This window comes from Vicia villosa, unplaced genomic scaffold, assembly GCF_029867415.1.
Source record: "Vicia villosa cultivar HV-30 ecotype Madison, WI unplaced genomic scaffold, Vvil1.0 ctg.003487F_1_1, whole genome shotgun sequence".
In the NCBI taxonomy this organism is placed as follows: domain Eukaryota; kingdom Viridiplantae; phylum Streptophyta; class Magnoliopsida; order Fabales; family Fabaceae; genus Vicia; species Vicia villosa.
Genome location: NW_026706218.1, coordinates 73 through 72161, shown reverse-complemented (window position 1 = coordinate 72161; position 72089 = coordinate 73). Strand labels below are relative to the sequence as shown.

The 72089-nt window shown below is 35.6% G+C and overlaps 2 protein-coding genes across 2 annotated transcripts; one reads left to right on the top strand and one right to left on the bottom strand.

Annotated features, from left to right (window-relative positions):
- Positions 1–19265: 19265 nt before the first annotated feature.
- LOC131641049 (uncharacterized) lies at positions 19266–20605 on the bottom strand. Its single transcript, XM_058911374.1, has 3 exons — positions 20384–20605; positions 19745–20290; positions 19266–19634 (listed from the first exon to the last, which is right to left on the bottom strand). The coding sequence occupies exons 1-3, from the start codon at positions 20603–20605 to the stop codon at positions 19266–19268; spliced, it is 1137 nt and encodes a 378-aa protein (XP_058767357.1).
- A 22854-nt stretch (positions 20606–43459) lies between these two features.
- Positions 43460–45369, top strand: LOC131641048 (dof zinc finger protein DOF1.1-like). Its single transcript, XM_058911373.1, has 2 exons — positions 43460–43618; positions 43870–45369. The coding sequence occupies exons 1-2, from the start codon at positions 43565–43567 to the stop codon at positions 44926–44928; spliced, it is 1113 nt and encodes a 370-aa protein (XP_058767356.1). The 5' UTR covers positions 43460–43564; the 3' UTR covers positions 44929–45369.
- Positions 45370–72089: the final 26720 nt, after the last annotated feature.

Here is a 72089-nt window from a genome sequence, read left to right as displayed (position 1 = left end):
CCAAATATGGGGGTGTCAATAGCAAGGGCCTGGCCCATTAAGAGAAAGACCGAGTGATCCAGTGTGGTGCTCATGAGGGCTCATGGTATGAGGAACAGGCCTGTGTGCGTTGGATCTAGATTGATGGTGGATTCTAAGGCTCAGATTTAATGGACTATGGTGGGACCTAGGGCACATATACACTGAATCCCTGAAGGCTTTGTTGTAAACAATAATATGGGAGCGAGGGATCGAACCCTCGTCCCTTTGCTCACTCAATCCACCCTTTTGCCAACTCAACCAGCGAAGCGCCTTGTTTAATATACGCTCTGGATTCATTAAATAAAAAACAAAGTGGCTAAATGGAATTTTAAGCGCGCGAATTCAAACCAACGAACCAGACGATGCCAGCTCATCGTCTTCCACCCCCAGACCTGTAAATTTCTGCAGATTAGCTATGAATCTGCTAGGGATTCTTTCGTAGCAACCAAAACCTGGATAATAGCGATTTGCACATACCATTCAATAAATGTTTCGCACCTATTCAAAACAACCCGTCTAGACCATGCGAGTTCAACTGCACACTTAGCTTGGCCTAATTTTACCTCTACAAGAAAACCCTAAATTCAACTCAAGAACCCTAATTCGGCCTCCAATGGCCGAATACGATTTATGCCCTAAAACTCAAATCTAACCACCCAGAAACGTTCAGAGCATCATGCTTGATTAAAATATGCAATCAATTGTTAACAATAACGCATGAATTATGCTAATCAACCATGATTTTAAAGTCACATACCTCGGCTAATTGGAGAATAATCTGGGGGTGTTGATGAAGAGTAAGTATCCAGATAGGTTCAGAGTAATCCCAGGAACACGTAGCAAGCTTTAGAATCCTTTGAATCCTCCTAATTCTCCCAAACCGAATTTGAGTTTTGGATGACTTTTCGAGTTCTTGCAAGTGTGCTTCTGCCCAGAATTTCTTAACCCTATTCGTGTGCACTCTCTCCTCTACTTATAGGGAGTGAATTAGGTCAATAAAAACCAACCAAAACTCTCTTGAATCCAATCTTGCATCTTTTGGAAATTTGATTTAAAATTTGATTTGCAACTTTCTAATTTTGTCCAAATCTTGTACCAATATTTTCCCAATCAATGTACCACGAAATTATATTGCTAATGTGTCATAAATGTGATTGGAATTGGCCAATGTGAATATTTTAACACAATATTTGATTTTCCCCTTTAATTATATCACTTTAAATCATTTTTAAATGAAATAAAATTGTATAAAAACAAATAAAATGATATAATTCGTGGCATATGGTTTGGATAACTTGTGGACCAAGATTGAGTCATAAAAGGATAGGGCCATTTGCAAAGAGTTCCAATTTGAACCTCTTTTATTTCACATTTTGCCTCCAAAATCACTCAACTTTAACAAAGCATATTTCACTCAATTTTTAAGCTATGAATGAGTTCTAGGACTTTTTGGAAACCTCAAGAGGTCCTCTATAAGCCACTTTGGAACATATTTTTCATTTGGGGATTTTATCTTGGTGATATGCCCTTTGACAAAAAACAGTTTTTTGGTTGACTTTTGAAAAGGACCTATAATCTTTTGTGCTATATCTCCCAAATGAAGCATTTCTGGCCTTGGCTTGTGATAGACAAAGTTGTAGACAATCCAATTTCCTTCAAAATAGGCTATGAGTGAGGAATTTTTGATGTTCCACGTGAAAGTTATGGTTAGTCAAAGTTGAGTTGACTTTCTGCTATAAAAACCCTAATTTGAACCCTTTTGCATTTGTTCCTTTCTGAGTTTCTATTGATGAATCATGATCAACCTTTGATCAAATGATGGATATATTCTTCCATACTTGATGTTGACCAAAAGTCAGAGGTTTTGACTGTGCTTTGATTATGGTTGACTTTTAGGTTAAATCAGTTGCCTGTGGATCATTTGAGCTGTTGAACAAGTAAACTTTGGAATTGGGCCTTGACTTTTGACATGGAGGTACCTTGGGTCATAATAGGTCATGGAGAACTTCATTAGAGGCCTTGCTTTGCTAATTCCCTCAGGAGAGTACCAAACCCTAGCTTAGGAGATTCTTGCTTTGGAGAATGTCTTGATGAAACACTTGACCTTTGAATCATTGTGAATGAAATGTGGAAGGCAAATTTTGGGGTATGACACAAGCGGCCATAAATCATAGTTCTACGAGAACTTCTATAAATACATTATCCCTCAAGGGATAGGGGATAACTCTTAAGTAACATTTACTTACTTACACCTACTTAAACACCACTCACATAGCACTCCACTCTGAGTAACCCCAGCACCGGCCAAAAGCAAGACCTTACACCTCATGTCAGCTGGTCCCTAAAGAAACCTAAAAACCCACCATACAGGACTAATCACCTTTGCGGGCTAGCCATTACCCCTAAGTTTATAATATACCTATTAGGGCCTCTGAATATCAGTGCCATTGTAGGGGGAACACGCACACACATGTACTTTTTTGGATAGTACATTGGTGCCAGGTAAAACTAACATGGGTTACACATCTTCTTAATAATTGTCACCTTCATTTTCATACCCTCGACTCCAACTTTAAAACATTATCAGACATGGTGAACAGAAGATATCCGTCCCCTACTCCTTAGGGTACTAGCAATATAGGATACACTAAGGTCATGGGGGAGATGCGAGCCGCCATGGAAAAATTACAACGCTACAATAAAAAATTGGAAGACAATATCCAAAATATCAAACAACACTAATAGGAGTTCAATCCCTCTAGAAGAGATGGAGCTGCTGGTTCCCCAGCCCCTCTTAGATGAAATATGATTGGCCCTTATTCTCGAAGGTTTTAGCCACCATCCTTGGCCAAGTTCGATGGATACAATGACTTACGAGCATGTTTACTCCATTAATATACAAATGGCCATCATAAGAATGCCTTTGAACACCTTCTAAGAATAGAACTGGAGCGAGGTGCTCTACCTACACACTATCCCGAGACGTTCAACCCACAGGTCAAAGGTACTGGGATATGAACCAAAAATATGGTGTAAATTCCATAGAGGTAAAGGGAATCATACCAAAGAGTTCTACTTGTTAATGAAGGAAATAGAAAAACTGATACAATAGGGCCACCTCAAGAAGTACGTGAAGGGTGTCCCTTCCAACCAGGAGGAACGATGCAACTCACACAAACGGGAAGATACAAGGAGTCCTGGATCTGGAAAGGCTAAGGAACCATTAAGAGAAGTCGGCTAGCAGGCCATACGTCATACTCTCAACATCAAAGTTGGAGGATTTATTGGGGGCAGCGAGACCAACTCTACCCATAAAAGATACACTTATCAAGTCGTACATGTGGACAACTTTACATAGATAGGATGTGCAAAGACATCATAGGACGCGATCATCTTTTCAGAGGAAGATGTAGTATGAGTTTATCCTCACCACGATGATCTCATAGTCATCGACTTCAAGTGCGAAGAATGGAAAATTAAAAGAGTCTTAGTCGATCAAAGAAGCTCCACGGACATATGATACTAGGATGCCTTTGAGAGACTCCGCCTCGATCCCAAGGACCTAAAGCCCTTCAAAGGATCATTGGTATGGTTCTTAGGATAACATGTACATAAGAAAGGCTACCTCACCTTAAGGATCACATTCAAAGAGAATGAATACGCCAAGGAAATAAAGGTTAAGTACTTAGTCATTGACGCCCCCTCTTCATATGATAGGATCATAGGGCGACCAACCTTTAACCGATTGGGAGCCGCTTTATCTACCTTGTATCTATGCATGAAATACCCACTCTCTAATAGGCGTGTGGGAGTCGTACGTGGAGAGCAGGAGATCGCCAGAAAGTGATATGAAGGAAGACTTAAATTAAAGAGATCATTCCCCCCAAGCGTAAGTGCGAAAAGGTCAATCCAAGGATAACACCGCCCGACGAGGAAGTTGAAGGCAAGGATGTTCCTCATCCATTTCCAAAGCGCAAGGAAGCCTAAAAGCAAGAGGAAATTCCTTTAAATCAGGAGAACTTAATAAAATCATCTTGTTTTTATTAGTTATTCATTTTAGATGTTGTGTCTTTTGTTATTTACTTAGTTGGAATTTTCCCGCGGGCAAGTATTAAAACAATGTCGGCTGTAAGAACAATTTATTAGGCGAGATGCACTCCTTCCCCTCTCTGCATCTTGGGGGAGAGGGTTTTCAACAAGGCGTCTCGTCCTTGATTTATCTATGATAATGTATTTATCCGATATCTATGTAGGAAATCTAATTCTGTGAAGAACAATTATATTTGTTGGAACCCTCAAGGGTGGATCCTTGATGCCCATGGTGTAACACCCCGTTAATTCTGGTGTATTAATTTAATTATTTTATTAATTAAATTATTAGAATTAATAATCTGTGGGAATTATTTGGAAAAATGATAAAATATGGTGTTGGGCTGAGTATGATAGTTAGTAGAAGGGGGGGTGTTAACTAATCAAGCCCATTAAGAATATTTTATTTTATTTTTCATAAAATAAAGGAATTTGGGAAAGAGAAGCAGAAGCAGAAGAAGCAGATTTTGGAACTGAAGAACACGTGAAAGTGAGAAGAGCCTAAAGGGAAGGAGAACTTCGAAGATTCGACTCTGAGGTAAGGGGGGATTCTTCGGGTTAGTGATCCTTATGCGATTGTAGGTAGTAGGATTGATTAGGATTATCGTTTAGTTCATTCGTACGTGTCGGGTTTGGGGAATTTTGATTAGGTTTTGATGGAATCGTATGAATTACATGATTTTTGTTAATACTTGTGATATATGATGTTGATACATGTATAAAACTTGTCTGAAATGTGTAATGATGTGGAAATTGATGATATTGTGTGCTATGTCCGTTTGTATATGAATTGGGGAAAATGGGATGGGGTTATTACGATCAAAATGGTGAATTTTGCTGTGCAGGTACGTAGGAACCGGTTCCCATGTGGGACGAACCGGTTCCCCCTTATAAAAAACAGAGCGTGTGGATTCTGGGTAGCTGGGAACCGGTTCCCATGTAGGGACAACCCGGTTCCCCATAGTAAAAATCAGAGGCGTGTTTTGGGAAGCTGCCAGGAACCGGTTCCCATGTAGGGACAACCCGGGTTCTGCAGCATTTTTTCTAAAAATGTTTTGTCTTTAAAATCCCATAACTTTTGACCTGAGTATCCGATTTATGCGCCGTTTTGAGAACTGCGGAGCTGAGTTAATGGCCTATACGATGAATAGGTGGTATGGACGTAAAGTCTAAGTTGTTTATTTGTGATTATATTATTTATTGGGTGATGACTTTCGTGTATGCGTGTGATATGTTTGTATGAATGCTAAGAATATATATACATGCTTATTGGTGATGATTTGGTGATGATAATGAGACGATGTGTTACATCGGATTGGTGATGTTGTGAGCATGTTATATGTTGCATTCATTGGCATACATTTTTGGTGATGGATCCCGGTGATGAAAGTGGATCAAAATGGTGGGCATAATTCCCATTGTGTGGAATTTGTGCTGGTTAAAACTGTATCTTGGTGATGAAAAAGATCGGTTGGATGGGTTTATCCCATGGATGGTACCACATGCATTAGTGTCAGTTCATTCATTGCATTACATTATGATATGACTGAATGATTGTGTGGAGTGATAGAATATGCTTATGTACTGATGTTTGGTCGTTATAACAAATTCCGATTCTATGTATGATGAGTGGATGATGATTGCTATGATATTTTATTGTTTATGATTGTATAATGGTTATTAATTCGAATGAAACTCACCCTTACTTTGATGATTTCAGATTAAGGATGTAGCGGCGTCTTGACCGGGTGAAGATAGCTTGTAGGCTAGCCCGTAGTTCGTGTCGAGTCATGCTCTGATTGTAACACTGGGATCGTTTAGTCTTAGCGTTACTTGAGATACTTTGTTGCTATTTTGATTATGGATTATGTATTGTTGAACTGTTTGGATATGTTCCTTACATTGTTAAAAATAAGTTTCCGCTGTGATGAACACATGTTTGAAGTTTGGTTTAATCTTAATAAAGCATGACAATCGACTTGATGTTTTTATTTATTTAATAATTGTAGCATCCTTGATGTGTTATTACTCTGAATATATTATATTTTTCGCGGGGGTTTAGAAGGGTGTTACACATGGTGGCAACTATATTTGCTGAATCCCCCAAGTATGGATCATTGATTCCCATAGTGGCAATTATATTTGCTGGATACCTCAAGTGTAGATCCTTGCTTCCCATATGGGCAATTATATTTGTTGGATCCCCCAAGTGTGGATCATTCTCGCCCATAGTGGATATTTGCTGGATCCCCCAAGTGTGGATTCTTGTTATCATATTGACAACTATATTTGTTGGATCCCCCTAGTTTGGGTCCTTTCTGCCCATATTCGCAATTATATTTACTAGATCCCCAAAGGGTGGGTTCTTGCCGCGCATAGTGGCAACTTTATTTGCTAGATCCTCTAAAGGTGGATCCTTTCCGCTCATAGGGGCAATTATATTTTCTAGATCCCCCAAGGGGGGATCCTTTCCGCCCAAAGGGGAAATTATATTAGTTGATCCCCCAAGAGTAGATCCTTTCCGTCCATAGGGGAAATTATATTTACTAGAGCCCCCAAGGGAGGATCATAGTCTTCCAAAAAGGGCGACCATGACCACAAGCCATCTAGAAAGGAAAATGATAGAGAAATCAAATACCAAAAATTATTTAACATAAAGACCCATCCTAAAAGATGTCATTGTTCCAAATAGATTACAAAAAGCCCTTGGATGGGACAATCAAAATTACAACCAAAAAAGAAAAATGGGAAGGAGTTATTCTTCATCCAAAAGCTTCCCCATTCAGGACTACCTTAAAAGGGTATGAGGGACTCAAATCAAGATAGGGATAAAGGAGAGCCACCTACCTTCTTGCCTCCTTAAAATAAGTGACAGAGGTAACCACAACTTCATCTGCAAGCTAGGAGACATGATCCTCCGTGCTCTCAAGGGCACTATAGGCCTCCATAAGCAATTTCTTCAAAGCGTCTACCTCTGTTTGTTAGATCACCCTTTCTTCATCCACTTCCTAGGCATGCACCTTCAGATCATCCCTTATTGCCTTCATCTAACTTAACGCCATCCATGCTCTTGGGTACACATGTTCAGGTTGGACACCCCGAAAAACATTCTCCATAAGGTATTTGAGTTATTATTCCTTAACACCTTCCCTACCAAAACGCATCTCATAAGTTGGACCTCTAGTAAAGATGATATTTGGGAGGGAGATAAGGCGCAGAGCATCAGATAAACGCTTGAGAATTTCCTAAAATAGGAAAATTAGTGACTAACAAAAATTGTGGCATCATAGGTTGGGTTGCTCCGCAATGTGACTCAGTGAGAGTCGGAAAATCTTCCAATCTCTCTACTTTGGGTCCAGCTTCTTTATTGGATGGAAGTGCGGAAAAACCATCTTTCCTACAGGGAACCTTGGGAGGATAAATCTCCACTGCCCGTAAAGACTTGCCTTGCTCCTCTCCTAGAAAAATCGGGGGGCGAGGTAAGGACGACATCACCCACTACACGGTGATCTACATTTTTACCAGGAGCTCTTGACTATCATCAAGAGACACCTTCATCATTTAACCTACATATAACAAACCAATTAGAGCATGAACGTACAATGGAAATTCTAATCAAAATATACATATATTTGCTCTTACTCAAGTACTCCTTAAATCCATCTTCATCTTCACGGTCCCGAAAAGTAAGGGTGTTGCACTTCAAGTGGCGAAAGCTCTCCAAAACTTGGATCACTTTGTGATCCAAAGGGGAAGGTACGCGTGAGTCCACCCACATAATGATTTAGGATTAGGGGTCTAGGAAAAAGGAAACAAGGGCTCACCTATCGGTCCCACCGTGACGGGAGATGCACGGTTTGCACCTCTTATTCGAGCTAATTTGTCCAATCTTTATAAGTAATGGAAAAGGACTTTTGGAAACACATCCCCGCGAAGGGATGTAAAGTCATCTATGTTTTCTCTTTCCTCACTCGAACAGTGCTCCATAAGCCCGTCGTCTCTCTCACGACAAGTGCTTGATAATACATGGAGACTATGTCTCACACATGGACAAAAGTCATTTTTCTCACCATAATAAACGATTAACATCTAAGACACAAGAAATTTTAAGTGAAAGAAAGAAGAAAGAGTTAAGCAATATTTCCGAGAGTGTGTATATATATATCTATATATGTATATATAAAGTATGAATGAAATGGACCCGCATTATCTTCAATAGGCTGACTGTAGACGAGGGAAAATCCCCCCACTTGAGGGCTACGTATAAACATGGTGTACCGGTTTGTCTTCTCGAAGAGTATCATTAGGATGCCTCTTCCATTCCAAAATTCTACCTAGCCAAAAAGTTGATGTCACATCAATAGTGACACGTTTTTCCCAAAACTGTCAACTCGCCTAAGTCACGTAGGCTCCTACAAAATTCAGTATCCGCACTGAGGGACTCACATGCCACTGTAATCACCCTACACTGAGGGATTCACTGAAAAGGGGTCGCTCCCCCAATGCAATCCTCTGCCATAAGAGTCAGCGGCTGGGCGATAGGCGCCTTCGAGAAGAATGGTTTTAAAAACACTTTGCCCTTTATCGGAAAAGTCCTCGTGCTTGAGGTACTATGTAGTATCCTATTTTGTAAAAGACCAAGATTCGGGCGCCCATCGCCTAGAAAATAGGTCGCCCTAACAAAACCCAATGTAGCCGCCCATACAGTCCGCCCGACGTGGCATTCAAGTATGAGTTATAGTTTGTTGATTCTAAAAATGTAGTCAGTCTGTAATCTCCTTAATAAACGGAGCGGATAAAACCACATCTAAGGGGCAATAAATCCTAATGCATGGAGAACTCCTATAAATACACTATCCCTCAAGGGAATAGGAGACTGCTCTAAAGTAACATTTACTTACTTACACTCATTCAATCACCACTCAGAGAGAAATCCACTCTGAGTAATCCTATCAACATCATTCTAACCGCCTGCTTGTGACCTACCAGCATCAGCCAACAATAGGACCACTCACCTCACTGAGCTGGTCCCTAAAATAACCTTGAAAACTATCATATCAGGCTACTCTCCACCATGGGCTTACCCTTGCCCCTAAACGTGTAATATACGTACTAGGGTATCTGAGTCTCCATGCCATTGTAGGGGGACTCTCATACATCTGTATTTTTTTTGGAACAATACAGATTCCATCATCAACATCAGAGTCTTAACAACTACAAATTGATCATTCAAGCCATTAAAAAATTGGATGACTTTATCTTTAAGAATGAAATGTCTTGCTGAGCTCATAGCTTCACAACTATAAGAACGGGGACATGTGCATGTAGGAATTGATTGATAATCTGTAACTTCATCTTATAATGCCTTCATCTAAATGAAATGCTGAAAAACTGACCTTGAACCTTGTTTGAGGTTATTTAGTTGAGATCTAAGAGCAGTAACTCGAACACAATCAATCTTGTAGAATCTTTCTTTATGGTCATTCCAAACATCAACGGAGTTTTCATGGAAAACTATAGTTTGCGCAATCGAATCAGAAACTGAATTTAAAATCCAAGAATGTACTAGATGGTTGTAATATTCCCAAGCTACAAGGTTCAAATCATCATATCGGGAATTTGTATAGAACCATCAATGATCGGTATTTTGTTCTTGGTACAAAGAGCTATGCGCTTCGATCTGCTCCAAATTACATAATTGTTTCCATCAAGCTTCGTAACAACACTGATTGAATTGGGACCATCATTAGGATGAACATAAAACACTAAATCAGTCTGAGGCTGAACCAATAGAGCAACTTTTAGAGGCATTATGATAAAGAAAAACGTAAATGCAATTATCAGAACAAGAAAATATTGCAGTAGAATAATGGTGAAGGATCGATAATGGTTATGAAACTATCAAGTGTCATTGTAAAACTTGCATAAAATTGAACAAAGAATCCAAGATGAGGAAGAAAGTTGAAATGTGAATGAAAAAGGTAATAAATCTCTCCCCAGAGAGTTCTAGATACCATATTATGTGAAATCTCTTATTCATTGATTGAGATGAAGTACAAATGAGTTTATATACAAATGATCTAGTCTAGCATTGTTATGGGACACTAACTTTATGCAATCATACGTGCTAACTACCTCTAACTAACTATCATGATGTGTCACTTACCTTCTAATTAACTTGGTGACTTATGTAACATGTTATCTTTCCTAACTTGTTACTTACATGCATGAGCTTAAATATGGTGTAATATATACTATAATATTTTTTATTTTAGAGAACGAAGAAATAGATGACATATCCAGTCAGCCACAGATGGTCAAAGCTCTTAGTTTTAATTTAAGGGGTAATTCAGAGTGTATTTCAATTATAAATTCTGTTAAGTCGTTGTTATTAGAATTTCCTAACTTTGGGATTAAATTTATAAAACGTCGTGCGAGTATGATTGCTCATATCTTAGCCAAGGCGGCTAATTTTTAAACTTGACGCTAGGGGTGATTGTATCCGAACCAATCCAAAAGCAAAACCGCAAATCGAACCAATCCAAACCGAAACCGCAAAAAACCGCATTTGGTTTGGATGATTTTGGATGATTTTTGGACTAAACCGCGCGGTTCGGTTTGGTTTGCGGTTTTTATTTCACAAAACCGAACCAAACCGAACTGAACCGCATATTTAACTTAAGTTTTGAATTTTAATAATTAATTTATTATCTTTCCAAATCCAATTGCACACAACCACACCTCACGTTTTGAATTTTAATAATTAATTTATTAACTTAAGTTTTGGCATAATCCACTTAGTTTTTATATTTTATTGAGCTACATATATATGTAATTCTCTACTATCTAATATATATATTTCATTTATAATGTATTTTTAGTTCTCTATTGTTCTTGTAATATAATTTCTTTTGTATGGTATAATATCATATATTATATTGACATTGAATTACTTTCTTTTTTCCTTTTATTTTAGTACATTTTTATTTTATAGTGTAAACCGCGGTCCACCGAACCGATCTAACTGCATTAGTTTGGTTTGGTTTGGTTTGGATGACTTTTTAAAAATCAACCGAACCAAACCGAACCGCATGTATTTTTATCTCGCGGTTAGGATGACTTTTATGCTCAAAACCGAACCAAACTGCACCACGAACACCCCTACTTGACGCTGTATCTTTGATGAGATTTCTCCTTGTATCACTTTTTATTTGTTTAATGAAAGCAGTTAAATTTGTTCCTGTAAATGAAAACACCATGTAGGCAAAGTCTTTTCATTCGTTGACAAATTTTAAGATTTTTATTAAAATCCGACTCCTTTTAACTTTAAGCTACGGTTTTATATGCGTGGTTATAGTTTAGCGTCATCTGTTACGTATAGACAATGATTCTTATTTGTTGATATGTTAGACTACAATTTAAAAACATGGTATTTTTTCTTTCAATAGGCAACTGATGTAAAGTGCGGCCTAATTGTAAAAACTATAGTCTTTTACAAACAATCTGAATATCAAGTCAGTGAAATTTTTGAAAGTGAGGTTTTAGTGTTAAAAAATGTGCATGGAAACCTGAGTCTTAAAGTAAGTATTTATAGGAAGGGAATTAAGATTTTAATGATGAAAAACTCAAATTTGGATAGTTGTCTTGGATGAAAATTGTAAATAGGTCATTGTGTCTTCCATCCCCAATCCTTAATAGCATTTCAAATTTGCTTAAATATGCCTCCTGAGCATCTCCATAGCGAGGTCTACAGTGAACATTTGCCTTTGGAGCGATCCTCTTTTATGTTGAGTTCGCCTTGGCCCATTCCAAGATAAAACAGTCAAATAGTTCTAAAAAAGAATGGCAATTTCTCTTTACACTCTTTATACCTTTTCCAAGGCCCCAAACAAAATGTAAAAAATGTTTTTTTTTTCCGAGCTATATTTTCGGACGCACCAAATTCTATTTTTTATTAAATTAAATTTGGAGATGCATTTGCGAAGTCTTTTTTAGGATGTGTTCGGAGATATATCTCCGAATATGCTTGGTTATAGAAAACTCAAAAAACAAAAACATATCAGAACTAAATTCAAAAACAAACCAACACCAACATCAACATTACATTAAATAAAAACATTCATTACATAGATAGTCATTAAAATAAATTCAACATTACATATTATTTTCATCGAAACGTTGCAACATAATGATTATATCCTCGACGGATCTTTGAATCTTCGATCCCCTTCAATCGGACCCTTTGAGAAACACCATATTTATATAAGTATTGGGTCACTTTGGACCTCAAAAACATTATCATATATCTGGAAATTTATCTTTGAATAAACCACACGTTTTTTCATAAGCTAAATTCGAAGATGAACATTCGAAAACATACCTAATTTTGTTAATATGTTAGATGAATTCAGATATGTATATCTGATAACTTACAAGAACCAGAAAAAAACAAGAAACTTAGTTTTCAAGCACATACAATGTAAACCATAAGCCAAACCAGAAAATTAATCAAGAAATACACTGTTATATATTACTTATGTATTAAATTGTATCAAGATTACATCATTGACGATAATACATACAAAAGTGTAATGATTACAATCTAAAATGAATTAAAAGATCCAGTACTGCATAAATCTACAGTTGGTTCTGCCTTAGACTTTTCGTGATTTGATTCTCTTTTAAGCTCCATCAATTTGGTGAACTCTTCCATCCTCTCCAAAAATCGATCCGGCCAAATTTCCGCCTCATTTGTTGAATGTGTCATCCACTCCATCAATGTAGGTGGTTATGGATACCCAGGTTTTAAATAAACCTGAATAAAATGAAGCGATTTTGAAAGCCATCCTATGCATATTATGCGTCGCGAAGGGTCTTTAGGTCGACTACTCTGTAGTGGAAAAAATGTCTTCGAGAATCCATATCTTGTCAGATCGATACACACTTTAACATATGCATTTGCTATAAGGTGGCTCATATCAGAGAATCATCGCATCCATTTTGAAAACGATGTGTTACTACTAACACAAGGAATAAGCCCATTTTGAATTGAATCAAAAATTTTCTTGTCATGTATAACTTCGTGTAGATTTTCCTATGCATCGTCAACTCTTTCAAAAGTGCTATGTGGACAAATTGGTAATTCGTCTCTCCTTTACCGAGCAAACTAGATACGGCCTGAAAACCACAATTATCAACATCCTTAACATTCACAATCTGCTCAATATGTTTATGCATAAAAAGCGGTATTTCACCAATGAATTCAATCCCGAGCATCGATGGTGGAGGAGGTGATGGAGGAGGTGGTGGAGGAGGTGATTTCCTAATGCGTGCACCACTTTCAACATTTTTTTTTGAGATTTTGGAGTTGGAGAATTAGGGAAATTTGAATCAACATGTTTAAAGTATGATGGAGACCGCTTTGTTGAATTGTCATCTTGAGTCGATTTTACCTTTTTAGAGGCACCTTTGATTTTAACTGGTTGCGAAGGAGGTTTCAAATCTTTGGTTTCGGGATATGCAATCTTCCTCAACTGTTCTTTGATGTGCAATTTTATGGTGCCATATGCCTTTGCAAATCTATCTTGAATTATTTCTCACTCAGTCTGGATAGTTAAATCTATTTTACCAGCCTTAATAACACCATCATCATCAAACTGGAATCTTTTCTAGTGATTGTACCCTTCATCCATACGTATTAGGGAATTAATATTTATTTTTATAAATTATATATTTCAAAAATGAAAAGACATGAAAAATATAATGTTACTGATACTATTCTTTTTCTTTTCAATACTTGGAGCATCTCCAACACATATTGTTTAATGGGTACGTGAATTTATTAGTTTTGAAGTTTAATATTTTTAACATTGGAATAAGTACACATGAGGTTCTCTTTACTTAAATTTTTGTATAATTATTTCATGAAATAATGTAAATATTATTGTTTATAATTAAATAATATTAAAATTTTGATAGTTGGTTGGGTCAAGTATGAATTGTTGAATCAAATTTAGATTGTTTATTGAAATCATTATTAGAATAAAATTGGTTTAATAAATTGTTTATTGTAATCATTATTAAAATAAAATTGGTTTAAATTATTTTTTTATAATAATATAATGTGGCTATTTGATCCCACAAACAATCAAAATTAGTTCTCCAATTAAAGAGGTTATAAGTACGCATGAATTTTATCACTAGACACAATTAAAAAATTTATGGACAGACCAATCGTTAGTTGGTTAAATGGTGATTGACGCTAAATTTAATAGAAAAAACTATGATTCAATCTCCGCAACTCTGATCGGAAGTAGATTGGAACTACTCGATGCCAGAACTGTTCTTCAAATTAACTTAGACAATTTAGTAATACTGTGGTAAAATAAAAAAAATAAATAAAAAAAAACTATTAAAAGGACAAAGTTTAGAATATATTTTGATTGTGTGGAAACAATTTAGGAAGAATTAGAAGAAAAATGGTTCAAAGGACAAAGTTTAGAATATATTTGTGTGGAAACAATTTAGGATGAATTAGAAATAAAACTTATTAACCACGAGATTTAACATAAGTAGTTATTAAATACACTCAATTTAAACTGAGAGATCATATATCACCCAAAATCCTTTAAGTTGTGGTCAAACTTTTCATCATCATCTTCTAGTTTTCCTAAGATTTTTTTCTACAAAAATTATTTGTATGCATAAACCTTTTCCCTTACATTTGATTGTATGATTTGGACAAGATGAAACTAATAATTATGCGATAATTAGGGTAAAGAATAGTGATAATGTATATATGTTCATCTCTAAATAGCAAAAACACAGGTGGGGTAGAAAAAGGAATCTAGAGTCACAATCTTATCTTAAATTCAGGATTGAATACATAGTGCATGTTTCTCACCTTCCATGTCAGTGTCCATGCATGGAATAGATTCTACGCCATTAGCATCATATATGCATGCTTATGTTTCATGATTGTGGGGATGCATCGTCAAAAAGTAACAAGTAAGTAGGGGGAACTTGCTAAGAAAAAGCAAGACTAGAGTCCCCCACACGTTAGCCATCTACATGCTGACCACAATATGTCCTTTGATTTCTTCTTCCCCACCTTAACTGGCGGTTTTACGCCCACCTCCACCATCATTTGTTCCTCTTATGTCTCCAATTAAAATTCTTTTTTTTTTTGAAGAATTTTATTATGTACATAGATAATTATTTGAAATTTAGTATGCAAAAAAGTTGGATCGTATACTAAATTAAAATCATTTCTAAAATACATTTTCGGAAATGGAAATGTTCAGAGTCGTTTGCAAGAGTCATGGTAAAAGGTTCAAGAGCGAACCTCAACTCAAAAGGTACACAAACAGCTAGACTATCACTTGATCAAACCATTTTGCACATCAATGCATCAATCACCTCTAACCCTATCAGACGGTTGTCCGCATAGAACGTCACATCACGCGTGAACGATTTCAACCACTCTTGATATATAAAGGTAAAGCACGCCATTTTAGATATTCAAGTCCTTGCATGTCATGAATCTCTCCACCTATCGGAAGTACATATCCATAGTATAAAGACACAATCGTAACCTCACTTTTCATCTCTAGTTCGGAACATAACAATGACGCCGTTTATAGAAATCAACTTCAGATTTTTATTAATTTCCACGAAAACCATCGTCTCTCTGGCAAATATCCATATATTCTTTCATTAAAGTTTCAACGATCTTCTTCCTTAAAGTTTCAACCCCCTCCCCCAACAGATCTCTCATATGATTCATCAAGAATGGTGACATTAAAGTCACTCAATCCACAGTTACGTGGCAAGTTGATGTTGTTGTCATTGATGTTGCTAGCGCTGAAGCTACTAGTGCTTCTTGTTGCAGGTGAATCTAAGAGTACAAGGATCAACATACTTGTTAAAAAACTTCTACAATTTGGTACAAGCTTCCTCCATAGTCAGTCACCGGCATGTCATACCCAAAAAAGGGAAACATATGACGTAAACCCTTCAGCTCTAGAGCGAAAAAAAGGAACATGTTGTCTACACAATAATAAATAACCCTTTTCATGACAAAGCTTTCATGTCATCCAGAAAAAAACTGAGGTTTAATTCCAAGACGCGCCATATATATATATATATATATATATATATATATATATATATATATATATATATATATATATATATATATATATATATATATATATATATATGTATATATATATATATATATATGTATATATATATATATGTATGTATATATATATATATATGTATGTATATATATATATATACATGTATATATATATATACATATATATATATATATATATATATCTATATATATATATATATGTATATATATATATATATATATATATCTATATCTATATGTATATATATATCTATATGTATATATATATCTATATATATATATGTATATATATATATATATATATATATATGTATATATATATATATATATATATATCTATATATATATATCTATATATATGTATATATATATCTATATATATATATATATATATATAATAACTTGTTGCTTAGATTTTTATAAACACCGAGGTGATATACCATTTAGGACATGACTTGAATGCCACAGCTAATGCACTTTATGTTTTTATTTGTTAACAACTATAAAGTAAATGATTTAACCCTTTAATTTTTAATAAGTAGAGGGATAAAATAATCAAATTTTACTATAATACACACGTTGAACAGATCTTATCCTAATATTATCTTATTTGTAGCCTCCCCACCGTCGAATGCATCATTTGTTTAGGATGGATAGCAAGACTGAAAAATATGTTTTTCTACCTTGAACAAAATATTTTTTTAGCTTTTGCATTCCATCTTAAACAATAGAGTTGTTGTTGTTGTTATTGTTTAAGGTTTTGAACAAGTATGATTTATTCCTAAAAGTCTTTACTTATGGATTGCAAGTGCTGGAAAAATATTTTTCAATTTTTGGAACAAACACCTGATTAAAAGTTGGATGCATTCCAAGCATGAAAATTGTATAAGTTAGTGAAATTGTTGTTGTTGTTGTTGTTGTTTTTTTTTTAATCAAATAAAAATTGGATTAATTCAAAAAACAGATTACACAAAGGTGATTCAAAGGGATCCAACCTATCAAGCCTCTTACATCATGAGCTTGGCTATATAGTCTTTATACTTCCCATTTTACCACCCTCTATGTATAATGGTATCTTTGATGCTATTTACAACTACCTCTATATCATAGATTTGCCCAAAGCAAGTGTCATTCCTATATTTCCAGCAGAAATACACAGTTTCTGCTATTGCCAATTTCATAATACCACATTTCTTCCCCTTCCCTCTGCAGTAGTTTGTGATCCAAGGCAATTCACGGTTCCACTGCTGCAGTTTGTGCCCTACATGAATCCATTGCAACACATTTGTCTAGATATGCATCATTGGTCTACAATCAAAGAAAAGATGATCTATGCTTCCTACCTCCTAGTAGAAACAACAAGTAGGAGACAACACCACTCCAATCTTCCCGAGTCTATCTTTTGTAGCTATCTGTTTGGGGCAAGCCATCTAGAGGCAGAACACAGCTCGTGGTCTAGCTATATTTCCTGTAGTTAAGACATGACAGTCCACAATAATCTCCTGCTTTAGAAGCCCTTTATAGACTTCTCCCAATTTGAATTTGCTATTGAGAAAGCTCTTATCCCAGTAGCTCTGCACCTCTGGGATTACTTGCCTTGTTGCCATGATACCTTTGATTATCCAGGAGGAATTGTTGTTACATTCCATGGTCAGAATATTATTCCCTTTTATAAAGTACATATGCATCCACTTCACCCAAAGGGTGTCAGTTTTCTTGTAGAGATCCCAAAGAAGCTTCATCATAGTAATGGTATTCCACCTATCCAAGTCCAGAATATTGAGACTGTAACACCCGGTATTTAGTTAATTATTTAATTATATACATTCAAATTATTTCGAATTTAATTATTGAATTTGTGGAGAGTTGAGAATGTGACATCTCATTTGATTGTTTGAAATTTGGCACTCTGATCTTAATATAAATGTTGGGTAGAAAATGGGGTGTTACATTAGTGGTATCAGAGCAGGTCGGTCCGTCCGGCCAAGTTGTCTAATGTTGTTTATTCCTCTTTACGCGACAAGTGTGTGAAACACTATCGGTACTTGTTGCTTTCTGGTTGTTGCAGGAATTAGTTTGAGCGAAGTGGGGGAGAAGCTTTGCTTCTCGGATGTGGTTCAGTTGCAAGTTCGCAAAGAGGATTGTTGTCTGGGTGTTTCGAAAACTGAATTTCGACGAAAGAATGTGTCTCTCGAGTTATAAAAAGTTTGGGAGTGAGGAGATATGTTAAGATTTGTTTGGAATATGTTTAAGTTGAAGAAAAACAGGTTTTGGAGTGAAATTTTCGTAAGCAAAACGCAGGAAATTGCTGAATGTTTTGTGAAACTTCAAAAAATTCATAACTTGAGTTCTGGACATCCGATTTTAGTCCCGTTTGAAGCGTTGGAAAGCTAACGAGATGAAATTTATTTTAAAAATGGTTCCATCAGCTTTAATAGAATTATTTGTAACAAGATGATGTTGGAAAGAGATGAAGTTTGCGTTTACGCTTGTCCTTGGGACCAGACTTGTGCGTTGGTGTCGCGCTGAACGCTAGTGTCAGAGTTGAGTGAATTGAAGGAGTAATTAAAGGGTTTGTTTAGAAGAAATTTTAAGAATTAGGTGTACCATTTGAGAAGTTTTGGAGATACCGTAAAGAGTGTCGCCGCATGGCGTCGATGTTCGCACTTTCGAATGGCGTTGGAATAGTTAACAAGTTAGTAACGGTTATGTTGAAGAAGTACCGGAATTGTCGATATATATGTAATTGATTTGAGATGTGTTAATGGGTTGTTATGTTGGATGGTTGGACATGGAGGTGAAGTTGATGATGGTTGTATCGGATAAATTTTCGAGGACGAAAATATTCTAAGTGGGGGAGAGTTGTAACACCCGGTATTTAGTTAATTATTTAATTATATACATTCAAATTATTTCGAATTTAATTATTGAATTTGTGGAGAGTTGAGAATGTGACATCTCATTTGATTGTTTGAAATTTGGCACTCTGATCTTAATATAAATGTTGGGTAGAAAATGGGGTGTTACAGAGACCACCTTTCACCATAGGCTTACACATATTCTTCCAGGAAATAGGACTTTTCCTGTTGGTGGAGATGCCACTTGTCCATATGAAAGTCCTACAAGCTACATGAATCTTCTTAAGCACAGCTTTAGGAATAGGGATACACTGAAGCCAATAGTTGGCTATAGCAAACCCTACAACTTTCACCAATTGAACCCTACCTGCATGACTAAGTAATCTAGCACTCCAGTGTTGGATTCTGCTCAGAATTTTATCAATAAGGGGAAGGTAGTGAGCAACAGTCAATTTCTTGCTAGTTAAGGGTACCCCAAGATATCTAAAGGGTAGCCCCCTTCTCTGAAACCAGTCATAGTAATAATCTACTGTTTAGTGGACTCATCAACAGCTCCCATATATACATGGAATTTTAGTGGATTCACTATAAGGCCTGTGGACTCAGAGAATACCTGCAGAGTTTGGTGTATCAGTGTGACAGATCCAACATCTCCTCTAGCAAGGAGGAGGATATCATCAACAAAAGTTAGGTGGGTGAGCTCTAACTTTTCACATTTTAAATGGTGATCGAAGTTGGGATTTAGTTGCATCTGATGAAGTAGTCTACTCATGTACTCCATGACAATCACAAAGAGAAAGGGTGAAATTGGATCTCCCTGTCTTATGCCCCTCTCAGCTTTCATTAACTTGGAGTGCTCACCATTAATGTTGTATCTGTAAGTGATAGTGGTAACACCATTCATAATCCAATTCACAAATTGGTTAGGGATCCCCATCTCATGAAGAATGGTATCTAAAGATTTCCAATTGAGCATATCGTATGCCTTCTGCAGATCGAGCTGAATCATGCATCTAAGAGTGCCATGCTTCCTAGTGTAGCCTCTAATCAGCTCATAAGCTAGAAGGATATGCTTATGTATTTGTTGACCAGGAATAAACACAGCTTGGTTATGCCCAATTATAGATCCTATAACCTTTGCAAGGTTGGCTGTTAACACCTTAGAGTATAGTTTATAAACAATGGATCAACAAGCTATAGGCCTATAATCCTTGAGGAACTTAGCTTCAGATGTTTTGGGGAGGAGAGTCACAAGTGTGCTATTGAACCCTTTGGACATAGTGTTGTACTTGAACCAGTAGCAGACTGCACTGATAACATCCTGCTTCATAGTGTCCCAATAACTCTTGAAATTTTTTGCATTGTAGCCATCCATCCCTAGAGCCTTAGTATCACCAATATCATGCAGAGCATCAAATATTTCTTTTTCTTGTATTGGTTGAATTAGAGTCTGTCTTTTCTCAACAGTTGTCATACCCCAAAATTTGCCCATATCATTTCATTTTCAAGGGCTCAAGGCTCAAGGGTTCTTCTCAAAGCAACAATCTCCTAATCGAGGGTCTCAAGATTAGGGTTTGCAGTTTATCAAAGAATTTTGAATCTCTGAGGCCTTAAATGGATCTCAAGGTGTCACATATGTATCAAAGCATACCCATGTCAAAAGTCAAGCTTCAATTCCAGGGATTGCTCACTTAATGGCTCAGATGCTCAATAATCGACTATGCTGACGTAAAAGTCAACTATAGTCAAAATACAGTCAAACTCCTGACTTTTGGTCAACATCAAGTATTTGAAGTGACATTCATCATTTGATCAAAGGTTGATCATGATCCACTAATAAAAACTCGGAAATGAACGAAGAAAAGGTTCAAATTAGGGTTTTTTAAAGGAGAAAGTCAACTCAACTTTGACTGGTCATAAATTTCACATGGAGCATCAGAAATCTCCCAACCAAAGTCTATCTTGAAGGAAATTTGATTCTCTGCAACTTTGTCTCTCACAAGCCAATGCCAGAAATGCATCATTTGGGAGATATGGTACAAGAGATTATAGGTCCTCCAAAAAGTCAACAAAAAATACCTTTTGGGTCAAAGCTCATAACTTGAACATGGAAGCTCCAATTGAGGTGAAACCAAAAGGAGGTTTTAGAGGACTCTTTGAGCTTCCTAAAAAGTCCTAGAGTGCATTCATATGATTAAAATGGAAGGAGATACAAGGCTTAGAAGTTGGGCGATTTTGAGAAAATGCACCTAATGTAAAGAGGCCAATACTTGACTATTGAGTTAATGGGTCTAGGTTTGAGTTTCTAAAACATGGTCATGAGTGCACTAGAAGCCCATAATTCTACTCTTCTCTTTTTACTTATTTATTTTTTATTATATTGGATTTTTATTCATAAAAGTCAATATAAACTAAATAAATAATAAAAATAATTAAAGATTGGAATGAGATCTTATTACAATCAAATTTGGAGAAATATTTTGAGAATAAATCAAGGGAATTTCATGGAGAGATAAAGAGATATGATAGACCCAAAAAAAGAAAGTTTTTATGCAAATTTTCCAATCAATTTTCTCATGATTCTTTCCCAAGACTTAACCCTAATTCTACCATATATATAAAGGATATTGTTGCAGCCAGAGAGGGTTTTTTTGGACGAGAAAGTAGGGGAGGAGACAAAAATTTCACGCTACAAAAAAAACAACAAGAAGCTAGGGCACGAGATAACTTTTCTTTCAGCAAGCTCAAAGATTGAACAAGGGTTCCCTCGCACTCCTGAGGACTCCAGGATCGGACTTCAGTCTGTGCTAAAGGTTGGAGGACGTGAAGAAAGCTCATACGACTCTTGTTGGTTTATTCTCAAACTTTAGATTCAAAATTCTGGTACACGGGTTTTTAACAGCTTTTGTTCACATATTCCTGTTCATAACAATGTTTAGAGATGATTAGACCCATCTTTTATAAGGTTTGATGCAGGTGTGAAGTTCTGCCATGGTTAGGGCACCGAGTCAATGAAGTGTCAAAACCCTAGATACAAGCCTTTTTAAGAGAAACTAACATCACCATTAGATTCGTAAGGTCCCATATAGTAGATCTGGATAGTTTTTGTTTTGTGTTTGGTTGATTTTTCAGGCGCGGCCACGTGACTCGTCGGAGAAGGAGACGGAGCGTCACTGTTCCGGTGGCGGTTTAGTTGCAGGTTTGAACACGTGACCACACGGCGAGCTTCTATTGGATGGTCAACAAATTCAATTTTTCCCTGCGCGCGTGTCATGATCCGGTTCACCAGTCAATGACTCCTGGGCCCCACGCATATATTTTGGTTTGAATTTCTGAAATCCAAGAGTTTTTATCATATATTTCTTTCATTGCATAGCAATATTAACAAACGCAGGTGACTGGAATGGTTGGGAGCTTTGCTTGGTAACACTGGGGTCGTGGGTTCAATCCCCACTCCCTTGCTATTTTTTCAAAAAAAAACCTTTATACAAGGAATCCTGTGCAGACACTTCATTCACCTTTACGATGGACTCTCCACCAACAGCCACAGGATCATGCCTCCGTCCAGATCTAATGTACAAAAACTGGAGGTGTACCATGCACCTTCAAAAGCTCACCACACAAAATTAAAAACCAGGTTTTATTTAATATTTTTATTTACTTTCTTTAGTTAAATATTGATTAATGTTTAAGTTAATGGGTTTATTTAATTAGGATTAAAATTAGGATTAGGGTTATATTAGGTTTTAGGAACTATATTCTCCGATTATTTCGATTACCCGATTTAATTATTTTAATCAACCTTAACTATAAATATAACAGAAACCCTAGAAAGGTTATCAAGGTGTTAGGGTTTGCCCAATCCCACTACCATTTGGCAAAAAAACATTAATTCTTATTTAATTGATTAATACAATTTTCTCCTTGATCCGACTATATCTATGAGTCGCATTGGCGAGAAATAAATTTAATCTAATTAATTCATTTATTAATTTATTTGTTAATATAAATTTAACTAATTCTGGTTTAATTCTCTCCTCGACCCGACTAAATCTATTAGTCGCAATGACGAGAGATAAAATAATAAAACCCATAATTTGATTACAAAATATAAAATACACTTTATTTGCTGCTTGTGATGATCGAATCTATCGATCAGAATAACCAGCAATACATTCTTAATCCGTTAACTATAATGATCAAATCTATTGATCATCGCACCTAACGGTAACATATCCAAATCAGGGTTGTACGCCCAAATCTTAAAACACACTAAACCACGGAACTACAAAATTCATCTCTTCAACACTACGATGTTCAAAACTACGATAAGGTAATTCAAAATACCTTGCGAACTTCGTATTTCAACAACTGCGATAGGCCATTCAAAAAGCCTTCAAACTATATCAAATCAAATTCAAAGGCATACAACCCTGTGCCCGAACTACATTGGCTATGATTCTCCCTAAGGAGATACGTAGGCACTTGGTAACAAGGCGAGTCCCCTTCCTCAAAACCTAAATTCAGTTCAAATCTCACTTTTTCCCCTATTCATTTCCTTAGCTATTAAATCTTAACATTTAGCCATAAACCTTTACTTTGAACATAAAACCTTAGGAAAGGGTTGAGGGTGCCTAACACCTTCCCTCGACCTGATTATAATAATCTTACCCATATCTTTATACTGCGTAGGGTTTCCTATTCGCCCTAGTAGAATAGGTGGCGACTCTAAATTTTATTTTTAGGGCAGGTTACTACAACAGTAAGTTGACTACCATTCCTCATGACATTGATGTTCACCTGTTGAAGGCTTCTATCATCTCTGCCCATACGTTTCCCATAGTAGTTCAATAGCTCCTCTTCTATATCACCATTGGTGATTAGCTCAGTGCCATCTTCCTTACACACCTTCATCAGTCTCTTGGAGCAATTTTTGGCTTTTAAAGTATAGCAAGAAAAAATTGGTTATTGCCATCACCAAGTTTGATCCATTCTACTTTAGCCTTTTGATGTAGAATTTTCTCCCCAGTTTCTTGCCATCTAATGATATCTGTAGAATTGTTGTTGTTGTTATTATTTAAGATTTTGAACAACTATGATATATTCCTAAAAGTATTTACTGATGGATTGCAAGTGCTGAAAAAATATTTTCCAATTTTTGGAACAAACACCTGATTAGAAGTTGGATGCATTCCAAGCATGCAAATTGTATAAGTTAGTGAAAGCAGTGATAATCACAACATCAACAATCAGTCTTGGCGAAGACATGTCCGACATTCAAGAGAGATCTCTACCACCTTGTATGGGACCAGGACATGCTATATTTTTGATATTTTAGATAAACAATCTTGATATTCTGTGAAGATTTGTTGCATACAATGTATCTTTTATATTATGGGTAAACAATGTAACCATTTTTTAAAAAAAGGCAAAATACCCTTTTTGGTCCCTTATGTTAACCTTGGGGTTCATTTTGGTCCCTTAACTTCAAAAAGTGTCATCTTGGTCCCTTAACTCTTCAAAATGTGTCATTTTAGTCCTTTTTGTCACATTAGCGACAGAAAAACTCAAAAATCCGTCGCTAAATCCGTCGCTAATATGACAAAAAGGACTAAAATGACACATTTTGAAGAGTTAAAGGACCAATATGACACTTCGGTTTTGTTTTAAAACTGAGGGGTTAGAGTAAAATAATTTTTTTCTTTCAAAAATGGTTACGTTGTTTACCAAAAATATTAAAAATACATTGTATGCAACAAATATTGTATGCAACTTGCTCATGCTGTAATTTTAATATTATGGGTAAACAATCTAATATTCTGCAAAGATTTATTTCATACAATGTATTTTTAATATTCTGGCTAAGTGATGTAACCATTTTTGGAAAAACTAATTTATTTTACTTTAACCCCTCGATTATTTTAAAAACCGAGATGATAGTTAAGTGTTTCTTTCACTATTTTCATTCAACGGCCTTAAGCAAATCTTTATCGTCCATATAAAGGTTATCAACTCTTACGAATCCACCATTAGTGATCCGCGTGAAACCTAAGGATGTCCATTATATAAGTTCTCTTACGATATTGGAAATCTAAATTAAACATATGAAGTGCTTGAAACATAAGAAAACTTGGAAAAGTTCTCTTTGATGGATTGCAAGAGCCAAAAATCAATTGGATTCAATGTTTTTTCTATTAAATTTTTATTTATATCGAAAATATTTTTTATTATTGATATTAATTATCTTACCCATTTTTTTCACTAGAAATAAATTCATGTAAGGTCCATAGAGAATATCCTTTAACAAATCCTTTTGTTTTGTTTTAAGAAAAGAGGTTCCCAACATTTGATCTTGCCCAGAATATCAAGGAATTGAAGATACAACATATGATCTTCATGGACTATTAATGTAATATTCTTTGTAAATACTAAAACGAGTTTTATTAACAAAAAACTAATAACCCCTCAGTTTTTATGATAAACTGAGATAAAAAAGTCATTACTTTTCATGACGCCCTTCGTTACCTCGATTCATTTGTCGAAAAAACTGCATTTCGTGTTTGACGTTAGAAGCGCTTTTTGTAGTAGTCCCATCTGCATCCTCGATAGTAGGGTCACGTATTCTTTGGAAAAGCCTCTAAATTTCTAGAGCTAAGATAGAACTAGCGATCCAGACGAACATGTTGAACATGTAGACAACAGGCTAGATTACTATAATTCCCAAGGGGTGGTGAAATGCAAGCACTTCGCACTAACCCTGACCGGAGCTGTGATGATGTGGTTTAAACCCCTCCCGGGTTGGAGCATGGATTCACAAAAAATCCTTTTTATTACGCCTTTATCGCCTATCCATTTAAAAGCAATAACCCACAATTATGGTCATACTCAACAGGGTTACTTATCAATACATGATGGTATCTCAGGACTGTAAGAAATGGGCCCCAATAAGGTTGTTCCTACTCTCCACTAGAGCCTAATTATAAGTGGCACTCCATATATAGTAATCATCATTGCATAAAGAATTGCATCCTCAAACGCGTAACATATCCATAAAAATGGATCATTACGCCATACAAAACTTGATCATGCAGACAAAGCATAAGCTAGATTTGGTACCTTGCACGTAAGACCCAAATCAATCATTAGACAATGATGCATCTTCAAGGTGTCAGGGATGTCAGAAAGTGGTGGAAAGGTATTGGTAATATTGGTATTTAAATTAGAATTTTAACTATATTTAATAATAATAGTAGTAATAGGATTAAATAAATATTTATTTATTATTATTTATTTAATTGGGATACTATTTGATTTATTTAAATAAGTTGGGATAAATTAGAAATTAGATTTATAATAATATATTAAGAGGAATAGGGAATTGGAAAAGGAGGATACTAGTACGTAAAAAAGAGAAATAGAGAATAGGAGAGGGAAACATAGGGATCAAGGGAACAGTAGAAAATCCATTGTCAAGGAAAACCTAGTTCCGACTTTATAAGGGATTATATAATGGTTTGTATGTGGGATTTCGATTACTTTGGTTGTATGAATTTATCCATGAGAATGTTGTTCTTGTATGTGAACATAAGTGATGAATTGTTGACACATTTGTGGTTGAATTGATGCATTTGTTTGTGTAAAGTGTGTAGAAATATAGTATGATATGTATGTAATTGTTGGAAATTTGAAATATGATTTTTAGGTGCAAATTTGGGGTTTTGGGGTGAATCAGATTGAGTTTTGTAGCATAAAAATATGAATTTTTTTGGCTTTGGTACAATGGTAACCGCTTACTGTTGCACCCCAAAATTTGCCCTCCTAATTTTACTTCTAATTGGCTTAAGCTTTACTTCTAATTGCCCCCCAAAATAGACCTTAGGATATTTATCCATGCATGACAACATTAGGTTGATCTCCCTCTTATTCCAATTTTAGATCCACAAGTATGATAACAAGTAGGATTGAGATCCCCTTTTGTTTAGTCTTTCTCTTTTGCATTCATCTTAAAACACCAATCAATTAAATTTTCTTTTGCCTTTAAGAACATGTCAATTCCTTTCTACGACAATTACATGCGTCTCCAAAGGTCGAGCTGCAGTAGAATGTGAAATTGACATTGTTCATTAAAAAACACACACAAATCAAAACTTTTGAGCTGAACTACGATGCTCTGATTCCTTAAAAGGGATACTAAGCATTAGGCCGCGGAGCCTAAACGAGCACAACTTTGTAAACTATTCTTCTTCTCCCCATATTTTCTTTTACATGCATTCCCTTTTAGCATTAAGCTTTAGACTTTTAGTTTCACTCCCTTTAATTAGACAACAAGAGTAGATCATGTCGGGTATGATGGTCGTAAGGGGTGTTAATACCTTCCTTTGCTTAAGCGACTCCCTTACCCTCTCTCTTGGTCGTAAGGCCTTGTTTTTTTCCCTTATAGGTTTTCTTCAATGTTTTCCTTTCCCTTATAGTGGGATAAATAAATATTCAATGGCGACTTTATTATTTTGATTTATCCAGTTGCATCAGCTACCACAATAGGGTAACCGGTTACAGCTTAAAAAATGGCGTTTCTAGGCATTCTGGCGGGGTGTAACCGGTTACCGATAAGGTAACCGGTTACCTTGGAAGTGGATTGAAAAATCACAAATTTCTAAAATTCATAACTTTGAAACCATAACTCTGTTTTGGTCCCCGTTTGAAGCGTTAGAAAGCTAGCGCGATATTCTTTTAAATAAAAATGGTTTCACGTTTTGGAAATAAACTTAATTTTTGTGTAATGAGTTTTTGTAGCATCGGTGTATTACTTCGGTGTTTGTAGTTTTGTTAAAACTTTGAAAATTGATAACTTTTTACTCCGGTGGCCATTTAACACGCTGTTTAACCCTACGGGAAGCTAAAAATATTTTATAACCTATAAAAATAACTTCAAATATAGTGGGAAATTATTTATTACTGTACGATGTAACACCCTAATTTCCTGGACAATTATTAATATAAAATTAGAGTATATTTTTCAAAATATTATTACAAATGTGATTAGGAAGCCACATTTTCAAACATATAAATACATGTTAAATCATTTAGAAAGATACATAACACATATATGGATGAACCAAAACATCAACACATAGTTTTAAACTTTTATTACATAGCGGAAAAAAATCGTAAATATTTCTCAACACAATTTTGCACTCAACAAAGCAATATTAAAACAATATTAGTTATTCAGATAACTAGGAGTTCCTACGACTCAAAAAATTTATCCAATAACAAAACAACTAAGCATTCATCTCCCCATGGTGTTACGTATCAGGGCAAGGATGCCAAACTCAAAATAAAGACGAAGAGCAACATCACCCAAGCTACTAAGCTAGCAGACTAATCCTGATTAACTGCACGTTACCCATGTGGAGGCAACATTCAAACAGAAGATGTGAGATATCTCAACAATATAAAAGAATGTATAATATTAAGCATATAGTAATATGATCATGCATAGTCATACATTCCACATCTAACACATCCTCACCATTCCAAACAATCATCATGAAATTTACACATCAATCACACAACTTATTTATCAAATTAACAACAATAATGAAATGCAATGAGACCGACTCACATACTCAATGCATGTGGTACCAATTCATCATCACTTATGACATAATCATCTACCTCCAAAGATCCCCAACATAGGATCTATTCCCGCTTAGAACCGAAGCACATCACAAAACGCACTCAATCCACACAATGGGATTAAGGCAACCATTGGACATCAGTCCTAACATCACTAGGCATCGGCCCTAAAATCATTGGAAATCTGTCCTTCTTATACCATGAATGCACGATGCGTAACAACATGATAAGACATGACCACAACTAGCCAAATGCATCGTCATTCATATACTCATCACAATATCATATTCACAAACAAAATCCTTTGCATCAAATCATCATTATAATAATCCTCACAAAACACATACACACACACACACACATATATATAAGAAGGACAAAATTAGATGTCATGAATCTAAGAATGACTAAATTAGATGTCATGAAAAAGATAATGTTGGTGATGATAGAATTAGATCTTCGAGTGTTGATCGTGTCAGCACCGTTCGTAGTAACTGAATTAGATCTTGGAAGTATGATCGTGTCTACACCGTTCGTGATGATAGAATTAGATCTTTGAATGTTGATTGTGCCTGCACCATTCGTAGTAACTAAATTAGATCTTGGAAGTATGATCGTGTCTACACCGTTCGTGATGATAGAATTAGATCTTTGAATGTTGATCGTGTCAGCACCATTCGTAGCAACTGAATTAGATCTTGGAAGGTTTTCGACTACTGCCAGGGGACTAACATGATGAGAAGGATTTGTGAGATGGGCTTAAAGATGCCATCCGAAAGAGATAATTCTCACAAGTCAAAATATGCCCCTGATAGGAAGTTTCAGAATGTCCAAGATTCGAGCTTCCGGAATGTATATCTGATAATAATGTTTCAGAAGTCTGGGGGTCATGCTTCCAGAATGTTCATCTGATTGGAACTTTTAGAATGTCTGGGGTTCGAGCTTCCGGAATGTATATCTGATTGGAATGTTTCAGAAGTCTGGGGGTCACGCTTCCAGAATGTTCATCTGATTGGAACTTTCAGAATGTCCGGGGTTCGAGCTTCCGAAATGTATATCTGATTGGAATGTTTCAGAAGTCTGGGGGTCACGCTTCCAGAATGTTCATCTGATTGGAAGGTTTCAGAAGTCTGGAGGTCACGCTTCCAGAATGTTCATCTGATTGAAAAATTTTCAGAATGTCCGGGGTTCGAGCTTCCGGAATGTATATCTAATGTAGGTGTCTTCAGAATGTCTGGAGGGATATGCTTTCCAGAATGTATATCTGACAGAGATTGATTTGTTGATGATATTCGTCCGCTTGGGAACTTACCTGAAAAACAAAGTTAGCAGCATGTAATGCCATGATGCATGGTATGTATTTATGTAATGATTGATTATGAATGATGTATGTATGCAACATGTTGTGAATGATGTTAGTAGACCGTATAATAGCCTGGCGGGGAAAAATAAATCCCTGACTGTTATGGAGAATACAGAGTAAAAGTCTTATGTTTTAGTAAGAACTCCTGCTTCATGCTCGAGGATACTCAGTTGGGGATTTATGTTTTCTGCTCGGGGATGAGAGCCATTTGAGTGATTGATCTTGATGTACCCTGATTGGGGATAAGAGAGATGAATATAATCTCCGATGTTGCATATGACTCAACTCAATTGTGAGTGCCAACCTTTACGGTGATTATTTGAAGATAACTTTTTGAGGACTACTCTGTGGGGATATGCCCGTGTGAAGCTGGCGCTGTGGGGAAGCGTGGATGCTTTGAACATTGCCCCCAGTGACTATAGTAACTGCCGTTCTTGGACTCGTACTGATTGGGACACACCCGTGAGTATTAATCGAAGTTTTGAATATGCCTTGCATAGCTTTGCTTTGTGAGGACTTTCTGAGATATATACTATGGGTGACCTGCCCCTAGTAATCATAAACTGAGGATGATTCCCCTGACTGATCGAGAGGTAGCTTCAGACCCACTTGGGTGCATGCCCTTGATTATTCGGCTTCCTGAGAGATTCTTTGAATCTTGACCTGATTGCCCCAGATTGATTGGACAAAGCATGTCCTGCCCCTTGTATTCATTGAGTCAGGCATAGTAAATGTTGCTAAAGTGATTTCGTATTTTGGGATGACTTTTAGTCATTAGTCGTACCCTTGTGCAAATTCTTTCTGATGCTAACATTTGAAATTATGTAGCATAATATGTATAATAATGGATTCATGAGATACAATGCATATGTATGTCTTGAGTTTTTGAAAAACATTAAAAAAAAGATATAAAAGCGTGATATTTGTGAAAACGTGATGTTTGTAAAAAACGAAATATCAACTCAACATTTTTGGTAAACCTTAAGGAGTCAGGATACCCTTTTTTGTGACAGTATGCTTTCGAATTAACCATGCTTCAGTTAGGACTTTCAAGGGTTGTAACGTGGCTTGGCTCACGGGTTAAGAAACAAAGGATAATGGCTCAAAGTTTATTTGTACCCATCCCAATCTTCGTGATGTTCTTCGATCCTATGCTCAATTAACTTTGCATTTGAGTTCTAGCAGGTCTTGAAGTCATAACATTGACATTTGATGATGGTTAGAGCACCGGGAGTTTATTGCACAAGTAGTCATCCTTTTTTGTAATTCTTTTTCTCTAGTCGAAGATTTGTAGTGACCTCTTTTTTGACTTTGTTATCCCTAACTTTTGCCTGAGCTGTTTACTTCGAGATTACAGTCAGCGGGATGTTTCACTTTTTGATAAGTCTCCTTCACAGGTTTTGACTTAACAGTTTTTTTCTTTTTTTTTGGTGGATATTGATTTCCTGACTTAATGGTTGCGGTAACCCATCGTTATTTGTGTAGACAACAACTAGTGTGATTAAGTTAACTGAGTAACTACCCTGCCCCAGGTTCTGATTAAGGGTTTTAAATTGCATATGAAAGAAAACTTCTACTCCTTAGGCTCGAAAGGGTTTACGAGGGATTAACATCCTTATATCTCCACTGTTTAGGAATTGAAACAATGCCTGTACATCGTCGACATAGTCCGTTCAAAAGCATCACCGTATGAGGTTGCGGTATCGTTTTCGTCATCCTCCCTCTAAAGGCTTACAGCTTAGAAGGAGTTAAATATCACAAAACATATGCCAAATAAGGAGACAATTTAAAATGAGTGATAGCGAAATAATTTATTCAAGACAAACATATGCAATGCACTAATGATGATTATTGAAACAGATAATGTCTATCATAAGTCAAACGTTTAAACAAACAGAAGAGAAATTGCAAATGAAAGTAAATCTAATGATCCAAAAGTCCGTCCGTCTAGCCATCCACAGCATTAGTAATCTTGTTGTGATTGGGCATTGGAGTAGTGATCACGCTAGGAGTTGCAGGAGGGTCAAACTTGATTTCCCCGGCATCGATCATGTCTTGAATCTTATTCTTCAATGTCCAGCAATTGTCAGTTTCATGTCCAGGACTATTGGAGTGATATGCACACCTCGCGTTGGGATTATAGCAAGGGGAGGAAGTGTTGGGATTTGGATGATAAGCTATTTGTGTAAGTAGCTCTGCTTTCAACAAGTGTTGTAGCGCTTGAGTCAAAGACATGTTGATCTTTGTGAATTGTCTTTTGGACGCGCCTTGTTTACGTTGGTTTTTTTGTTGTTGTATCGATGCTTGATTAGAGACCAGGATTTCCCCAACAGTGTCGGATTCAGTCCTCCCATTAAATGGCTTTTTTGTGACACCTGAGGATGTTCCCCAATCAGTATAAGTTCAGTGAATCCAGTCGATGAACTTCCCAGCAAATGACTATAGAATGGACCAGTCAGTGTACTCATAAACATATCTACCAACTCCCTGTCAGCTAAGGGAGGTTGAACTCTGCCAACCAGGTCTCTCCATTTTTTAGCATACTCTTTGAAGCTTTCATTAGGTCCCATGGACATGCCTTGTAATTGTGTACGAGTTGGTGCGAGATCAGCATTGTACCGGTATTGGTTGTAGAAAGCGACAGCCAGATCTTCCCAATTATGAATGTTTGCACCGTCCAGTTGATAGTACCACTCGAGTTGAGTTCCAGACAAGCTCTCTTGGAAGAAGTGGATCCACAACTTCTTGTCAGCAGTATGAGGTTGAATATTCCTCACATACGATTTCAAATGCAACTTGGGATAGGAAACTCCATCATACTTGGGAAAGGTAGGAGTCTTGAACTTGGGAGGGATAACAACTCCAGAGATGAGTCCTAGCTCTTCAAAATCCAGCCCAGGTACCTTCTGAATTTCCATGGCTTTCATACGTTCTTCCAGCAACTTGTATTTGTCATCAGGATGTTCATCCTCATGGTGGTAGTCCTCTTCTTCCTCAGAGGGCTTGGAAGAATCGTGGTTACTTTTTGCATCAGTTTTGATACTAGCATCATCATCTTGTTCATGATCGTCACTGTCTTTAGAGACTTTGGCTTCCCTGAGTTGCAAGATCGGTCTTCTAAGCCTTTTCCCCAGAGTCTTCTTGCCCTTCTTCTTCTTGGTAAGGATGGTCTTCAGCTCTTCTTTCCCCTTAGACAAATTCAGAATCAAAGCTTAGAACTCAGCATTTTGAGCCTGGAGATCCTTAACTGATTGTTCGAGATTCATGATGCTGAAATAAACAGCGAGGAAAAATGAGAAACCCATCATAGGGAACCTGTTATCTGATGTTATGCATGCAGATGCAATACTTTCAAGGATCTTTAGAAATTTAGTTAGCAACATTTAAATGTAGTCGCATCTTTGTTGAAGAACTTCGTCTTTCGTCTTTGAACGTCCTTCTTCGAGAATCAAGCTCACCATATCCAGTGGGTCATCGCCTCTGATGCGGGATACTTGTACTTTTGAATTTGAAAGCATATGGCTAGAGGAAAATAAATCCTCTTGCCCCTTGATAGGTATTGTGTCTTTGAATTGGAAGACGTGTGGCTAGAGGAAAGTAAATCCTCTTGCCCCTAGGTGAGAGTTCAGTCCTTGATAAGAGCACCTGAAACCGTGCGCCCTAAATTCCTAAGATCCTTGAAAGGGTTAGTTAACATGCAATGTCATGATGTCATGCAGATGTAATGTAGTAAGCAAAGCATAAGGTAATAAGGGCGAGTGAGTCCCACAATAAAACCTGCAAGGAAACCAAAGGGTTAGTAGCACACACAAGCAAGTCACACAAGTGTCCTTAGGTTTAGAGGCTTGCTTGAAGTTCGTAGGTAAGTACCCTCCCCACTGACGTCTAGTTGGTTCAACCTGTCCTAGAAGAGTAACCGGGTTCTATGGTGCTCATATCCTTGATCTTTCTCGCGGGCATTGTCTCAACATGGAACTCGATCGGCCAGCCAAAAGCATCCCTAGAGTCCAATCTCAATGAGTGTAGCATCGAGTATCAACCGGCTTCAGTCAGGAATCCAAAGCCAGCCATCTCGCTACTTCTTATAAGCCAAAGTCAAGTTCAACTAAGGTTCTACGGGCGAATTAGTGCTTAATGACACCACGCGGTAGCCAAACGTCTCCTCGATCAGATTCAAGGGCCATCGGGACAAACCAAAGTGTCGCACTAATGGTGGCCACCAGTTCAACCATAACGATACATGTCGTACAACCTCCCTGGTCTCTTTCCACATACCTAAGGTACACTAGATCCGGGTGTAGGATCTTTCACACAATAGAATACCCAAAACAGCCTTTTGAATATAAATCAAGCAAATCAAAAAATTAAAGTGATCCTAAACTTTAAGGTAACCCCTCTTTTAAGAAGTCTCCAGCAGAGTCGCCAGTTCTGTAATACGGTGAACTGACTTTAAAAGAAATATCGCGGTAAGCAAGAGTCGCCACCGACTTTTATTTTATCCAATTTAATAGAAAGGCTAAAAGAACAGAAAAAGACCTTTTAAAAAGATTTTGAGTTCGGGGGGTAATTTATACAAAGGGAAGGTTTAAGGCACCCTTTGCATCCATGGTTTTCCATGGGCTCTTAATTGCTTAGCTCACTTTGAAGTGTTTGAAAATGTTTGCGGTGAATAAAGAAAAAGATTTGAATAAGGACTTTAGCTTGTAAATAAGCGTAGCCTTTTTGATGGTTTTTGATAAAAGGGTAAAACTGATTTAAACCAGAGCAAGCAATTAGGAGGTAATTACCATTAAAGTTAAAAAAGTTCTTTTAGCCTTTCAGGGCTATCCATACCATGAGAGGGTAGGAAGTCCTTTTATTGGAGGTTGAAGGGTCATCGAAGTTGTCGTTCGCCATAAGACTGTCCCTGCCATAAAGAGGGCAGGTAGTCTAAGGGTAGACGAAATAGTCATTTTAGGCAACCAATGAGGACACCTCAGCAATCGAAAGGGACTATCATATCACATTGTAGGCAACCTCGAGGGACGAGATCATATAACTGAAGGCAGCATCGAAGGGACTTATGATCTTTAGTGATGAGAATGAAATGAGGGCAACATTTGCTGAGGCATCCTCGTATCCGAGGGACTTGACTATTCTGTAATAAACAAGGCAGCAAATAACAAGGCAACAGGCAACAGGCAACAAGAGGGGTTACCATAAAAGGTGTGTGGGTGCACAATCACGTGATTAATTCAGATATATTATCTTATAAATTAATTATTCTTATTCGGTTCAGGGTTGCACTCCCTAGAATTACTAACCACGGAGTAATAATACAGAAAATAAAGCAGCAAAATTAAACCCTAATTACTATTACAACCTCTGAGCAGTTACATAATAAGGCAAAAAGGTTTGTGGGAAAACCACAAAAAAAGAAATAATTAAGTAGATGATAAGTTTAGGGTTACCACAAAGTTTGAGCTTTAACCGATCTGGTTAACCCTGAAAATTAGGCACCAAGAAGAGAAATGTTAGTGTATTACAGATTCACTGACTATTGACACAAACCCTATTCTAACCCAAAGGGAAAATAAAAATAAGATGATGTTAAACAAACCCTAAAAGGTTAACGAAATCGAAATTTCGATTAAATAGATAAACCAAAACAAAAATCTAATAATTATATATAGGGTTAAAATTAGAAACTTAGCTTTTTGATCTGGTGTGGCGCGTGGCTGATGGATCCTGGGTAACCCTGAAAATTAGGCATGAAGAAGAGAAATGGTTAGTGCATTATAGATCAACAAACCCTAATTGACTAAACATCTACGAACCCTAATTGAACAAAATATGTAAAATACATGATTTTAATATTTTTAATGATCATTACGGGTTAAAGAAAATCGAAGGTTCGATATAAACAATTAAATAATTATTGGATTAATCCTAATTATTTAATTGATTAAAAGTATATTTGAAAATCTAAATTGAATTCTTAAATATATATATAAAAAATTATTATGAAAAAAAATCGAGTTTTCGATAAAAAAGAAATAATTAAATTTATTATAAAAAATAATTTAAATGAAAACAATTATAACAATAAAAATAAAATAAAGAAATAAATAAAAGCATTTATGCAATTTAAAACTAAAAAAAATTAAATAATAAAAAAATAGAAAAAAACTTAGCTTCGATCCTGTATGGTGAGGCCTGTGAGGGTGCACGCTGCGTCTGCGCGTTGTGGGATGTTGGATTAGCTGGGAGATCATCACACGGTCTTGATGCGAAGGTACACCGCGCGTTGCCCTGGAGTCATTCACATGGTACCTAAAAACTTGCCAATTCACAAAAAAAAAATATTGTAGGAGCGAGGGGTCGAACCCACGCCTCCAACCTCGCACGCATCCGTTGCCAGTTCAACCAAGCGTTATTCTTGTCATATGAACACCTTCCAATAATAATGAATAAAACTAAAGGATCAAATAAAACGCGCGCGATATTTTAAATGGCCTAGTCACATGGTGACACGCACCCATCTTCTTCACGGAACCGTCGTGTTAGGTTCCTTACTTTTACCTACAGACAATGGCTATCACTATATGACCTGCATACACATAAACCTTACACACACGTTAATAATTCCTCCTAAAGCTATGGTTGAGATCGTCCTATTCTCACGATTTCAACGGTGCCTGCACATCCCTGCAATTGGTTCTGAAACGGAAAGCCCTTACTTAAGGTCTCAAACCCTAACAATGGTGAACACCTTATATGAACACATAAACGCAATTAAAACTCCATAAACAATCATCATACCACACTAATCACAAATATGCAACGAAAACTCATTTAAAACGCATGAATCAATGAGATCGAGCCTAAGTAAAAATGTGCAAACCATGGTAAATTATGAGTGTTTCTGAGCGCTGCAACCTTGGCAAACGATTGGAATTCCTTCAGAGATGTTCAGAGAGCACGTTTGAATAACCAATACCTCCTGAATTTGCCTTCAACCTTGAATTCGACCTCTCCTTTTTCTTGAAATTTTAAGCGCTTCAACTATGGTTCTGTTTGCAGAAATTCGTCCCTTAGGGGTCTGCCATGATTATGTTTATATAGGAGAATGCATTAGGGTAAAAATTATGGACTGAATCTTCTTCAATTTTTGATTTCAATCTTGGAGATTTGATTGGAAAATATGGTTCATAATGTTTCCAATTTTGGCCAATTTCAATCTCTCTTGCACCAATCTTGCTTGCACGAAATTATATTGGAAATATGGTATAAATGGTGATTGAATGTAATTGGAATAAGATCCTTAATTGAATATTTGAATTTTATGTGATTTATATAAATTAATATCACTTTTACATGATTAAAAATTCATATAAAATCAAATAAAAATCCAAAAATTAGTGGCAACTAAATTTGGGGCCTTGGATAACTTGATGATCAAGACTGGGTCATAAAACGTTGGGCCTCTTTGCAAAGAAATCCATTTTGAAGCCTTTTTGTTCCACATTTTTCTCTCAAAATTGTCCAATTTTGACAAGGCATATCTCTCTCAATTTTTAAGATATGGAGGAGTTATAGGACATTTTGGAAGCCTCAAGATGTCCTCAATAAGCCACTTTAGAAGATTTTTACCATTTGAGGATTTTATCTTGATGATATGGGCTTTGACAAAAAACTGCTTTTGGTTGACTTTCAAAAAGGACCTATAATCTTTTGGCTCATATCTCTCAAATGAAGCATTTTTAGACTTGGCTTGTGAGATAAAAAGTTGTAGAGAATTCAATTTCCTTCAAAATGAGCTTTGGATGGGAAATTTCTGATGTTCCATGTGAAAGTTATGGATGGTCAAAGTTCAGTTGACTTTTAGTCCAAAAAACCCTAATTTAGAAACTTTGGATTTTGTTGATTTCTGAACTTTCCTTGATGAATCATGATCAATCCTTGATCAAATGATGAACGATACTTCAAAATAAGGATGTTGACCAAAAATTAGGAATTTTTATTGTACTTTGACCACAGTTGACTTTTATGTCAAACTAGTCGACTGTTGACTTTCTGAGCAATTGACTGGACAATCCTTTGGAATTGAAGCTTGTACTTTGCCATAGGGATAGTTTGAAACATCATAAGCCATATGAAATCCATTTGGAGACTTTGATTCATTGATTTTCTTTAGGGAATTCAAAACCCTAGTTCATTGAGCCATTGTTTAGGAGGATGTGTCTTTGATTCTTGAACTCTGGTATGAGCTTGAAAGGAGAAATGAGATGGGCAAATTTTGGGGTATGACAGCTATAATTCACCATTCATCAAACAATTCTAATTCCACCACATAACAATTACACGTTTTTAAATATGATTTTTTTAAATAAGCAACTGATATTAAGAAAGGGGTATAATAGATACTCCAACCATCAAAAACAAGGCGGAAAACTCCTACTTCTCAAAACAATTGAGAGGAAGGATATTCCAGACATGAAAATTACAGTTATCCGAAAGAACATAATAAGATTGAAACCAAAACCAAGATAAATAAACTACTCCCGACATACACTCGGTGAAGCTATACGGGTCATTCCTAAAAATGATCGCATTATGTAACACCCTTCTAAACCTCGCGACATTTAAATAAAAATCAGAGTAAACATGAAAACAAGGGTGCCACAATTCAATAAATAAATTTATCATAAATCAATTGTCATGCTACACTTAAGAAACATTTCATTATAATTCATAATTCATAATATATCATGTTGACACGGCGGAATAAATCATCAAAATTAACATCACATCATCGATGCCATATTCCTCAAAAGTAATTAAAACAAAGTAGAGTTTTTCAATTAAACTCGAAACAGTTTGTCCCCCAGTGTTACAATATCAGAGCATGACGCCTGACGCTAAACTAAACGATGACTAATGAGCTAATCCTCACCAAGCCGAAAAACCGCTATCCTCAATCTGAAAAATGTAATGTAAGGGTGAGTCTCATTATCAATTAAAAAATATTATTGCATCGTAAACAATAATACAATCATAGCTATATTATTCACCCAATCTCATTATATTCACACATTCACACATCATCAAACCATAACATAAAATAAATTCAGTCATGTTATAAAATTCATGCAATATGAATGCAACTGACTCTATGCATGTGGTACCAAACATCATCAATGGGAATGTCCCACCGACCGATCTAACATCATCAAGATACGGCCCTGCCAGCACAAATTCCACACAATGGGAATTATGCCCTTCACTGAATCCCCTCATCATTTAGGATTCAGCCCTCAACAATGGTTATGAATGAATGCAACATACACAACATACTTATCTCATCATCATCATCATTATCATCATCATCATCATCATCAACATCATCATTAAGTATGTTCATATGTATCAGCATCATTCATCACAAATCAATCATCATCACCATCATTACAGAACATACACATGTTTACACCATTCATCATCATAATCAATAATAAGAATATACATGTATTCACATCATTCAACACATCTCATATTGTCACATCTCATCATATATGTCATCAATATATCATCCATCAAACAAACAAAATATTCACATCATACTCATATTATCACATGAAATATCTCATGAGCTCCATCACACGATCAAACAAATCATCATACGAATCATGTTTAAAACATAGCATGTATTGTCACATCTCATCACATATATGTACAATACATCATTCATCAAGCAATAAAATCATGATTCAAAATTAATTGAATTTACACCTCATTTCATCATTTTAAACACATAGGTTATCTCATAAGGTTCATCATGCTCGAAACGGCACTAAAAATAGAGTTACGGATCAAAAGTTACGCATCATTGAACTTTCGAAGACAATCACAAAAACATAAAATTTAACACACAGCGGCCATACGCGTATGACACCTCCCATACGCGTATCACCAATACTCATACGCGTACCAGTCACCCCATACGCGTATCAACAGAACTGATTTCCCACTAAGATTTCCCATACGCGTATCAACACATTCATACGCGTATGGCCTCATCCCATACGCGTATGACTCCATTCCATACGTTAAACACCAGTATTTCCCAAAAAAAATCTGCAAATCACACCAGTCCATTTTCCACTCGTTTTCACATCATAACAGGCTGCGATTTGGGTCTCAACACAACACTTTAACATGTTTTAACTCATAGGATTCATTCAACTTCATTAATCTATTACCCTATATTAGTTTTATACATCCAAGACCCAATTTCTCATCAATCAATTAGAACTCATATGTTCAGATTTGGTTTTCTAAGAAGAACAATCATAACACAACAATTGATACAATACCAACAACATAAACATCAATTAACATACAATTCTATATAGAATTCACAGAGTTATTCATCAATTATTCAACTTCTATTAAAATTATCCAAAAACCTAACTCTGACATATGATCAAATTGACCCAAACAATATCCCTAATCATGCCCTGTCATTCATAACATGATAAGAGATGGTAATTTGAAGGTCCCCCCTTACCTTAGCCAAGTTCTTGATTTGGTCCTCTTCCTCTTTGGTTCCTCTTTCACGTTCTTCAATTCTCTCCTTCAGCTTCTCTTTTCACGTTCTAACTCATTTTTTCTTATTTTCCTTTATTTTATGAAAACATAAAATAAATTAGTAATGGGCTTAACCACTTAACACCCCCTCTTTATTAATCTCAACACTTGGCCCAACTGCCTATAACCCGTAATTTTACTGATAAATCCCTTAAAATGCTAAATTCTTAATAATTAATATAAAATTAAATTAAATTAATAATTAAGAAAATGCGGGTGTTGCACATTACTCCTAATTCAAATGCACCAAATCGTAGCAAGCTAAATGACCGCTATCGTAGTCCTCTTAGCTTTAATCTTCACCTTTTTAGAAAAACCAAAGAACCCCACAAACTCCTCCAAAGATAAACCGTCTAACGGACCAATCCAATTGAACACTTTTCTCCATATTCTATTGACAACATTGCAGCCCCCTAAAAGATGCCCTAAACTTCCGTCCTCCGAAAGACAAAACACGCAACGCTGATGATCTCCTCCTTCCAACTCAATTCCCCTTTTTTTAATTGATCCTTCGTTGCTATTCTATTGTGGAAAACTCTCCACCGGAAAAAAATAATCTTTGGAGGCACTTTTACTTTTCAAAGTAAATCAACATTATTAACTATAAAGGGATGAATGGGCGGACCTGTAAGCCTTGCGAAGAAACCGTTATAGCATGATTTGATTGTTATAGCATCGAATCCTTTTTTTTTATCTACTTTATATTTGGAAAAAAATTAAACTTCTAAAACTCTCATTATTGTGTGTATCTCAATCATCTCTCGAGAAATATATGTAGAATAAACTGAAATATATTTTTTTTATAATAAATGAACTTAAAATTATTTTACCACAATGTCTCTCACAACATTTACAATGACCACAATCACAATTGCAACATCACTAATTGCAATTTAAAACCATTATATATTATTTGTACCAATTTTATCTTTCACATCATTTATATATAGTTTGTGAATTTATTCCACCCTCTTCATATGTGCATAAGGGTATTACTGAATCTTACTACTCTGTCCATAAATTGCAGCATGGAATGCTGATGTATCATTCATCCACAATATAAAATACTTCTACAATCCTAGAGTCTAGGACTGAAAGTGGTAAATACATATAACTATATGCAAAAGGAATACAAATTTATGGCACATAACATATAGTAAGAATAATTTTACATAAAAAGCAAAAAAGGTGTTACTATATAATAGTGTCTATTAATTAAATAAAGAATATAAAACCATGACTTTATTTCTGGAGCAGAATCAAAGGAAATAAAGGTCCATTCGATTGTGACACTTCCACCGAAGACCTCCCCACCATGACTCCATGACTCATCACCTTTTTACTTTTGAATTCCATGCATGTATTTTTATAAATTTTATAAATTCTTTCAATATTAAAGTCTCATGGTTTCAATGTTTTAGAAATCAACTTTAGTTAAAAAATTTGTCCAACTTTGTATTGTTGGTCCAACTTTGCCATTGATTATAGTTTGTGTCGGCTCAAGGTTTAATTCAGATTTTAAATCTCAATTTAAAATTTTAAAATATTTTCAAATTAAAAATTTAATTTATAATATGTAAGATATTAAAAATTTATAAATGGTTTATCAGGTGAAATGATAAAAAAAACTTCACATTATATTTATGATTCAACTCATACTCTTAAAAGTTAATTATTTCTTTATTTTGTGTTTTTATTCTTTTAAATCAAAATTGTTGTTTTTCTTCAAATAGCTTAATCGCTAGAATTCTAAATATTTTAAAGATGAATAATTGCTTTTAAAATATAACTTGTAAATAATTGCTTTTAAAATATTTAATTTTAAATATTACATTGTTTAGCATAAAAACATAAACTAGTAACTAAACTATAACCATATACATGACTGTCTTTTAGAACGTGCTATCACATACATACTTAAAATTTATCATGAAAAAAAATATCACAATTTATTTTACCACAGTTAATCTATGGATAAACTATACAAGACATCCAAAAACACTTAAAAAAATCTTGACAATATATATCTATTATAAATCATACGATTCATAATCTGGATACAAACACATAAAATCTCTCTAGTATAGACGGATCTTTATGAATCAACACTTAGCGAACTCGTCGACCATTAAAAGAGAGATTATTGACTAGTATCCGAGTATGATAGTTGCTCTACCTAAAGACCACGATTGAAGTGAAGGCTAATATTTTTATCTCTATATATAAATAGAAAACTTGACATAAACCCTAATCATCAATCAATAATAATCTTAATATTTAATCATTAGTTTCAATCATATCACATTTTCACATTAAACACACTATACCACCTAATATATATATATATATATATATATATATATATATATATATATATATATATATATATATATATATATATATATATATATATAACATTTAAATTTAGGGTTAGGGTTTTCTCTCTTAAATATGCATGATGATGATGATGATTGGAGTATAATAAAGACTAATTTAGTGATAATGCCACAGTAAAAGAATAACCTAAAGATACTTATACTATAAGAAACACGTTTGGTGCTCTTCAATAATCACACAAATTTAATTTTAATAAAATACAAAAAGAGAGGGAGAGAGAAAATAAACAAGAACAAAAATAAATATAAACACTACACCCCCCCCACAAAGCTCCTTTATCTTTTTTCTTTCCATCTCTGTGATCTCTTTTTCTCTGCAACTCTCTCATTTTGACGTGATTCTCCACCCACACACACTAGCATATCCAAAGAAAAAACTCATCAAACTTTTTCAAAAGATACAACCATGGTCTTCCCTTCTCTTCCAATCTATCTAGATCCAACCAACTGGTCACAACAGGTATTCATTTTTTCATTCTCTAGCTTCCATTTTCTTTATTTTAAAATTTTTTTTTTCACTTTTTTCTATCTTTAACTTCTTCAATAAAGCTAAGAAAATATAATTGATCAGAAAAAACAGATATTCCAACACACTTTATAATCAAGCTTTTTTTCTTGAATATACTATTATACATGTGTGTAAAATATTATATAGTTTATTTTTTTTATTAATTATTTTTTCTTACACTTTTGTGAAAATAATATAACCAGCAAGCAGGAATTGGTATTGAAACTCAAAATCCGTCGCATCTGCAACAGCCATCAGCTTCAACTGTGGCAGGTATCACAGTTAAAGCTGATGGCTGCTATCAAGGGTCTATAAGACCAGGATCAATGACGGATCGAGCTAGGATGTCAAAGATACACCAAACCGACACTGGTGCTGCTGGAGTACAAAAATGTCCAAGATGTGAATCAACAAACACAAAGTTCTGCTACTACAACAACTATAGTCTTTCGCAGCCACGCCATTTTTGCAAAGCTTGTCGTCGTTATTGGACTAGAGGTGGTGCACTTAGAAATGTTCCAGTTGGAGGTGGTTGTAGAAAGAATAATAAAAGAAGCAAAGGAAATTCAGTATCAAAAATGCCGTCTAAACCTAATCGAAGTAATGATCATCGCCGGGTCGGTATTGGTGCTATTGTAGGTGGGTCTAGCTCAGAAAATGCAAAATCTAATGGATGCAATAATTCTAATGTGAATATGGGAATGTCTCATTTTCCAACTCAATTCCCTTTTTTTCCTTCTTTGCATCATTATAACAATAATGACTATGTTTCTCAAGGCATTGGTTCTATGGTGACAAAAAATATTACCAATAGTACTAATGTTGAGTTTCAACTCGGTAGAGATTCTTCAGTTGGTAATAACAATAATGGAGATTCTTTGTTGTTATCAAATGGAATCGGCGAACAATGGAGGTTTCTGAATCCGCTACAAGTTCATCATCATCAGCAACAACCGCAACCGCAACAACAGCAACAACAACAAGGACATAATGTTCAACAATTTCCTTTCATGACAAATTTGGAGCCACAAGTTGGATTATTTCAATTTGGTGGAGAAAATAATGGTGAAACTTCAAGAAGTTTTATAAGTTCTAAGGCAATGGATTCTTCAAGTGCTAGTATTGGAATGGTGAAAATGGAAGAAAATAATCATCAAAGGTTGAGTTTGCCAAAGAATCTCTTGAGTGGTTCCGGAAATAGTAATGATCTATTTTGGAATGAAGTTCCTAGTTTCACTCCTTCATCAAGTAACTTATTATGATCCTATGAGTCTAGTACTTTTGGTTTCTTATAGAGAATCACATATTTTTATGATCAATGATATATAAAAATATTCCAAGGTATAATCAATGTGTTAGAATCATAACTCACTTGCTAACCATAGAATATTATGAAATTCCACAAATATCTATGTGTGTTATGAGAAAGGATAAAGGAGAAGGAATGGTTATAATATAATCAGAAATTCAGTCAAGAGATAAGTAAAATCTGATCATTTTGTTTTTGTTAGGAGTTGAACTCGGATTCTTCTGAACGATTTTGAGTCCAATTACTTGGTTTTTATATAGATGACAACCAAGTTTAATGGTTTCTTAATTAAGTATAGCAAATAGGAGATTAATCTTTGAAACAAGTGTTGATGTATTTGTTCATATGGTTAATCAATGGTAATTTTTTTGCTTTGTGTGAACATTTCAATATTGCATGTTATAGTTCTTTATTGGTTTTCTTCTAAGTCAATTTTCTTTATATCATTTCATTTCTAAAAAGAGTAAATAAAAACTTGTTATGTGAAAAATATTTCACACATTTGTTGGGAATTTCAATATAGCATGGAGATCACTCCCATTTTTGGTGGGTTGGTAAAGTGGAAATATATTGTACATTGATAATTCAATTTCATGAAAAATGTACATATGAATCCCCATGCATTATTTTTGTGACGTTTAATCAAGCTTTAGTTTCATCTGACCGGCTGCTGCTATAAAGTATAGTACATCTAACTTTTTTTTTTTAAATCATCTTAATAGAAACTTCAAATTCCTAGACTTCTTTTGGTCTCACATTTTGAGATGCTTTTTAAAAAAATCTTGGGATACTTGTTTTTAACCTTTCACGAAAAAAAGGGGAAAAAAAAGCTTTTTGAATACATCCAAATTGGGACCATAATGAAGGTGTGTGTTAGAGGGGGAAAATCACATGAATTTAGTAGCATTAGTAGTAATAGAGTACAATTATGGCCAAAATGATTATGTTTAGTTATAATGAAATTAACCAAATGAATCGTACTTCTTTGTCGTACATGAGGATGAGGATGTGTTTCATTTTCATGTGTTTCAACAAACAACAATTAAATATTTAAAATCAAAATTAAAATTAAGAGTTATAAACAAGGATTTCGACCTGAAAATGGGACATGATACGAATACCATGACACTGATAATATTAAAAAAATATAGAACACGTGTGAGGTTTGTCCAAAAAATATATAATGTTTGTTGAAGTTAAGAAAAAAAATTGTTTTGAAACTGGACCTTAATGGAATCAGACTTGATCGACAAACAACAAGGCAGAGCTTGTTGCGATGGTCTTGAACTTTCTATGCGATGGAGGGAGAGTTGTCCTGCAAGTTAGCATTGCAATGCTCAAGTCAATATGATTGTAAAAATTCATGTGAGAACGAGAATGAATTTGAATGTTTGAGAAATATTGTGCTTACCTTCTTAATTAGGAGAAGCGGTTGAAAACTAAAAGCGTGAGGTCAGACGTGGATCGCAGTTAGCCGTCAAATTGATTTGGAAGATCAACAAGGTTTTCGAGCACAAAATGGCCTTATTAGATAAGGAAAAATAGTCTACTTATTTTGCACTTTATTTTTTTCGCTTCGCTATTGAAACTTTATCCTTGGGCCTTGTGCGCTACCCAAAATAGTTTTCCCTGAGCCTTTGTTTGTGTTTTGTATGACGAGAGCTTGTGACACGTGCCCTTTATTTGACCTTGAAATTCAGGGATGTGGAAGTCTTTAATGGGACGTTATTGCACTTGGGAATAGGTGCACTGGATGCCTTTCTTGTAAGAGGTAACGTTTCATTGGAAGCGACTGAAACATCTATAGCTGCTAGTTGGTGATGATGCTTCCTCTCCTTTATAGAACTTGAGTGCTTTCGAACAGTTTTTTTAGGAAATCTCAATTGTTGGTGGTGCGCGGTGAATGGTACGATCCTTAGAGGATGAATAGTGTAGATAAGGCTCATGAAGCAATATTTTGACTTTTTGTGCTACTAGTGGCTTGTAAACGAGTTATTTTTACTTATTTAATCATTTTGCTTTGAGAGCTTTCTCGTTGTAGCATTTAGTCAAGTTCATATGATATGGTCCATTGGAACTTGTCCTGCGTGCCTAATCGGTCTATATTTTAAGATAAATTTTAACTTTGCTTTTGTCTTGAATTACCTTTCCTTTGACGTCCCCCTTATTGTTTGTGCAGATGTAATGAAGATTGAAGAAGCTGTGTAGCAGATAAGGTGGAACCTTCGATTTTCCTCTCTTATGGTCGATATTTGGAGTACACCATTCATTAAGGGAGCCTCTACCTCGGGTACATCCGTTCGTAAACCATTTGGTTTGGTTGTCGATCTAGCTGTTTTGATTACTCCTCCCCTTTACTTAGATGGAAGTTAGTGTCTCTCTTCACCAAACTATGGGGGATAATGTCCTACCCCTACCGTGGATGAAGTATGAGGAATGATTAGCTTCCATACCTGAACATGAAGAACTTCAGGTTTAGAGGCCTCTCACACATCATCCTCAACTTAGATCCGTTAGAGAAAGGGTTTGGGAAGGGTTATATTTCGTGTTATTAGCGCGTCCTTGTCCAAGGACCACTAGGGAATTTTAGTCCTCCATATTTTATAATAGTTTCTCTTACTTCTCCAATCTTTTGGAAGAATTTCGAAAGGGAGAATTTAAAGGATAAGAAAAACACAAGAAAAAGGGGGTTTGAATTGGGTTTTCAATAATATTTCCCTTCTTTATACTTTTGAGCTAAAGCTTAAATCATTAGTGTTCATCAGAATATTTTCAATTCATATTTATCAGAAGCTTAATGTTTCTCAGAAGCATTTTTCCTTCTTTGAAATTTAAGTCTTCTTATAGCTTCTAATAATTGAAAGGTAATAAACATAAGTAAATGAAACCCGATATATCCTGGTTCACTTGAGAAATTCTCAAGCTAATCCAGTCCACCCTTCCGAGGTGATTTCGATTTGAACTCAAGGTCTTAACCCACTATAACCGAATTGATTACAATTGCACGGGCAACCGCCGGTGGCTAACAACCTTGCACATGCAACCGCCAGTGACTAACAACCTTCCACGAGTAACCTCCGTGACTAACAAGGAATGACACATTCAGTGATCTCAATAGATATAACGTTCATTCACCTTATTAGAGTCTTGACCTTCACTCAGTCTTCTAAAAGGTTTTCCACAATTACTCACTGCCATTGTCCTCTTGAGCTCCTGATCTTCACCCGATCTATCAAGGTACTATCAACATATAGTTGATAAGACTTGTGTTTACATATTTGCTTCTGTTAAGCAGATTACACAAATAATTTACGCACACATTGTTTAACATAATTCTGAGCAATAACTCTTATGTTATAGCAATTTACATGAAGAATCCTAGAACTAAAACACAATCTGAGCAACAACTCTTATGATTATTAAATTATTCTACAATGATGTATTTAATAATATGTCGGATGACATCTTGTAGTGTTCTTCATTCTTCATCTTCTTCATTGAGCAAGTTATGAGCAACAACTCCTTGCTTATTTTGATCTCCATTAAGATGTATGTGATACGAGTTAAGCAGTATCTTGTAGGATCTTCATTATTCATCTTCTTGTTGAGATTAGCTTTTGCATATCAATGTAGGCATTAACATCAACTAATTAACCCAATAGCATTTCCAATTGGCGTGAGCTTCAGCTTCTCTTTAGATAGTTCTCAATCAATGGCTTCTAAATTGATATTCTTTTTCTATATACATTGATTCTTCTACCTCGATCTGTGTTGGTTGAATTTCATTCAAGCCAAGCAACAACTAACAATTGCAATGATAATAACCATTATGACAGTATGAACGTTAGCATCATAATACTTACAACAACAACTTATTCAATTGTCGTCGTCAACCTTGTTGGATGAACTGGTCATATTTTTATAGCTTCTCAAAAGAGACGTTAGAAGGCAGGAAGGTCCTTTTGATTTCCAAGGGCTTGATCATAGTGGAAGACCAGATAGTACACAATGTCCGTCTTTTCTTGGTAGTGGAACAACACATTCGTTTGTACCTCGTACTACATAACATTATATTTTATTCTTCTTAAAATTCAGAGGCTTACAACATGACTTGGAAGAAAAGAAAATAAGCTTTGGATCTTCAGAGCTTCAAGTCTTCAGAGTCTTCAGAACTACATCTTCAGAGTCTTCATCACTTGGTCTTCAGAATCATTAGTCTTCCGAAACTCGGGTTTTCAGAGCCACGTCTTCAAAGTCTTCAACACTTGGTCTTCTGAATGGTTTCTTCAAACTTCGTAATTTAAGAGTTAGAACACTGTTATCAAATATGTGAGCATTTCCTCTCATTATATTAGAACACTTCTAATCTTCTAATGCTTGACCCTTGATGTATTCATATTCTTAACTTTTTCTTAGAAGCAACAACTTTTCTGATAAGCACACAATGACTTAACTTCTGATGAATGTTAAGTATTCTTCCAGAAGTTCTGATGTCTCTTCAGAGTCAGATACGAAAGGTGTTTCTGATGATTTTTTAAGGACAATAATCTAGAATCTTGTGGAATATAATATCTGCACACTCAAGAAACTATTAGAAACTAAATTGTTACATACAAAATATATGTATTGTAATCTTCAAAACTCAGAGACATATTGCATAATCAAGTCTTGTTCTAACAAAGGCTCACACTAATGAAATTATGATGCAGATTCGGGGAAGATCCTAGGTTAGATACGTTTTCGCGACGAAAGAATGGATGGAGACGTTACAAGGGCTTGATTATCTACTCTTTGAGGAAGAGGTGAAGGATCTTTGGCCATTTTAGTAGCAACGGCTACAACTTCCTGTTGAACGGCGGATATTTTGAACAAAAGAGATTTGAAATTCTAACAGACAACATCTAAACTTCTATTGAAGGAGATCTAAACTTCTAACGGAGGAGATCCGATTGTGGACAATCGTATAGATTTGAAGTCCATTCCCTTACACTGCACCAATTTTCCGTAATAGAAACAGAGTTGATTAATAAGAAATGAGGCATAACTTGTTGTGTTGGTCTTTAGCTTCTGATGCAGTGGAGAGGGGGTTGATCTGCAAAGTTGTCACTCTAATGCTTAAGTAAGCATGAGAGTGAAAATGATGTGTGAATGAGAATGAATTTGAATATCTAAGAAATGACATGCTTTCTTTCTTAAATAGGAGAATTAGTTGGCAATTGAAAGCATGAGGTGAGATATGGATCGCGGTCAGCTGTCAAATTGATCTGGTTGGTCAGTAGGGTTCTCGTGCGCGCGTATTGCTTGCAAAGAAAGGAAGAATAGTTTACATGTTATGTACTTTATTCCTTTCACATTGCTATTGACCATTTATCCTTGAACCTTCTGGGCAACCTAGAACATAAATATTTGTCTGAGTTATCTCAAACATATATGAATGTCATACGAGTGTTGCACACAAATTCAAAAATTGTTGAAATAAAGAAATAACTATTTTATTAAAAATATTTGTTTAGCTTTTTCAACACGCGTGTCCATACAAATATCATATAAGTGTCAGATACAAAACGTGTTAGACCCTACAACACACTTATTTTGTGTTTAAAGATTTTTACTTGACTTAAGAGTGCACTTGTTTCAAAATTTCGAAAATACTACAAGCTATAGTGATTAATACTCCCTCCGTCTCATAATAAGTGTCTCATTTGTATTTTTTTTATGTCTCAAAATAAATGTCTTTTTAGAATACTAATACAATATTTATTATTATTTTTCCACTATTATACCCTTATTTATTAACTTACTCATTTTCAACTACTCTACTACCTATCTCTACTACCTATGATAAATAAGGATATTTTAATAAATAATATTAATTTTATCATTAAAACTAACACATCTAATTATTCCTTAAAAAACACGCAGAGATTAAATAAAACACTTATTATAAAACGGAAGAAATACTAATTTGCTTACCTAAAGTAAAGATAGTAAAGAAAAACGAATCTATCTTGGCTCATGAAAAAAAAACTATCTTGATTGGATGGAGGGAACAATTAACGAAGGTTTTTTTGTTGGTCGGTTGGTCGTACTATATAATTGATGAGATGTTAAAGGTAGTAATCAATCACAACAAGTTTTCTTTTTTCTTTTCAATGAGCTAATCAAAACAAGATTAGATGTTGTCGCCAAGAAAAAATGGCATAACTCAAATTACCCGTTCATTGATATAAATTAAAAAATCTTTTAAGTTTGATATTTGTACAAATTTATTCTTTATTAATGTTTATATCAAATTAGTCATTATGTAAAAAGAATAATATAATTTTAAAATTTATACATGATATACTAAAAATGACGAATGTATATAAGAAACACGGTACCAATTTTATAAAAAAATATATTTCAAGTATTATAAAGTGAAATATACATTTTTTATTTTTTTAAAATATATTTAAATTAAAAATATTATTATAATCAAATTTTTATTACTCTTATTAAACTAAAAAAGAGTGTAAATTTATATAGACTAAAAAATATATTTTATTTTATAACTCAAAATATTTAATCTGTGTGACATATAAACATACTAATAAATAATTTAAGCATTATTAACAACTTAATAGGTGAATATAAATCTATAACTATATATCTGTAGAAACTATATATAAAGAGATATACCTTTTTGGACTGATCTATTTTTATTTCAATAATACATTTTAAAAATATATTTTCTCTATTTTTTTAATTTTTATTTTTAAACTTTTTCCATATATCAAGAAATAATTATTTTTAATTCATAATACCTTTAATTATTTTTCACATACATTTAATTTTTTATCTCTCTACAATAAATGACTTGGGTAATTTTAACAAAAGTATAACTAATGTTACCTTAAATTTTACGATTGAAAATTAAAAAGAAATAAATAATAATTCTAAAATAACACTTAAAAAAATAGAGTGACTAATTCTTTAAAAAAGTTATAGTAACTTCTGCACCTTACAAAATGCCACTTAAATGGTATGTACATACTTATATTTTTGTTTGTTATAAATTATACGTATAAATATAGGCTTTGTCAGGACATCACAGAGGATGTCATATGTGCGTGTAAAAATATTTAATTGTTTTTTTCTCGGAGATGGTTAGGTAGTAGTGATTCTACTTCTAGGACCTCCTTTTATGATTGATACAAGTTACCTTTAAAATGTTTCAACTCTTTATAGAGTTTTTGTTGTAAGGGTTATACTCCTAGTGCGATATCTTATATCATTGCTTATTAAAAAAAATTATTTAATTGTGACTTTTATTTTAATCTTTCTCACTCAAAAAATTTATATCATGTTTGTGATTTTTTTTTAATAACATAAATTTATAAATTAGTAAATTTAATGGTATTCTATTTTTATTTAACAATTTAAAATAATTTCTAATATTCATCTTTTATTGTTGTGTATATCAATTTTTTTTGGTAAGGGCAAAAACTAAAAGATATATCGATAAATAGAGAAAAGGACAAAAAAGTATATCATATCTTTTATTCTGATACACAATAAAGAAATATATTATTTCATTCGTTTCACAATAAGTGTCGTTTTTTTTTAAAATAAAATTTGTTTTGAATTTTACACTCTTATTAATAAAAAAAATGTCATCATTCTCAATACATGATAAGGGTACAATAGTAAAAATAATATTCTCTCTCTCTTACCTTTTTATACTTTTTTAATGTGTGTGAAATGGTGTATTGGGTCAGTCATTGTGGAACAGAGGAAGTAGTAATTATTACTATTTTCCTAATTCTATCCTTCAATTATTACTTTCTACACAACATTCTAATTTAGTAAAAGTACAATGTTACATGACAATATTATTGCATTCTTTAATCTTTGTGTAAAAATCTTAGAGGTTTCTAGTGGTAGATCTAGATCAAGCTAAAGCTCAAGCTCTGAGTTCAAAGGCTCTGAGTTTAGACCTCTCATTGTTAAACCTCTTGAATTTTTTCCTCCTAAAACCATACCATCTGTCACCCAACAAAATGCCCAACACAACTATGTTGAACCAGATCTATCAAACGTTGTTTATACTAAAGTTCTAGTTCAATTTGAAATTGAATTAGTAATTCAAGACCAATCCAATCCCGAACCATAAAACCCGAACCTTAACCTAATCTTGTTCAGTCTCGATCTAAATTTCTATCTGCATCTTGTTAGAACATAGTTTGGTTCTAATCATATCTTAGTGTTTTGATGATAACAAGTAAATAAATTTTGTATAAGGAAATGTGGTACTCTAATTATAAGTTTCTCATTTCAGAAGATGTTCTAATACAAGTGCCATCAGAACATGAACATTATGTAAAGCTGAACAAACGCTGAAAGGAAAAGCTGCTGAAAGTTCTAAAGAAGTAACTTCTGAATGCACCAACCGTTGTAGAGAAACTCCATTTGAATTTATATTCAAGTCAGAACAGAAGTTATGAATAGATGCAAAGTTCTGAATCAAGATAAAATGTCGTTAAAAACATAATGATTAAAAAGACGGGTGAAGCACTCAAGTGGAACAATTCTCAATGTTGATTGAAGAAGCAACGTACATGCAGCTCGTTGGAGAAACAAAAACAAAAAGCAAACACGCAAGTATTTAATGCTCTCTTCAAAGATCAAGATAACGGACAAATTCTTGAAGCTATATATAGAAGAATCTTTGAAAAGAAAAGAACTACGATCACATACAAAAGTTGAACAACAAGTGATGAACTCATATACAAACGAAGTATACTTAATTTGAAGAAGAATTTATGAGTTCATACTCCGTACACAAAACTTAGTAAAAAATCACAGTTGTGATTAAAGCTTATTAGAAGCAACTTGAATCACTATTATTTGAAGTTATATTGTAATTGTTCCTTGAGAGACCAGATGGGTCAGATTTCTCAAGAGGGCTAAGACGAGTTAGTCTTAGAGGTGTTAGTCACGACAGCTAGTTGTTCATTGTATTGTTAGTCATAACAGTTGGTTGTGCATTGTATTGTTAGTCACGATAGTTGGTTGTGCATTCTATTGTTAGTCACGACAGTTGATTGTGAAGTTGAAATCAGTTTTGATTATAGTGGATTAAGTTCTCGATTGAGAGAAGCGAAATAACCTTTGCGGGTGGACTGGAGTAGTTTGAGTTGGAAACAAACCAGGATAAAAATAACTGTGTTTTTTCTATTGGTGTTGCGAACGAAAAAGGAATAACTGATTCAACCCCCCGTCTAAGTGTTTTCTAAACCTTCACAACTAAACTTCAACTGGAGTTGAGCAAGACACCCTTAACAAAACCATCACTAAAAAAACCTTGTTCAAACTCGACTGGAAATTGCATCCCAAACAGACCTTGAACAAGTCACTCAGGACCAACCTCAACCTATAGCCACAAAAGACGCAAATTGTACTAAGAATACATCAACAATTTGCACCATGTGATCACCACCTTTCTTCTATTAGAGAAGCATATGTTGTGTCAGAAGCTGACATAGTACCTGTATCTTTTCCCTCTACACCTCACCCCTCTCTCCAGCTAAACCTCCACCTCATATTAAATACCAAATGAAGGAGTTTATGGTTCAAAATCTGTTGAATGAGAGGCTCTTTGCCTCTGACCCAATAGCTTATGCAACTGAATAGGACACTCTCAAAATTTATATGGATTCAGTCTTAGAAAATCTCAAGGATTTTATATTACTGGTTGTTCAAGTGTGCATGAACAAAGATCAAAATTCTGATTCAAATTCAGTTTTGACACTGCATTGAACATTCAAAGAGAAGCCTTAAGATGCAAATTATAAAGATCAGACTCTAAAGAATCGGTTTCTGAAGATGTCAACTTTTGAAGACCAGAGTCTGAAAAAGTCAACCTCTTAAGACTTAGAGTCTGAAGGATTATAAGCTGAGGTTCATCTTCTGAAGACTCAAAACTTGAAGCCAGTCAAAGCTCAAGGATCAAGAAACTCGGATAAGTTACTATCAGACTCTGAAGACATTTTGTCTTCTTCTGATTATCCTATTCTAATCACGTAAAGTCTTAGTAGAAATCTGCATAAGGCAGAAGGAATGCAACTGATAATTCCTCTTGTAGCAAAGGATGTTCAAATGGCCTCTTAACAGCATTAACCAAATTAGGGAGCTTTCCAACGTCTCTCACGATGCTTCTCTCAAAGATTACTTTTGCATAAGGTCTTCTCCAAACAATCTTTTGTGCTCATATATAAAAGGAGATGAAAACTTGGAGAACAACACACTACAGCAATTTGATAAACAAATATTTTTTACTCCGTCAAAACTATTACACAAGCTTAAACTTAGAACTTCTCATCAGTTGTATATTCTTAGAATTTCTTATGTCTTAGAGTATTTTTATGTCGCATTTTGTTTACGCCTCTGATTTTATATCAAGTGTAAGTCTTAAACCATCTGTAACACAGTGGGAGAACTGACCTTTATTTTTAATTCGCAAACAAATGTTGCGGTGATCAAGAGTTGCCACCGATTTTTATTTTATCCAATTAGGAATGGTATAAAAGAACAGGAAAGACCTTTTTTGAAAGAGATTGAGTTCGGGTGGTAGGTTATACAAAGGGAAGGTGTAAGCACCCTTTGCATCCATGGTTTTCCATGGGTTCTTAATTGCTTAGCTCACTTTGATATGTTTGAAAGTGTAATGTGTGTTTAGAAAAACAGTTTGATTTTGAGAATGCATGAAAAGACAATGTTAGAAAACATGTTGTGAAAAAGCATTTGATTTGTCGTGAGCAAGCACTTAAGAGCTACCTACCCTAGTTCGTAAGGTCTTTCCTATTCTAAATACTTTTCCTTGAGCGATAGTACTATCCATACCATATAAGGGCAGGTAGTCTTATACATTGGATGTGTAACACCCTTCTAATACCCCGCATAAATATTAAACAATAATCAGAGTAAAACATGAAAAGGGCATTACAACTTCCATATAATCAAAACAAAAACTCATGTCATGCCATAACAGGAACATTAAACCGAAATTATTCAGATCATCATGTTAACACAGCGGAAATATCTTTAACATCTGAACAATGCAACATCCAAAGTCATAGACTTTAAAACACCACCATAATAAAACACCCAAATAAAAGAGTTTAACAATTAACTCTAAACGATGTTCCCAGTGTTACACGACCAGAGCATGACACGGACCCAACTGACTCTAACAAACTACTTGACGAGCTAATCCTCACCAAGTACGAGAGCTACTCCTCAATCTGAAAAATAACAACAGTAAGGGTGAGTCTTATTCGCATTTAACCAATGTTATAGGATATAGATGATAAAATATCAATCACATGCTATTCACCCAATTACAGTTACGATCAGATTCTCAACCACACAATCAGTACAACAAACACACAATCAACACATATTATAACATTGGACAATCTTCCATTCATGTTAAAATAACACAAGTAGCCTAATGCAATGCAACTACATGTATATGGTACCAAAATCTGGGATAACCTATCTCACCGATCAACCACCGTCAAGGATACGACAACACCCACTCACTAATTCCACACAATGGGAATTAACTACCACTGATCCACCATCTTCAAGGATCAGCCACACAATGATTATGAAATGCATGTATCAACCATAACATGCTCATCACCCACATAAGTCAACCAAATGTCATAATCATCAACTACAATAATCAATAGCTATACACAATCATGCTATTTCTCAACCATAGTAAAACACATATTTTATACCAACAATACATGTATAACAAACACCGGTTACAACCACAACATCATACAAGTGAAATATTCATTAATATACATGTACGCATAAACCACAACAACCAATTAAAATCGAGTGTTTCAAAATAATTTCGAGTCACGACTCAAAACACTATTTTATTATGTAAATCATTTGATTAGCTTTACTGTGCTCAAAACGGCACTAAAATCGGATTTACGGTTCAAAAGTTAGGAGTTTTTAAAGTTAAGAAAGTTTTAGAAAAAGTCACGCAGAACCCGGTTCCTCCCTACGTGGGAACCGCTTCCTGAATTCCTTCAGAAACTCCTCTCTGATTTTTACTACTAGGAACCGGGTTGTACCTACATGGGAACCGGTTCCTGCTGAACATAATTCCTTCTCTTCTGGGTTCTACTACTGGAACTCGGTTCCTCCCATCTGGGAACCGGTTCCTACGCTGTTGTATCAGAAAAACACCATTCCTTTCAACACCGTATCGACCAGAATCTATACCAATTCGAACCCAAATGCATTATAACACCAAAACGGCAACCACAAACACAATTAACACATTTATAACACATTTCAATCATCCAATTCACTCCATACATGATCAATACAATATTGTTAATCAATTCTCCCAAAACCTAACATCTCTACAACCTAAGCATAACTCAATTAGCATGAGCAATATGTTCAATTCCATTCTACTACCTATAACCCCATAATAGAAGATAAATGGAAGAGTCCCTCCTTACCTGAAGGTTGATTCTCCGCTCTTCCTCTGTCGCACTTCTCTGCTCCTCTTCTCTTTTCACGTGTTTCTCTTTTCCAAATGCTGTAAGCTTCTCTATTCCACAACTCCCTCTATTTTATTAAAAATGAACTAAAATTATTTTAATTAGTAATAGGTCCTACCAATGCACCCCCCCTCTTTACTAATCACAACTCAAGCCCAATTGCTTAATTCCTCCTAATCCTCAATAATTCCCATAATTCAATTTAAATTAATTAAATTAAATTATGAAAATATGGAGTGTTACAACTCTCCCCCACTAAAAGAGTTTTCGTCCTCTAAAACATACCTTAGGCAAATAACTCTGGATAGGAATCTTTCATCTGACTTTCCAGTTCCCAAGTCACATTCCCACCTGCTGGTCCTCCCCAAGCTACTCTGACCAGTGCTATCTCTTTGCCACGCAACTGTTTCAGCTTCCGATCTTCAATTCTCATAGGAAAAGCTTAAACTGTCATGTTATCCTTTACCTGTATATCATCTACCTGGATAACATGAGATGGAACCGCAATGTATTTCCTCAACTGTGATACGTGGAATACATCATGCAAATTTGCAAGCGTTGGTGGCAACGCAATACGGTAAGCCACCTCTCCAACCCTCTCTGTAATCTGATACGGACCAATGAAACGCGGAGTCAACTTCCGTGATTTCAGTGCTCTACCAACACCAGTCGTAGGAGTCACCCTCAAGAACACATGATCTCCCTCTTGAAATTCAAGTGTCCTTCGTCTCTTATCATGGTAGCTTTTCTGGCGACTCTGAGAAGCCTTCATCTTCTCCCGAATCAATTTAATCTTCTTCGTGGTCTCTTGTACAATTTCTGGTCCAATCACCATACTTTCACCAGATTCATACCAACACAAAGGTGTTCTACACCTCCTACCATACAAAGCTTCAAATGGAGCCATACCAATGCTCGAATGAAAACTATTGTTGTAGGTAAATTCGATCAACGAAAAATAACTATCCCATGCACCACCTTTTTCTAATACACAAGCACGTAACAAATCTTCCAATGAATGAATTGTCCTTTCAGTCTGACCATCAGTCTGCGGATGATAAGTAGAACTAACCTCAATTTAGTACCCAACGCCTTCTGCAAACCTTCCCAGAATCGAGATGTAAACCTTGGATCTCTATTTGACACGATACTCGAAGGAATACCATGCAGACTTACTATCTTCTCAATATACAATTGAGCTAATCTCTCCATCGGATAATCCATTCTCATCGGTATAAAGTGAGCAGACTTCATCAATCTGTCCACAATAACCCAAATAGCTTCACAATTCTTCACCGTTATCGACAATCCAGAAACAAAATCCATAAATATACTATCCCACTTCCATTCAGGAATAAATAACGGTTGCATAGCTCCATACGGCTTCTGATGCTCAATCTTCGACTTCTGGCAAGTCAAACAAGCATAGACAAATTCAGCTATTTCCTTTTTCATTCCAGGCCACCAGAACAACTTTTTTAAGTCATGATACATCTTGGTAGCACCAGGATGAATACTCAATCCACTCCAATGTCCTTCCTCAAGAATACTTCTTCTCAATTCGGCAACATCAGGAACACAAACACGATTGCCAAACCTCATTATACCATTCTCGTCGATTTTGAATTCACCTCCTTTACCTTGGTTAATCAGGGTCAACTATTCAACCAACTCTACATCAGTCTTCTGACTCTCTCAAATTTCCTCAAGAATACCATTAGTCAGCTTCAGCATACCCAATTTAACACTGTTAGGAGTGTCTTCGCATACTAAACTCAAATCTATGAATTGTTCAATTTAGTCCAACTCCTTCAACATTAACATAGACATATGCAAGGACTTCCTACTCAAAGCATCGACAACAATGTTTGCTTTACCTGGATGATAATTCAGCCCAAAATCATAATCCTTGAGAAATTCTAACCATCTTCTTTGTCTCATATTTAGCTCTGTTTGATCAAAGATATACTTCAGACTCTTGTGATCACTAAATACTTCAAACCTTGAAACATACACATAATGCCTCCACAGCTTCAACACGAATACAACTGCTACCAATTCCAAGTCGTGAGTCGGATAATTCTTCTCATGCACTTTGAGTTGTCTCGACGCATAAGCGACTACCTGTTGATTCTGCATTAGCACACCTCCTAATCCCATCAATGAAGCATCACAATACACAACAAAAGATTCCGCCGGATTTGGCAAAATCAAGATCGGCGCACTAGTCAGCCTCCTCTTAAGCTCTTGGAATCCTTCTTCACATTTAGAATCCCAGATGAACACTTGACCCTAACTAGTCAACTTAGTTAACGGCAATGCTAACTTTGAAAAACCTTCAATGAACTTTCTATAATAACCTGCCAGACCAAGAAAACTACGGATTTCAGAAACTGACTTCGGAGCTTCCCACTGAAACACAACTTCTAACTTTGTTGGATCTACGGTGATACCATTCTTGGAAATCACATGTCCAAGGAAACTTACTTTGCTTAACCAGAAATCACACTTCGACAGTTTAGCATACAGTTTCTTCTCTTTCAGCAATTCTAATACCACTCTAAGATGATTTGCATGTTCTTCCTCACTCTTAGAATATATTAGAATATCATCGATAAATACCACTACGAACTGATCAAAATAGGGATGAAAGATCCTATTCATATATTCCATAAAAACACCAGGTGCATTAGTAACTCCAAATGGCATCATAGTATATTCGTAATGATCATACCTCGTTCTAAATGCAGTCTTCTGAATATTGTTTGTCTTCACCCGAATCTGATGATATCCCGACCTCAAGTCAATCTTACTAAACACGCACGCCCTAACCAATTGATCCATTAGATCATCAATCCTCGGCAACGGATACCGATTTTTGATAGTAACTTTATTCAGTTGTCTATAATCCACACACAGCCTCATTGAGTCTTCTTTCTTCTTTACTAGTAACACCGGTGCACCCCACGGTGAAACACTAGTACAGATAAATTCCTTCTCAAGTAATTCTTCCAATTGACTCTTCAATTCAGCCAATTCCGATGTCGACATACGATAAGGTGCCATCGACACAGGACTAGTTCCCAGAATTAACTCAATAGCAAATTCCACTTCCCTCTCCGGTGGCAACTCTCTAACATCACCTGGAAAGACTTCGGGAAAGTCGCATACTACCGATAATTCATTTCTCACCACCTTCTCCTTCACTTCCATGGATGCAATCAACATAAACACGCCAGCCCCGTTCTTAACTGCTTCATTTATCTGTCTAGCAGTCATCGCCAAACCTTCCACACTTTCATCTTCAGGAAAAATAACCGTCTTCGAGAAACAATTGATATGAACTCGATTGAATTGTAAACAATTCATTCCCAGAATAACATCGAGTTGCTCCAACGGAAGGCACACTAAATCCATTCTGAACTCCCTACCAAAAATATCAATTGGACAGTTCAAACAAGCAAATGAAGTAGTCACTGAACCCGACGCAGGAGTGTCAATGATCATACTCCCATTAATATCAGATATCTCTAAATTCAACCTTTTAGCACAATCCATAGAAATAAAAGAGTGTGTCGCGCCAGTGTCTATAATCGCAATTCAAGGTGTGCCATGAATAAAACACGTACCTTTAATCAACCGATCCTCTAGAGTAGTCTCGGAACCAGATAAGGCGAACACCTTACCACCAGCTTGATTCTTCCTTGGTTTAGGACACTTAGGACTAATATGGCCCTCTTCTCCGCAGTTGAAACAAGTAACAGTGTTTCTTTTGCACTCAATAGCAATGTGGCCTGCCTTACCACACTTATGGCACGTTTTTTCTTCATTTTTGCACTCGTGAATGCGATGTCCAGGTTCTCCACACTTGAAGCACTTAATAGGGGCACTAGTCTCCCCCACTAGGCTTCTTCCAGCCTCCAGTTTTCTGGTTAACCATACCATACGACTTACCACGATCCATATGCTTCTTCCCTTTCCTGTCGACTAACTCGCGAGAGTGTGACGACTTCAGCTTAATATTGTCCTCTTCAAAAATTCGACTGCAGTCGACCAAATCAACAAACCTGCGAATCCTCTGATGTCTGATACCCTGTTTAATCTCGTCACGGAGACCACTCTCAAACTTAACACACTTCGAGAACTCGCTAGCCTCATCATTGTTGTAGTGGACATAACACTTTGCCAACTCAACAAACTTGGACGCATACTCCGGCACGGTCATATTACCTTGCGTCAGCTCCAAAAATTCAACTCCTTTCCTGCCTCTAACATTCTCAGGAAAGTACCTCCGCAAGAATTCTCTCTTGAACACAGCCCAAGTAATTGCAACACCAGCAGCTTGCAATTCATCCCTGCTAGCCATCCACCAATCACCAGCTTCTTCAGACAGCATGTGAGTACCATATCTCACCTTCAGATTTTCATCACAATCAATCACTCGGAAGATCTTTTCAATTTCCTTTAGCCACTTCTGAGCGCCTTCGGGATCGTGAGTGCCTTTGAACAACGGAGGGTTGTTCCTCTGAAAACTATTTAACTGTCTGTCAGCACCAATACCATCCCCATTGGCATTCCCTCCCAGCACACCAGCAATCATACCCAGAGCCTCAGCAATCGCTTCATCGTTTCTTCCTCCTCTTCCGGCCATTGCTCTGCTAAATATTAAAACAATATTCATTAGAACAAGAAGTATCCATAGGGTCAACCTTACACTAATCGCATACGAGGGATTAACCGACACTAAAACTCTGACTCAAACGACCGACTATGCTCTGATACCACTATTGTAACACCCTTCTAATACCCCGCATAAATATTAAATAATAATCAGAGTAAAACATGAAAAGGGAATTACAACTTCCATATAATCAAAACAAAAACTCATGTCATGCCATAACAGGAACGTTAAACCGAAATTATTCATATCATCATGTTAACACAGCGGAAATATCTTTAACATCTAAACAATGCAACATCCAAAGTCATAGACTTTAAAACACCACCATAATAAAACACCCAAATAAAAGAGTTTAACAATTAACTCTAAACGACGTTCCTAGTGTTACACGACCAAAGCATGACACGGACCCAACTGACTCTAACAAACTACTTGACAAGCTAATCCTCACCAAGTATGAGAGCTACTCCTGAATCTGAAAAATAACAACAGTAAGGGTGAGTCTCATTCGCATTTAACCAATGTTATAGGATATAGATGATAAAATATCAATCACATGCTATTCATCCAATTACAGTTACGATCAGATTCTCAACCACACAATCAGTACAACAAACACATAATCAACACATATTATAACATTGGACAATCTTCCATTCATGTTATAATAACACAAGTAGCCTAATGCAATGCAACTACATGCATGTGGTACCAAAATCTGGGATAACCCATCTCACCGATCCACCATCGTCAAGGATACGGTAACACCCACTCACTAATTCCACACAATGGGAATTAGCTACCACTGATCCACCATCTTCAAGGATCAGCCACACAATGATTATGAAATGCATGTATCAACCATAACATGCTCATCACCCACATAAGTCAACCAAATGTCATAATCATCAACTACAATAATCAATAGCTATACACAATCATGCTATTTCTTAACCATAGTAAAATACATATTTTATACCAACAATACATGTATAACAAACACCGGTTACAACCACAACATCATACAGGTGAAATATTCATTAATATATGTCATACCCTAATTTTTGACCCCCCTGAGATGGCATATCTTCAGGATTTTTCATCAGGTCAAGACAAGTTCCCAGAGCAGTCACTTCTCCATCTGGTATTCAATCGAGGATGCTCAAAGACAAGAAAGCTCAGGCAAAGGATCAATCAATACAAGGATTAGTCCCTAATACAATCATGAGGCTCAAAGACTTCACTTTTCTCATCTATGATTGATTAGACATCCAGTCATATGAGTACAGGTTTACTCAGGTCACCAGACTAGGGTTTTGAGCCTATCAAGGACTAAAATCAGGGATCACTTTTGGGAAACCCTAAAAAGCCTCAGGGAACCATTCAAAGACATCAATCATCTTCAAATAACTCATATTACAAGATCTACTGGACATCACACTTCAATTCAAAGTCTACAATCATTATTTTCACATGGTCGACAAATTAGGGTTTTGACCTAATTCACCAAGATAGTTGACTTTTAATCAGGGCATGAATCCAAAACTCAAGACATGATTCAAGAATCTCTACTACCTCAATATAATCCATTTACATCATTCATTTGAGGAAAAGATTTTGTTTCTACACAAAAGCCCAAAAATTCACTTTGTCAGGAAAAAGTCAACTGTGAAGGATCATCATTGACTTTTAAGGTTTTTGGTCAAAAAATGACTTTCAAAGATCAATATCATCAATATATGGATGTCAAAGTCATTTGACCAAAGAAATTCAAAGAAATTCATCAAGGAGCGAAAAGTCGGGAATTAGGGTTTTTGAAGGCATGGTGAGAACTCAAAATTTCACCTACACAACTCAAAAAACTTCCAACATGAAAGTTGTAGATCTTGCAAAATAAAACAACATCTTACAAAGGAACTTTTTTCAAAAGATCAACCATTTATGAAGTTTTGGAAATTTTGAAGTTTAGGTCATAAACACTTAGAAATTTTTCTAAGTGTTTTAACCTAGTTTTCATCCAACTTTGGGCTCATTTTTCACAAATTTCCCAAATGATTCTGAAGAAGACATAAACTAATGATTTGAAGTAGATGTTTAGGGATTTCCAAATTGTGTTCAACCTTCTCCAAATTCAATTTGAGCTAGGAGTTATGCTTGTTCAAAGTTGGCCTCATGAAGTGAAATTATAGGTCATGTACAATTTGAAACTTTGCAATTTTGTGCATTTTGCTTCACTAAATGATGCTACACGACCTCTAATACATCTGAAGACATGCCATACATTCAAATTCATCATTGCATAAGGATTAGAGAAGATTCCCAAAAACAAAGGCATGTGATTATGTAATGATTGCATTTTTGAATTTATGGCAAATGGTGAATCATCAAGGAATCTTGCTCTAAGCCAATTAGAACTCTCCTCTGAATCAGAAATGTTCCCTAAGATCATGCAAGATCAATGGTTGGGGAAGCTAGCCCGAAAATGCATCATTGCATTTGGGATATTTTCAAACTTTCTTCATGGCTAAGAAACCAAACTCACCTCATTAAGCAAGCTTACTATGATCAATTACTCTGAACCAATTCCCTATAAATAGAGGCCTCATTCTCATTCAGAAATCACACCAAAGCAACTCAATTCCTTGCTTTCTCTTTCTCTTCTCATGCTTATTGTTTTTCAATGTTCTTTGGCAAGAAGAATCGTTTTCTTCAAACCAGAGCTCATCTTTGGAAAGTAAGCATTCTAACATCTCAAGGGAGGTCATTTGAGGTGATCCAAGCACCTGGATCACTTCTGTAAGTGGAGGAACACCATTGTTGCTCTCACTTTGGAGCATTTGCAGTTGGAGGTCCATGGAGTAATTCAGGAGGTTCTGAGCCAAGCCAATCATCCAGGCACATTCCTCAGGTCATAGTGAAGCTAACCAGATGGCTGCAGCTCATCTGTAACTCAAGAATCAACACCCTCCATGTTCACTTGAAGCTGAAATCGAGGGAGGACCATAGAGCAATTCAGGAGGATTCAAGCTCCAACAAGCATTCAGTTAGCATCATTGAGTCTCAGGGAAGCTATTGAGATCATTCATTCAAGCCCAGGTGCTCTCAATCATCCTCACGACCTCCATTTTCAGAGGTAAGTTCCTGAACCTCACTTCTCTAATTTAAGTACTCTTTGTGAAATAGCTCGATTCTATCTTGTTCAGCATCATCAGAGGATTGAAAACCCTCTATCATCATCCATTTATCTTGCAGTATAGTCATTTAATTTGATTTTGAAATTTTAGGGTTCTTCACGATTTCTGGTAAATTAGTTAGATGTAGTTAATATTAATTCATGTTAGTTACATATTTAGAATCGTGAGTGAATTTAGAGCAAGTTTCATGTTTACATCATTGCAAATGGTTGAGAGTTGAGAGAGTTCAGAAATTTGAATTGATGGAGCTTGAGGTTGAAGACGAAGATGGAGGGTGGCGCCATTTTTCAAATCTCTGAGCAAAGTTTGTTTTATTTTTAATGATAGGCATTCCCTTAACGACTGAACAAACTTGCCCTAGTGGCCTCCCATACGCCCTTAGTATCATCATGCCTCAAGTATGGGGTTCGAATCCCCCTCGCCCCAGACTTTTTGATTCTTTTATTTTTCAAGGATTTGCAACTTGTTTTGAAACATAACCAAATGAAGGCAAGTCACTATCACCACACGCGCGTTGGCTCAGTGGTGTTTGTTTTGAGTGTGTGGCCTAGAGGGCGTGGGTTCAAACCCTCCAAGGGCCAAAACTATTTTTTTACACACAATTTCTTTCATTTTCTCACAAAACTTCACATATTTATTTAACCTATCAAATTAATTTATTTTCACTTCATTTTTCACACACTTATCATTTAATATACCTATTTTGTGAATGAATAAAAAAATCATAAAAATATTATTTATTTCATATATTTTTATTAGGTTTAAAATAGTATGTTTTAAGTGTTTTCTTAAATACTTTAAATACATATATTCACTTTGTTTCAATCTAATCATTTTGTAAATAAAGTTTATGATAAAACCCTAATTGTTTAGGTCTTAATTAAGTAAAAATCTTTATTTTTACTTTGATTAAGTTGACTTTTGTCAATATTCAAAACTGTTTTCAATCTCTAATAAATCGGATGATTAAGGTTTTCAAACAACAAAACCTTGCATCATTCCAAATCATTTTTCAAATTGCTTTTACACCAGTACTGTAAAGTACTGGGCCTCTAATAGAGTGTAAGTCCCAAAAACCTTCTCTTCTTAGCTTGTTTTCAAAACTGTATTTTCAAAATCTTCTTTCTGTTTTCAAAACATTCTTCTGGTATTTGAAGGGCATTATTCCCGGTGAAACTCTTCAGATACCTATGTGACCTTTGTCCATCTTCACTTCTTCTGTTTTCAAAAACCATTAACTGTTTATCCTATATATTCAACTGTTATCCATCAATTACTGGTAAGGCTCTGTACATACTTCTTCAATGGCCTCCACTCCATCCAGGTTAGGCTTTACAAGCTTTCAATTTACAGTCTTTATTTAAATTACTGTCAAATATAAACTGTGCATATATTAGTTTAGAACTACGTTTGAGTATAAACCTTAGGACAGTTAAACTATATATATATTATAGGAATATGACCTAGGATTGAGAATGTCTTCCCGGTGAAGGCTCTTTCCTAATTAGAGATCTGTAGTTCAAACCCCCAAGATGAATTATTCCCGGTGAAACATCTTGGCAAAAACCTTAGAATCCAAAATATAGGAAACATCCACCCAAAGAGGAATTATTCCTGGTGAAACCTCTTACCCATTTGCTTAGAGCCAAAATAAGTTCAAAACCACATAGCTTTCTCTTGTGCTATAACAAGGACCCTCAAGGACCCTCGATTAGCCTCCTCTTGGGCTTTGTACAAGGACCCACAGGCTTCTTAAAAGCATTTCCAGCTTCCTCTTGAGCTTGTATACAAGGACCCATCAGGTTTCTTATAAACATAGGAACAGGTCTTTAGTCACCTTTTAGCCTACCCTGGTGAGTTTCTTCCAATTTAAACCAGACTTTAAACAAGCTAAGTTTGTCTCAATTTTGCATTGAGTACACCTTTTTGAATGAGAGACATGGATAGTCTCTGTCACCCTTATCTTCATCAATCTTCCTTAGCAGAGTCTAGGATCCATGTTTGATCATCCTCAGTATTGAGTCAGCCTTCATCTTGGGCTTTAAACAAGAAGTCTCCACTAGATAATCTTTCTGCCATTCATTTAATAAAAACCCCTGGAAAGGGTTAGCCTCCAAAGTCAATTAAAATCAACCTCCATTTCAATAAATCCCTGGAAAGGGTTAGCTTCCACACATTCCTTCATTTCAAATCCCTGGAAAGGGTTAGCCTCCAAAGTCAATTAATAAAAAGTCAAAAAAATATTCATTTCTCTTAGGAGATAATTTCCCCAAAAGAGTCAAAACCCCTGGAAAGGGTCAGCCTCCAAAAACATGATAAAAGTCAGTCTTTTAATAGACAAATTCACCAGCTGAGTCAAAATCCCTGGAAAGGGTTAGCTTCCAAAGAAAAACAGTCTTTTTAATCTCCAGTAGAGTTAAAACCAACAAAAACAGTTAGCCTCAACCTTGGGCTTCATACAAGGCACCAAACAATAAAACTCCCCTGTCAAGAGTCAGCCTCAACCTTGGGCATTGTACAAGGCAGATAATAGAGTCTCCCCAGTGAGTTCTTCATCATTCAGTAGCCACAACCTTGGGCTTTGTACAAGGCAGATAAACCATACTTTCATGTGTCAAAGATTCCTAACACTTAGGATCTTTCCCCATATATAGTCATCCATACTCAATTCATTTATTTAAGAGTCCGCCACAACCTTGGGCTTTGTACAAGGCAGAAAATAATGTTTTTTCATAGCTAGAGTCAGCCACAACCTTGGGCTTTGTACAAGGCACATAAATAGAGTCTCCCTCAGTAGAGTCAGCCTCAATTCTGGGCTTTGTACAGAACACCAAATAAAATCCATCAAATAAACACTCTCCAAATAGAGTCAGCCTCAATTCTGGGCTTTGTACAGAACACTAAAATACCCTGTAATTAATCCTCAATGGAGTCATCTCCCAGAGTCAATAATATTAATTAATCAATCAATCAAAAAGCCTCAAGCTTGGGCCTCATACAAGCCAGCTAAATTCAAATCTTTTATACAGTAGATAGACATAGCTTATCTCTATAGAGAGATATTTTTACTACTCTACCACATTCAAACAAACAAACATTTCAATTTCAATTTCAATCAAAGTCTCCCATTTAGGACTCTGAAAGACATGCTCTGGCACATCCCCAGACTTGTACACTTTCCCTAATTTGGACGAGCATCTTTCTTTCATTTAAGAGGCATCTGACTGGCATACTTGCACACACACAAGTAAGGTCCCCCTCTTGAATGAAATGAATTCAATTATTCTGTCACTCTTTCAAAATGTTTGTGGTAGAATAGTACAAATACCTCTCTGTAGAGATGATTTCATGTCTCTTTACTGTAAACAGAGATTTAATTCCAAGCTTCAACCTTGAGCTTCAAGCAAGGCACCAAAAAAAACAATTAATTTCCCTAGTTAGTTCCCCGAACTACATTAAGCTCTGACTTCCACTAGGGATATGTAGGCATGAGGTTCACAAGGAATCTCAGCGAGCTAATAAAATACCAAAAATAGTCAGTCTGTCTGTCTGTCTGTCTTTTCAAATCAAATCAATTCCTTCTCCTAACACAAAGGAGAAACTTTCCCAATCATTAGCAGCAAACACAATCACAATGACACAGAGAAGGTTCCTGTAGAGTACTACAGATATGTAGGGTGTTTAAACACTTCCCTATGTATAACCGACCTCCCGGACTCCAGAATTTCTAGTCTAGGTGAAATCCCCACACTTAGCAAACTCCTAGGGTTTAGTTGAGATCTTTTTTCCCCTTTCCTACTCGTAGGACAAATAAGAAAGTTCGTGTGATATCGTAGGAAGAACTGAAATAAAATTCATCCCACCACGGGCGCATTCTCCTTCCAAATTTCGCGTGAAGGGTTTAGCGTGCCGTCCTCCCAAGTGAAACGGGGAGGTAAAAGAAAACGACACCACAGAAAAATGGCGACTCTGCTGGGGATATAAGTGTTCAAAACCTTGGTTTTTCATCCAAACCAACGGTTGACCTGTTGCTGGTCCAGCCCCAATGAGGAATTAGGGATGCCAAATTCCCCCTCAAACAAGAGAGGTCCTGCCTAACCTCTGTGTCATTTCATGTGATTGTTGCATATATATTTGTTTATTTTGTTTATTCTGTATCGGGAAAGGGCTTGATTCCCCCTTGTGGTGAGAAATCCTATACCCGGATTTGAGTGCAACATAAGATAGGATGGAGGATGTCTTCCCGGTGAAGGCCCTCTAATCTTGGTTTCCAAGTCTACTTTTGGGATTTGCCTGGCTGGTTGTGATTAACTGCGCCACTGCATTCCGAGACTGATTTGTACCAGGAGGACCTAGAAACACATTAACCCCACTTAAAGCCTTTTTTTTAAGACGTAGAGCGGTGATTACGGAAGTAATTGTCACGCAGATACTACACTCAGAGAAAACTCTCTTATAGATACCAATCAACGTATCTTTAAGGTTGAGCAAAAACTCTGAGATCCCTAGAACCCGTTCTACAGGTACAAAAATCCTTAACCTTAGTTTACCATTGGGGCGGGGATTGCGTTTGGACTTCATGACCACTATACCCTTCAACGCCATGTTTGTTTAAAAACTCTTGTGTGTGCATTCATGCATTCATGCATCATTCATTAATAAACAACTAAAAAAAAAAAGAGTCTTTTTCGAGTCGTTTTTCAAGGAAACTAAATAACGAACGTTTTGAACTTCATAGAAAGAGAGAAACGGAGAAAGGACTTAAAGATCTATATTATGGATTACGGAAGAAAGAGAGCTAGGAAATACACCTTCAAGATTCCCCAGGTCGAGGAACTGGGAAAGCTCGGAAAACTGGTGGTCAACCTGTCATACCCCAATTTTTGACCTAAGATACCACCTCATATCATTTGCATATGCATCATTTGCATCTCTAACAAATTGCATAGCTTGTGTTTGCTACTTGTGACTCAGCAGGATTTAAACAAGAAATCACTCATCAGTACAAGTAACAGTCAATTAGGGTTTTGTTCTCCCTTCATCTCAAATGAATCATCTTCATCAATAATCAACATTTGGTCCTCAGAGATTCATTTCAACAAGCTCAACAGCTTTGAATCGACTGAATTAGGGTTTTGACTGAAGACAGCACACTCCTGACTTTTGCTCAGAATTTGACCTAATGGCTTGGGACATGATATCAAGACCTCAAGTGCATCATTTTGTCCTAATCCATTGGCTCATAATATCTCCTACACAAAGATTGATCAGACAAATCCTCAGATCAGGGTTTTGAACTATCAGGGACTAAAATCAGGGATCACATTTGGGAAACCCTAAAAATTCCCAGGGAGTCAATCAAAGGTTTCAATCATCTTCAAATAATCCCTATGACAACATCCAATGGAAATTACATCTCAATTCAAGATCCACAGTCATCAATTTCATCTGGTCGACAATTAGGGTTTTTGACCTAATTCACTGAACAACTGACTTTTTAATCAGGACATGGTGTCACAACTCAAACCATGGCTTAATATCCTCTAATGCTTCAATATTATCCATTCATACCATTCATATGGTGAGGATAGCCTGTTTCATTTGAAATCTCCAGAAACGCGATTCGTCTGAAAAAGTCAACTCAACAAGATCACCATTGACTTTTGGGGAATTTTGGTCAACCATGACTTTTGAAGTTTTGAATCATCAATATATGATATATGAAGTCATTTGATCAGGAAAAATCAAGAAAATCAATCAAGAATCAAAAAGTCAAAAGTTTGACTTTCCATACTTAGAAAAATTCTAAGTGTTTTTCAATGGTTTTTTCCAAACTTTGAAAGGGAATTTCTCAAAATTTCACCTACAAACTGAAAAAAACTTCCAACATGAAAGTTGTAGATTTTGATCCAATAAACAACTTTGACACACATAATTTTTTTCCATAAGATCAACCATTTAAGAGATATGGAGCTTCAAAGTTGGCATCTTATGAAAACTTCACTTAAAACTTCATTTTTCTCAAAGTTCATGGATCTTTTTCACCCATTTCCTTAAAGGTCTTGAAGAAACTTTCAACTAGGGTTTTGAAGTATGCAACATGAGCTTTCCAAAATGTCCAAGAGCATGAAAAAATATGGAGTGTAGCTATGGTTTTGAATTATGCATTTAGTGATCATTTTCACTTGAATTTTCACCATTTTTCACTAAGTTTCAAGACTACATTGCCTATAATCCAAGTAATGATGCAAAGAGGCAATAATTGAAGATATTTTCTCTGATTTGAGATCAGAATGGAAGAGGATAAGAAGCTTGAGTTTTAACCATGGTTTGGTCACTTTAACCATTTTGCATTAAATGTAAAAGATTCCTTTTTATCTCTTAAGCCAAATCATCAAACTTTGATCAAGTTGCAAAGCTCTGCATTCAGAACTCTTGGCCTATAAATAGAGGTCCAAACTTCATTGCAAATCACACCAAAACCTCACAATTATAGGTTTTCTCTCTTCTTTCTTGAATTACAAGTCATGTGTTTCAAAGTGAGGTAGAGAACTCAACCTCCAAACCTTGCAAGTTCTGAACAAAGTGATGCTTCCCACAACTTCTAAATGTCATATATGATGTGTCTGAATCACTCATACACCCCAAAACACCTGAAAACTCA

Bases quoted from the DNA above. Each gene is read 5' to 3' on its own strand.
- LOC131641049 (XM_058911374.1), bottom strand. From the start codon at position 20,605: ATGACAACTGTTGAGAAAAGACAGACTCTAATTCAACCAATACAAGAA. The intron at 20,291-20,383 runs GTGACTCTCCTC...CTATACTCTAAG, and splicing joins AAGGGTTCAATAGCACACTT to GTGTTAACAGCCAACCTTGC. The intron at 19,635-19,744 runs GTATTCTCTGAG...GACTGGTTTCAG, and splicing joins TGATACACCAAACTCTGCAG to AGAAGGGGGCTACCCTTTAG.
- LOC131641048 (XM_058911373.1), top strand. From the start codon at position 43,565: ATGGTCTTCCCTTCTCTTCCAATCTATCTAGATCCAACCAACTGGTCA. The intron at 43,619-43,869 runs GTATTCATTTTT...TAATATAACCAG, and splicing joins CAACCAACTGGTCACAACAG to CAAGCAGGAATTGGTATTGA.